Consider the following 72089-nt stretch of genomic DNA (forward strand, 5'->3'; position numbering starts at 1 on the left):
AGGCCGGACACTAGCTCATAAGGTACGTGCGGAACGCAAGCAACAAACGGTCACCCAGATAGAGGATGACAGCGGGCAAATGCATTATGACACCCAGGGTATACTTAACACGTTTGTAGAAACGTACAGGGATTTTTATAAATCATAGACCATGGCACAAGTGGCCAATGTTTCAGAATATATTGAAGATGTCGCCTTGGTATGGCTTTCTGATATACATCGGGAATATCTCGCCAAACCTATCTCGGAGGAGGAAGAATTGTTGGCAATAAAATCGCTCCTTAATGGTAAATCGCCTGGCCCTGACGGGTACACTGCGGAATTCTACAAAGCATTCCCAGACCTACTAATTCCACCGTTACTGGAGATGTATGATGAGGCCTATAACAACAAACTTCTCCCCCCTACGTTGCGTGAAGCGCTCATTGTTGCCCTACTAAAACCAGACAAAAGCCCAGACAAGGCGAAATCGTACAGACCTCTACCATTGATAAACACAGACGCAAAGATACTGGCAACATTTCTCGCCACGAGACTGCAGCCGCTCATGCCCATGATAGTTTTGCCTGACAAATCTGGATTTATACCAGCGCGCTCCACGGAACACAACCTACACACTATATTTGCCCTACTACATCAGCTAAATCCGGAGTTGCAAGCAGTGGCGGTGCTCCTGGATGCAGCCAAGGCCTTCGACTCTGTCGAGTGGCCTTATCTGTTTACAATATTGTGAGCGATAGGCTTACCACCCAGGCTCCTTGACTGGATTACTCTACTCTATAACAAACCGATCGCCCGGGTCAAGGTAAATACGCATATATCGGATACACTGGAAATACAACGTGGCACCAGGCAGGGCTGCCTGTTGTCTCCCCTGCTTTTCTCAATTGCATTGGAACCTCTAGCTTGCAAAATACGTCAGAAATATGCGCATGTGGCATTGCGATTCAGTCAGAGGCCCATTATCATATCCTTATACGCAGATGACATGGTGCTATTCCTGCGTAACCCGGAAGAAACTCTGTCACCAATATTGCGAGAGTATATAAAATACGGTCGTATCTCAGGTCTACTAATTAACTGGAGTAAGTCAGCCGTAATGCCCCTAACAGCAAACACCAATGCGCCACAAATGGAGTTTCCCCTTGTCTGGCATGACGACCCAATTAAATACCTGGGGATCTGGGTGCACCGGGATGTGGAATTAGTGCTGAGATATAATTATGGAGCCACGGTAGACCGCATAGAAACAAAAATAGCACGATGGATCGCATTGCCATTATCCCTAGCAGATAGAATATCATTAATAAAGATGATACTGCTACCCAAGCTACTGTATCTTTTCATTAATATACCAATAACACCACCCACCCAAATATTCAAACGGGTACGATCTACTTTCAGCAGGTTGACATGGGCCGGAAAGTGGGCACGCATCGGTCTCAGCACCATGTCTCTTCCATATGAATCGGGAGGTTTTGAAGTCCCAGATATCTATATATACTATTTATGTGCACAAGCACAATACGCGCATTATTGGTATCACCCGGTGAGATATCTACCACACTTAGCGGTGAAAGAGGGCGATGCAGAACCGATACCACTATCTAGCATAGTCACACACCCGACAGCACCTCTCACCGTGAGAAATAAACACAGTGCGGACGACATCGGAAGTTGGCACAGCATTAGCCAAAAAGCAGGCAAAACTCCGATATATGCCCCAAACATGTCACTGGCTCATCACCCTACACTATCGGTCACACAAGAAAAAAATAGTATGAGGATCCTAGAAGAAATAGGGATAATAAGGATGGGCGATTTGTACCAAGATGGCCGTTTCATCTCATTAGATGACTTGTCTTATGTCAGCAATCAGACATTGCTGTTTAGATTTATTCATCACAGACTAAGGGCAGCCATGAAGGAGCTATACCCCACGTTTCCAATGGAGCCCCCAGCGCTGAAGCCACTGCAGACGTTATTAGCCACGCCCACTCGCACTCACATCATATCACGACTATATAAGTTGGTTCAAATCGAAATTGGGACACAAACACATAAGGCCCGTGATAACTGGACCAAACTCTGAGACTCCCCCCTAACAGATGCGGATTGGGCGTCATGCTATGCACAACTCACGCTCCTTACACCTAACAGTAATCTTCGCATTATTCACTACAAATACATTCATCAAGCCTATTACACTCCAGCCAAACTCCACAAATATGGACTCGGGATGATGCGCGATGTAGGAGGTGTGGTGCGGACTGGGCAGACTTCGCGCACCTAGCATGGAATTGTGATAAGATAAAAACGTATTGGGAGCGGGTGATTCATCATCTAGGTAAGCTATCCTCCTGTACATTGGTATGCACACCGCAGTTGTGTTTATTGGGGTTGAATATACTGATGAACTCGAAGAAAAAGAAGTTGGTTGCTATACTGCTGCTTCTGGCAAAACGCAGGGTGGCTACGAACTGGGATAGTAAACGAACCCCCACTTTGGCGAATTGGATACAAGATGCCACATACTGCAGAGACAATTTTATATTATATGCAGAAGACCTGCCGATTAGGTCGAAGCCTTCAGATATATGGGAGCCTTTTACGGAATACCTGCGGGAACACTCTAACTTGCTCCAAGAGGACTGCTGACCTGGCTCTTGCATTGTATACGTGCAATGTATGTGCAGCTGAACACTTCGCTGTGCGTTACTGGGTAAAGTGATGTATAGACCCTTATCATGTATTATTTATGTAACAATGCCCTGGATGTGATGACCATATTGTGAGTTTATCAGAAAATTCAATAAAAAAAAAAAAAAAAGTTGGTACAGTTTGCCAACTGCACCTGCACCCATGTATTGGTTCATAGAAGGTTAATTAGATCAGACGTTTGTGCAGAACTCCCAAGCTGCTAGCTTTGACCATAGCAGGTCATGTGGAACAGCATCAAAGGCTGCTTTTAAATCAACAAAGCAGTTGTATAATTTTTGCCTTTCGTAAATTGCTTTTTTGGCCATTAAAGTAAGAGACAGTAAACTTGTAGTTGTTGCTGGTCTTTTCGAAATCCCCCTTGGTAAATAGGTATTATGTGATGCGATGCTGACCACTCTTCCAGATCCTTAAGTAAGCATGATGCAAAAACCTTCCACTCAACATCTGTTAGAGCTATATACTTGTCGTTGCTGGATTGTCAAAAGGACTGTTCTTATAAATGCGCTACAGTATGCTTCCTTGCCATAATTCTGGGACTGATCTTGTTGATAAGATTTTGTTAAATAAAGGGGTCAAGATCTCTGCCCACAGGTCTGGGTTGGCTTTTAAATTGACCTTTAGGAGTTAGGGTGAACCCGATGATGACGCATGCCACTATTAGAGTGGGTGAGGGTTATAAAAGAAAAGGGATTGTTTCCTGTTCCCTACTTCCTTAATAGTGGTGCATAGGTGTGGTGTAACTTCCTGTCCCCTTTTGTAGGTGCCTTAGCTCCAGAAGGATACCCTTATGTTAGTAGCACCAATAAAATATCAGCTATTTGGGTCCTGGGTTAAGTGCAGTTCCTGTTGATGCACTTGTAAATGGCTGGTTCACTCCACTTTCTTTTGAAGTCATGATGGAGATGGATTGCAACAGGAACAATCTCCCTGTCTGAAATAGCAAAGACTAAATGGTGTTGAGGAATAATGTTTTCTTCTCATTTCTGAAGCCTGTGGGCTTATTTTGTAAGTAGAAGATGTTGTGTGGGCAATAAAATGGCTGCTTTCATTTTATATGTGTTTGTGCCCTATAGGTACCACAGTATGTCTGTGACACCAATAGAGACAGTTATAGACTGTCCCAGGACTCTTGCAAGACATTTACTTCCTTTTCTGGGTTCTGCGTTTCCAAAAACGTACAACAGTACCAGTAAGTATTTTTTTTAAAGTTCAGTTCTCTATTAAGGAGAAGGATAGGGTTGTCCTCACATCAACAAAAACATTGACCTTTTTCGTAGATATCAACATGTCTATGTTTTAAGCCTTCTCTACTGAAGCTATAAAAAAAGGGCTGCAGTACCCATTTTGTCTTCTAAAATATACATCTGATTTGTTCCTATCACTGTGTCATTGCAGTTTTTAATTCTTGCCTCATTTCTTTCACAGGGGATCTGCTTCTCACTAGGCACCTACTGTGTTGTCTGCTGTTTTTGGAGAGTTTCCTCTTTTTTTGGGGATGCATCATCAGATCAGCTGGAGATCAGCAATGTCCTCAACAATTGCAGGAGGAGGAGACCAAACCAACTCTTTAATTATGGTATCAGAAGTATTTAGGATTCCTGTGGGTGAAATAAGTGTCAGAAAAAATTGTCACCCGTAAACTAGAGAGTTTAGTCATGGCACAAGAAAGAAGTTTTTTTTGGAACATCAGGGATGCAAAGGTATCTGAATGCTTAGCATTGTCACCAGATTAATTGAACCAAGCGAAGCAAGCAGGAGGAAGAGGGGGCCTCTGCCGCTGCTCTACAACAAATTGTGCAACCAGGATGTCCTGCAAGCCCAACAGCAGGACAGTGATCCCTGTTATTCTCCTATTGGACCCCACTGCCTGACTTGTGGAAAAGTGATTTCAGTGGGGGAAGCACCGCCCACTACAATCTGGTGATTGCATACAAATCCATGTACAAAATGTATGTTTTTCTTTTTTTCCAAGTTAAAAAGTCCTCTTTTTCCTGTGGCTTTTTGCTAATCCCTCCAAAAACCTGCACACAATATAAAAAGTAAAACACTCTAATTTGGTTAAAAAATAGACAAAATATTATGTTCTTATCCTGTTGCAGCGGACTAGGGGTAGATATTAGGTTGTCACAACACAGCTCAACAACCAATGTTGCTGCGCTGAATTGCATGAGCAGAATAGAGCATGAAAGCATCATATCTACTAAGTTCTCATCCCTTTCACTGCCATCATGCACACACCTTTGTGGCATAATCCATACTTCCAGCATCAAATAGTATAAGACGCATTGTAATGAAAGATTGGCGCGTCTTGAATTCCAATTGCCTGAATATTGAGAAACCATTGTTCTCTTTCAAGAGAGGTGCTAACATAAGGGGTCTGTTTGTACACACTAGACAGTACCAGGAGATACCAGGACTACAACAAAGAATCAGGGACCACACACCAGTGACAGGCCACACTAGATATGGCACATGTGATGTATGCAACCTAACCAAGGATACCAAATGCATTGATGTAGGTTCGAAATATCCCCAGGTTCAAATGAAACACACTAATTGTAATTCGGAAAATGGCATTTACCTGATAAAAAGTCCATGTGGATTACTCTACATAGGGATGACAACCCAGAAAAAAATATGGATTATGGAACACAGGAGCAACATTAGCTGTCAGAAAGCAATGAAGAAATTTACCACACACTACTTGGAGAAAAAGCACATGGTGGATGATATTTACAAATCGAATATCCCAAATACAACACAAGATACCAAGAAGTGTTTGCTGCACAGAGAACAGAAATAGATTTAGAGGGTCAACAGCAACGAGAATGGCTTGAGCGATGAAATGCCATGGAATTTATTGAATAGACTATAACTATTAATATGACCTCACACGGATTTCCGCCTGGCCAAGCATTGGGATGTATGGCAGGGGGTGGAAAGAAAGGTCTGACATTGACTGACAGCATGACTCACTAATAATAGTCTTATAGTCACAGAGGAAGATGGGCAGGGGTATATTCACCCACTTTTGGAAGAGAAAAGTATGTGTACAGATCAGTAGAGTGATACCTACTTTGGAATAGATTTCTAACATTAGAAGAAGAAATGGAAGAATGTTTAGAAGAAATTACATGTCTTACACTCCTGTTTCTGTCTGTGACCAGAGTGGAGCACCCATTAGACGGATATACAAATTCCCTAATGAGCGCAGCACCCATGTGGGGGGAGTGGAGCATTAAATGAATGAGATAATTGGTCCCCCACACATATCACATTAGAAAATAAACAAAACAGGAGACATATCATTTAAAATGAAAGAGAAATAAAAAAAAAGAAATATAGAACAACCTTTTTTTATCAGCAACGTTGGGGCTAATATAACATGGTAAACAATCGCTATAGATGAGGCTAACTACCAGATGGCATATGAGGAACAGAAAGGGACGTGTCTATTTACATGCCTTTATAGCGCAGATGGAATTGATTTCACTTTTGTAGAAATCAAACCATCTATGAGGTATACACCCAAAATGGCAGACGAACGAGGACAGAAGTAGGGAAGAGATCCTGAAGCAACCAGGCAGGCATCCCAATCACGTGAGCGTAATGCAAGATAAGGAGACGGGTAGGAGCACATACAGAAGGACAGCGGGGGCAGCCGTGGCAATGGGCCAGCACCTTCACGGTGTGCAGAGAGAACTGGTGGAGCGGCGGCCTCACCTTGATGAAGTAAGGAAAGAGGGGGTAGGGGCTGACTAGTAGAGGATAAAAGACACTGTACATGAGGGTTCATGTGGACAAGCGCCACAAGAATTTGAACATGTTCACTCGAATGGTTGCACTCACGGGCGATGGCACCGCCTGGAAAGTTTATAAATACTTAAACCCTTCTCTTCTATAACTAATGGGTGACTACAGGGAGGCACCCTCATTCCCATGCCTTTTTGATCAGCAACAACTGTGAAACTCGGTAAGATTAACTTTATATATGGATTATCGGGGTGTCCCAAGCTACTAATGACGTATTCCACTTCGCATGGGTGCTTGTTTGATTACGGTCTCTCTTTTTAGTTACAAAAGCAGATTGCAGCACAGTGAAACTTGGGTTAGCAGGGCCACCAAGGCGTAAATCTTCAAGCTGACGAGTTAGCCATATACAGAGTTTGGTAACAAATATGGAATCACAATACGAGTGGCATGATCGTGATTTGATCAAAAATATGCACATAGGTTTGCTTTAACACACAGAGAGTCAATTCTCTCACATGTACATATGGTTAGGATTGTTCTATTATCATCTACAGATATTACCACAGTATGTATTGGAGCCATAAGACCAGATTGGGTCTATCTTCAACCTACTGAAGGAAGGTAGGAGACTAGGGGAATTAAGGAGATCGTAGGTTCTGACGAGAGCGGTAAGACCCATGTAGGGCTAGAAAAAATTGGCTGAGTCATGTTGACAAACATGCAGAGAGGGGCGTGTGGGGCTACTAATACTCCCCGACACCACCATCCTACATTCATTTTACTCCTGACCAGGAAGTCCAGGAATAAAAGTGTAAGCGGATATTCCTGAGCAAGTTTTAAATTCCTATTTCTGCTCCACTATTCTTTTCAGATCCCAATTGCTTTATGCTTGTATTATGTCACATGGTCCATGGGGACATTGTTATTTTCTTTAAGTTAACATGAGCATGCTACAGCTTGCCTGCTGCTTTGTGCACGTTACTACACAACCTTTTTTTTGCAATAATTTCTATGGCTGTTTTCACATGAGAACTCATCACCACGTTCAATCTCTGCAAGTTCCTGGGATTTTGACTGCACATTGTGAGCAAGGTCAATCAACAATGCCCCTTGTTTTGTTCAGGACAGGCCTCAGCCCTTAGAGAAAACATACAGATGCAGCTGTTGTTTGGGCAAGTTACTTTGATTTGATTAGAAAACACGAATAGGTAGCAGACACTTGGAGAGGAACCTTTCTAGGGAGAAGAGCGAGACAGCACCTATGATATATATCTACCATCTATAGACTAAGGAATGTGGTCTATTGTCTTTTCATGATTACATCTCCCTTCATGATTTATGTACTAACTGCTATGCTGACTGTATTTGTACTATGCATTTTCCTGCTTGTTCTGGCACATATACTGCATGTTAGGGCATGTTAGTTAAAATAAATATTTTAAACTGTTTTGTGTCTCTGTCAGATCCTATTGTAGACAAGTACAAGAGTGAGAGCAAAAGGATGTGTCTTGTTACTGCGATTCCTGAGAGATTTGGGAGTGTTGTGTTCTGGGGTGTCTAATCATTTTTTTCTCTGTGAGTGAGTAGGAGAGCAAGTGAGAAACTATAGCTAGTTGGTCTGGGCTCATGGGTGCTAAGGTGGTAGGATGACTCAGTCCCTATACAGCAAGGTCCTATAATCATGTGCATAGTTCTGTGTTTGTGCAGAATCCCTGAAACATGGTGTCACCAACGTTTGGTCTGGTACTTATTCACAAGACCCCTGAGTAGCACTTGTGCTTGTCCACAATACCCTCTCACTGGTTTTCAGAGACGGCCGTGGTGGTGGGGCTTAGCCTCATACATTTGTAGGGTACCCCTATTTCTATAGGTTATTCAAGCTTGAATTTAAAAAAAGGTTTTTGGACCCTATGTAGCACTGCCGTTTTGTTAGCTGCTTTTTTTATAAACATGGCACAAGCTGTTGTAAATGCGGCTCCTAACCGCGCTGCGGAACACCCGGAACAGAAATGACACCGTTGCCGAAGGAGACTCAGCGCACCCGCTAGAGATCCAATTTTCTGAGCGGTCAACTTACCCTCCTCAGAATCCACCGCACTGACATACTCAGGATCTTCACCAATAGGGTGCATTCCTTGATTACTCTACGCATCTACCACTCAAAGATTCAACCATAGATTTTACTTGCTCCATTGACCAGCCGGGTCAGAATTATTGCTGGCAGAGCGATTATAAAGACTCCACATCTCAAATTACAGCCCTGAAGAAGTCGCTGAACTATCTCCCTTGTGACGAAACACGTGTTGGCTGGTTCCTTTTTTCGCTATAACAAAGATTAAAGACAAAGAATCTTTCCACCTGGACTACTATGACATTTCTTCGAATTAATTCTATTGAATGTACCATTTTCATCATTTAATCACGTGTGCCCAGGACCTTTGTTTTGAAGCTCTGTGTAGGATCATTCCTACACACAACTAGGGGTTATAGGGTGTTCCCCTAACCTGGTTGCACCGTACTTACTCAATATCACAATACACTGCAGGCTTACACGGCAGAGCGCCATACTTCCTTAAAAAACCCTATAGTCAGAATTTTTCCACCTGATGGACATTGTTACCTCCAGTTTATACACTGTTCTTTGGCACCCCCTCTATGTGCGTTCTACCGAGCGTTCTGAAGAAGGTACAGGAGGAACAAAGGGCTGGTGCAAACCTGGATTTGGGGATGAAGTTAGTGGTAATATTTCTTTTGTCTCCAATATGATTCTGGACAATATTAAAGGTGATGCAGTTTGCTTACAAGTCAATGCCTGGCAGCGGTAGCGTAAGTGGATTGGCAGAGACAGTTGCCGAATATTTTTTCAGATATGTACACATCTTTTGGTCGCAATAGTTTTGGTATTCAACCATTTACTCAGCCACAAGTTAAGCCCCCTATTGGTAGGGAGGGTCATCCAGTCTTTCGTAAAAAGGCTTGCAACAGGATGCAGCGCCTGCAACAATGGAAGCCTGGTTCACATGCAGGTTCTCCTCCACCTGACGCTTCTGAGCTTAGATATGATTTGCGTGACCACTCAAAAATTAAGACACCAGAGAGGTTCCAGGTTCCTGATCCTCGTTCTCCTTGTTCCTTTCAGGAATCATCGGATCAACGATTCGGCGGAGGTGGACATCAGGATCGCGGACAAGGCGAGTCTACGTAGTCTAAACGTGACCAGCAGCGCCAGTTTGATGTAAAAGTCAAACAGGAGGAACCACCTCAGTATCCTGTCCCATTTCAGAAGAAAAAGTTGCCGCTTTGACTGTTAAGTATGCCTAAGATGGTGAGAACCCTGCTCCTCGACAGGAGTTGGGCGGTAACCCTCCTTGACAGCGCAGCAGAGTTTACCATAGAGCGGGAGACACTCAAAGAGCATCTGTAGGCTAAAGCAACTGATACTTTCATTACCGTAGAAACTGTTGATACACAAGTTGCCCCTCATGATAGGCTTTATGAAATATGCCTCCAAATTGAAGGTGATATTAAACGCCAGAGTAAAGCAGTCTTTTGGGACAATCTAACTTGTTCCTATGATATTTTATTGCCGAAGGTTGATTGGCCTTCCCCTTTTGTCCTAGCTTTTCCCAAAGGGGAAGATGTTATTCTACCAGGTTTTGAACAATACGTACCTGATGACGATAAATTGACTTATGCATCGTAGTGGGCGTTATCCTTAGCTCCGGCGTTATATCGCGATCAGGCTAGGTGAGATGAGGGTTCCTCAGTTCTTGTGATTCCTTTGTGTTCTACTCCTCAGCCCCAAACGCAGTATCCAAATAAACGAGACGCAAAGGCGTCCGTAAGTGACATTTTGACTCAATTGGAAGATCAGGGTGTGATTGAACTCTGTGTTTTGTCAGTTAATAATTCTCTTTTTCTGATATTGAAACCGGATGGTTCATATCGTTTAGTTTTCGACTACGGATATTTGAACAGTCATGTTCGTACCTTTGGGGTTCAGAACACACATAGCTCTGTGTTAGTAAACAACATTGTTTGTAAAAAATATAAAAACACTTTGGATATTTCGAATGGATATTTCGAATGGCTTTTCCAGCCTTTCTTTATCTCCTGATAGCTGTGATTTGACCACATTCAGGGTGTTAGGCAATCAGAGACACTACAGGAGTTTGCCTATGGGATATAGAAATAGTAATCCTGGGCGGAGTTCTGCTATGCGGACCTCCGCGAAGTGCAAAAAAACTCTGCCGCACTACCCGGAGCTCTGTAAGTGGGTGAGTGTCTTGGATAAATGCTGTTGCAAGCATACGCGACCACTCGCAATGAGAAATCTGACCCCCTGCGTTGAGAAATCTTGCCAGGACGTGGATTTTCCTCACTCGTGCTCCCCAACTTGATGTTGACGAACACGAGCAAGGTAAAAAAACTCCACTGCGCAAACTCCGCAAGCACAGCGGAGTTCACCGCCCAGACTTAAAGAATAGCCCGGGCATGTTTGCGGCATGCATTTTTTCAATTTTACATGAGATTGACCTTGATGCCTTTTCGTACATCGATGACATGTATTTGACTGATGATGAGATGGATTCTCACCTTATGCACGTGGACCGCATAGTGACACATTTTAGGCTATAAATTTAATTTTTGCGAAATTGCACTTTGCCTTGCTGGCAGCGCTTTTCCTTGGTTATGAACTTAATAACGAAGGTACTGGGTTGGCCCCCCCACTTTTTGGAGAAATGTACTCAATTGCAGCCTGCCTCTACCGTTAAAAATGCAGTCTTTTATGGGCTTTTTGAATTTTGGCAGAACTTACATTCCTGAGTATGCCCAGCGTATCAAACCGCTATACGTGTTGATACAACCCTCATCTTCGTCTTCCAGTTGGCTTCCGGAACATACAGCAAAACTTAGGTCTTTGCAGTCTGATCTGCTTGCGATTCAATTCTTGTTAACAAGAGATAATACTGCTAATTTGGTCATAAGGATTGTACCAGGAGCATTTGGTTTTACCTACGTAACTTTCAATGAGGGGGACACGGTCCCCTTTGCTTATAAATCACATTTGTATACTCCAGCTGAGATGAGTTTCTCTTCTACAGAAATGTTTTTGACAGCTGTCCAGATGGTGATTCTGAAAAAACGCTCTTTGGCTCACGGAAAATGCATTTTCATGATCTCACCAGTGCCAGCTTTAGAAGCAGTCATGAAGGCTAGTGTCCCAAATTCAAAAGCCTTGCATCCGCCTTGGATCCAATGGGCTAGTTCATTGACGTCGGCTGATGTAAACTTTATCTTTGATCCTTCTTTGCAAACACAGGAGTTTTACAATATGAACATGTTCATCCTACACCGTTATCATTACTTGTTCTTGATCAGTACAAATGTATTATTACACTGATGGGTCTGCGCAGCCAGTATTGGTCCTAAACATGCTTATTCTGTGGCCTGCATGATTGTGGCAGGTACGATTGTTGATGGGGATTTTAACTCCTCCTTGGTGCACATGTCGTAAATAAATTATTACGAGTTTCAGAATTTCAAGATATCAATACAATTATACATGAAGCAAAAGGCTGAGTCCGTGGTATCAGGTTCAAAAGGGCTTTATTCAAATAACTCGAGTTATAGGGAGAATAGTTCCATCACCACAAGGGATCAGGACCAGGGTTCTCAAAAAGGTATTCTCAAACTTTATTCACAGAGTACAGTATATATATGTTTGTAATAATATACGTGAGCAAGAGCGCTTCAGGCGGAGCAAGAGAGAATGAGATAAGAGCATGTAGGCGTGTAAGTAGGCGTGAAGGTGGGCGTCCACTTGATGATAACAGGTAAGTGTCATAGGTGGGTGGATGCCTAGAGGGGGTTGCGTGACCAGCTGGAACTTTACTGGAACTTTGCCTTACTTGCGCTCAACTCGAGCATGACGTGTAAAGGGTTGCTATGCAACCGGGGAGTCTGTAGTCTAGAAGTGAGACCTTCAGTGTCAGGGTGACCAGCACATCTCGTATTGTCTGATATCTAAAGTTTGGAGCAGGGACTGATTCGTGACATTGGTTGCCCATCACCAAGGGCCAATGTGGCATTTATTTCTTCGTCTACTGCTGAAGTCTTGCACGGGGGCTATGGGCTTTTCACTGACGTGAGCTTTGTAATCACACAAAAAGAGACAGAAAGGCTAGGCTTCTCCTTTGCAGATGTCATGTTTATCCCTCCTTCTCCAGGCAGGAATGTGGTTTCGGTAGGAGTAAGCAGATAACCGTGCTCAATACTGTCTCGGACAGGGCCCCTTTGGCTGAGGCCCAAGTGTGCAAGGCCAAGGATACGCAGCTACAGCTTTCAGAGCGTTCTGAGGCCTGAAGCCTTTTTTTCGGCTCTGGCTGGGCCACAATAATGGAAATGCAGGAAAACATGATGCAAAACGTGTAGGCCTCGGAGCAGATTTGTCGTTTCTCTCATGGGAGACTGGATTATGGCAGGCCACGTTATAGCATGAGCATCATGATAGACAGGCCACGGAGGGGAAACACGTAGGTGACATGCATGTGCACATGAGTGTGGGGGAACACACGGGGACACATAGGCCTCATAATATTTTATTTTCCTCATTCCCTCCTTGTCCCCTAGTGGACCCTTACGTCATATCTATTCTCATTAGACAGTCAATCTGTTCTTGCAGCATTATTTTTCCATTTTCAATGATTTGTAAATGGGGATGTGGGATACATGCAGTAGCACACAGGCCGCAAATGGCCGGGCCACACTGCAGACATAGGCAACAACTAAATATCATCAGTAGTATTAGTCCACAGACCGTCAACACTTTCCATCCCCATGCTGATATTATTTCCCAGAGCCAACTGGACCAAGTCCACGTGCCTGGGTCTTGGTGTATGCTTTGGGCAATCTTGTGGAGTCTTGTTATTGCTTTGTATACAGACGGTGCGTTATTAGGTATGAAAACGCAGCAGCTGGAACCGATGACCCTACAGGCCCCGCCCCTATCTGCAAGGATGACGTCAAGAACAAGACGATTCTGAAGAACGACCATTCTCATAGCAGACTGTTCCTGGGTCAAGTTCCCCAGGGCTGATGCAGTCTCATTAGCAACTGTTTCTAGAATCCTTGTTAGTCTGCGGATAAGTTTACTATTCTGGACGGGACCTATGAAGAAAAAGAATCCTTTGTTGAAATCTGTATATTGTTCCCAAGCTGTTTCAGTCTGGTCAATGCCAGAGGCATCGAGCCCTCGTCTGTGCCTGATAAGTGCTAGTTGAAGATTTTGATGATAGTTCGATGGGGCCAAGAAAACGGGTGGTAGGAGAAATGATATATAGCACGTCCCACCCCAGTCTAAGGGCAGTTGTACATAGGCTGTCTGGCCACAAATAAAGTAGGTGTGTCGTGATGCTCTGAAGTAAGACTTTCCTTTGTCTTTGAACACTAGTATAGTGTTACACTCGCTGTGCCCCAACTGTACAGAGCCTTCTTTTCTGACACACAAGTTCCCTTTTACTGGCAGGACTGTGATTGAGGATGGACCTAAATTGTGTATGGGCTTGACATTCAACACTATAAAGTCAAGGGTCGCATTTCCTTGCAGATACTCTTCATTTTCTAGATCGGTACCTTTCCTTTGGGGAAGACCTTCTTCATCTGGGAAACATGCTATATTCATGACTTTGTTCAAGTTACCCCATACCCAGTCGCCCCTACATTCCTTGTCTTGACATTCTTTGGCATCACCATTGATGGATGTCATTAAGGCAAACCATGCTCCGCAAGAACCATTATGGGAGAATGGAAAAGGGAAAAGAGGCAACACTCCCTTCACCTTCTGATACGGGGGAAGTCGGCCACAGACCCAGCAGTCTGTAGCATTGCTAGTCTGATGCGAATGGTGCAGCATCTGGATAAAAGTATTGTTGCGTAAGGCAAGTCGATACGATAGCTCATGGGATGGCAGATCACTGAATGTGTGTTTTATGGTATCATTGGTAGAGTGTAAGAGTGAGGCAATAGGAGGAAAAATAGCATGTAGTATTAAGCTGATACATATCATCGTGATGCACAGAAGAAATAAAAATATCAGAGTCACTATACATCTACCACGTAATATTTTACAGTATTTTGTTTTCATCTTGCTCTTTTTCTCATCTCCGGTATCCAAGATCTTATGCGAGCCAGAATACATGTTCAACCGCTTCACCACCTAGTGGACTTAATTGATCAAACGGGTTCTGACTTGTTAGATCTAAGTTTGGTTTTGTAAGTCTGCTGAGGAGTCTCCTCTAATAAAGGGGGCTCAAAGTCTGAAGTCTTTATGTCTTTTTTAAACGAATCGTTATTCCCAAAGTAGCGTTTGCAATGATGTATATGGACCCATCCTTTTCGTCCTTCGACTTTAACAGCGGTCCTCGTAGTCAAAAGTATTAGTTTAGGCGTCTTCCACCTTGGCTCAAGAGGGCTCGTTCTGTCAAAGTTCCTTATAAGAACAAAGTCCCCAGGAGCGAGGGAATGTTCCTTGACCTGGGTGTTGTCAGGGAAGGCGGCAGCAACCTGCGAACGACAAGAGAGTAGTGCAGACATCAAGGAAGCCAGGTAATCTGTCAGCATGTTACTATCAACATCAGTGATCTTTTTAGGCATTGGAGTGCCCCACATATTCGGTGGTCTACCAAAGACCACTTCATAGGGAGATAAGCCTGTTCTAGAATGGGCTACCATTCGCATGTAAAAGAGGGCAACCGGCAGGGCTACCATCCAATCCACACCTTTGTCTGCGCAAATTTTTGCTAGTTTTATTTTTATAGTCTGATTATGTCTTTCTACAAGGCCTGCTGCCTCAGGATGTCGTACACAATGGAACTTCCAGGTATACCCTAACAGAAGGGACACTTGTTTCATGAGTTCAGAAGAGAAAGGCTGACCGTTGTCGGAATATACGACACGCGGTAATCCATAACGTGGGAAAAACTCTCGCACCAGTTGTCTGGCGGTAGTCACAGCAGTATAATCAGGGACTGGATAGGCCTCTGTCCATCTTGATAGGGAACATACTACTACTAGGACATATTTGTAACCTCTACATCTGTCCATTTGGATATAATCCATTTGAAGGACTTCGAAAGGATGGTCAGGTGGATGGAAACCACCTTGTTCCATCGGAATGCCTTTACCTGGATTGAATTGGCAACAGATCATACATGTTCTGACTTTTTGTTTCGCTGCTGCACGCAGGTGTTTGTTGAACCATATGTTCTGTAAGCTGTCTAGCATTGCTCTCTCTCCTAAGTGTGCAGGACTATGTGCGGTATTTATAATCACTTGTACCATTGAATCAGGAAGAAACCATGTTTCTTTGCCCTTAGTCATCCAACCCTGATCAGTCAGTACCCCTCCTTGTTCCGACCATTTCTTTAATTCGTCTAAAGTAGCATGTGTCTGTATGTCTTGTACATCCTTGGAAGGATCCCTAACTGTCATGGCTTTGGACCTTAATGGTACCTGTGATTTCGTCATGTCTAGTGGGGTCTGAGCTGTCTGTTTAGCTGTTCGGTCTGCCAGATCATTGCCTTGAGAAATGGTATTTGTGGCTTTAGTATGTGCTTTGCATTTCAGGATAGCTATGGCTGTTGGTAAATGTATGGCTTCCAGAAGGGCATGAATAAGGGGGCCATGCTGTATTTTGGCCCCGTGAGAAGTCAAGAACCCTCTTTCCCTCCATAGGACGCCGAAATCATGAACTACCCCATATGCGTATTGTGAATCAGTGTAAATATTTACTCTCAGGTGCTTAGCTCTTATGCACGCTTGAGTCAGAGCGATGAGCTCTGCTGCTTGTGCTGACAGTATGTCTATTCTTTTAGTCTCTATGATTTCAGTAGCAGTTGTCACTGCATATGCTGCCACTAATTCTCCCGCCCCCGTCCTCATGCATGAGCCGTCAACATAGAGTGTTAGGTCAGGGTCTGGGAGTGCAACATCTGTCAAGTCTTGTCTTGGTTTCGTCACGGTATGTATTACTTCAACACAGTCATGTGGGGAAACGTTTTCTGTACTGGAGGGCAAAAGAGTAGCAGGATTCAGTATGTTGCATCGTCTGATCTCTATGTGTGGTTGAAATAACGTCAGTTCATAACCTGTCAGTCTCGCTACAGTCAGGTGTTGTGTTTGTGTTCGGTTCAAGAGAACCTCTACTGCGTGTGGTACTTGTACTGTCAGGGGGTGGCCCAGCACTATCGAGTCACTTTGTCTTATTGCTAGTGCTGTTGCTGCAACAGATTTTAGGCACGCAGGCAAAGCCTGTGCTACTGGGTCCAATGTACTAGAGAAATAAGCGCAGGGCTTGTGTTTTCCTGCATGATCTTGTGTGAGGACAGATAGTGCTGTTCCATCCCGCTCTGTCACAAAAAGCATAAAAGATTTGTTGTAATCAGGGATTGCTAAAACTGGTGCTTGACATAAAGCTCTTTTTAATTCTTCAAATGCCACAGTGTGTTCTTGTGTCCAAGGGAGGACTTTAGTAGAAGCTACCTCCTGTGTCGTCAATTGTATTAGGGGCTTGGCTATGTGAGCATACTGGGGAATCCACTGCCTGCAATATGAAGTGAGGCCAATGAATGCACGTACCTCCTTTTGTGTCTTGGGCTGTGAAAGACCGGAAATCAATTGAATACGTTCTGGTGTTAGTCGCCTACCCTCCTTGGATAGCAAGTGCCCAAGGTACGCCACTTGCTGTTCACAGAATTGTAACTTCGAAGGGGACACTTTGTGCCCCTTGTCAGCCAGGAAATGTAGAACAGTGAGTGATGCACTTTCACAGTCAGTTTCCGATCGTGCGGTAATGAGAATGTCATCTACATACTGTATCAGTGCTGTAGTGGTAGGCATATGAATACTGTCTAGTTGTCTTTTGAGCGCCTGACTGTAGATACTAGGGCTTTCCGTGAAGCCCTGTGGTGCTCTTGTGAATCTGAAGCTGCGGCCTTTTAAACTGAAACCGAAAAGATATTGGCTGTCCGGATGTATTGGGATACTGAAAAAGGCGTTCTTTAGATCAATAACTGTAAAGAACGTAGCCTTCGCATCAATGGCAGTCAATAATGAAGAAATGTCCGGGACCACAGGGTACTGTGGCACCACACATTTGTTTAATTCTCGCAGGTCCACAACTAATCTATAGACAGGTGGTGCATTGGGATCAGTTGTTTTAAGAATAGGAAGAACAGGTGAATTACATATGTTTGACTCTGTCTCTATCACCACCCCCTGTGCAATGAGTTCATCGATAATTTTCAGCAACCCTATTTCAGCTTCAGGAGGAATTTTATATTGTCGAATCCACGGCAGCACCACTCCTTCCTTGAGGGTGACCTGGTATGGTGTAATGTTCATGAAACCTACGTCAGTCGGGCCTTGTGCCCATAGGTGCTGTGGTACATTTTGAAGCCTGATGTCAACGTCTTTCATGACAAAATGTCCCTTGAAATCACGTAAATACAGTCGCACTCCTTCTGGCGAGCAACAGATAATTGCTCCCAGTTCCTTTAATGTTTTTATGCCAAGTAGGTTTTCTGGACATGATTTAGTAAGCAGTAAGTCTGTTGTATGTATTAGTGGACCAACTCCTAAGGAGATTGGTTCTGAAACCTCATTAATAATAGGCTTTCCTGAAAAACCCAGGGATACACTTTTTGAGCCCGAGAGGGGTGCCCCTGGAACCTCAGAATGACTGATGGTAGTTCTACTTGCCCCGGTGTCAATCAAAAACTTTTTATTCTGTCCTAGTAGACGTGCATGCACATAGGGATCCGCTTGGTCCACAGGAACTGGAATAAGGGGCAAGTCGAATTCCCTCTCTGGGCTTTTTCACGAATATGCTTGGTATTCTGGATAGTTAGTCGGAGCGTGCTCATACATTTGTGCTGTGGCGTGGGCTGGTGCAGGTGCATGGACAGGCGGCGGCGGTGGTGGAAAAGTGTCTGATGTCTGATGTGTGTTATTTTCTTTGGGAGGGTAAGATCGTGGCTTAGTTTTACCTATCGCTATATTGTGTTTCAGGACCGCACATTCATTTACGAAGTGACCTGGCTTCTTGCAATAATTACAGGTCCCAGTATTTTGTTTCGTGCTATTCTTGTTCGTGTTTGTGTTTGCCGGTGTTGATTGGGCCACCAGCATCTTCATCTTTGTGTCTCTCATGCGTCTCTTATCCTGTTCGTGTTCCTCTCTAATTCTGTTCTGGTGGTATTGTAACATCTGTAACATTTGTGAAGGGCTGTTTGCTTGCCAAGTACTCTCAACCTTTAGTACCCTATACTTCACTTCTGGTAGGGAATTTTCTACTAGTTTGCTCACGAAAAGATGGGGATATGAATCACTACCGGGCTTAAGACCACTATTGATAGTGAAACATTTCTCGAACCTAGAGTAAAAATCGCTAGTGTCTTCGTCTGGTTTCTGTTTACAGGCCGAAATAGCATCCCAGTCTTCCTTCTTGGTGATTAGTAATCTGGGCAAAACCTGTACAAGGAGTTCAGGTAGGTCTTTAGCTCGAGGACCCAGACCAACCCCCGGGCCCCTTCCTGCCTCCTCTCTTTCCAGTATATCCCAACTGAGTCTTTTGTCTCCTACCTCCCAGTCCTGTCCTTTCAATTTCTCGTAAATACCAGCGGGCAATAGTACTTTTAATAACTTTAGAATGTCAGCATATGTATATTCTCCTAGACGAAGAATGTCCTTTAGTTCTCGGTGAAAACCCCCCGGGTCTTTATCATGGGATGGTAACATTTTCTTCATTTCCAGTATCTCTAATTTTGACAAGGGGGTGTAGACATACACCCGTTGCAGTTCATTGTTTGCATCCTTTACAGGATGAACCTCTCGTAGGGGGTTCAGCTTGTCGTACGACTGTTCCTTAACCTGTGGTGGAGCGGGAAGCAGGGATCTAGTCACGTATACTATATACTTGTGTCGCTGATCCAGAATGACATTAATCAGTTCAGTACCCATGTTCATCCATCTGTCTAGTATTATGTCGTCCAGCAATTTATACAACAGACCAGGACCAGAATATTGATTCCCATATAGCGTGATCAAATGTTGGACCATGTAAACACCAGCTATGCGCTGTTCGTTTGGTGGGAGGCTCAGGAACGTTTGGGCTACGATATCATTATTGTATGTATCGTATTGGGATATCCACAGGGTAGCTGATCGTGCTAATTCATTTTCGGTCGGGGTGAGGGGCTGATCGTTACCCAGCCTTTTATTCACCGCTTTTTCGGTGATCTGGAACAAACTTTCAAGGGAATATCTTTCTTTTATGGCAGTTCCCTGTTTACGGTGATTGAGGCCCTTGGGCCTTTCGAATCGCCGGGCACTGCCCACATAATGTATTCTGTCTGTGTCCCATGCTTCGTCATCAGAAGATAACTCAGCTGTTTCGTGCCGGTTTCCTTCATGTGATGCTATTATTGCCTTCCGGATTTTGGTCAACATGTTGTCTGTTTGGCCTGATTTATCATGCTGACTGGCATCTATGCGATCACTCCAACCAGTATAACAACGGTCTACATCACCATCACCTTCGTCTTTTTCTCTGATCAGACAATTAATTAGGAAGCGAAGGATATAGTTCTTAATAATTACCTTTCTATTTTGTACGGCTTCTGCTATACATTCAGGACCTTCCCCATTTCTTATGAACGTGTACATTTTCTTTAGATGTCTATCCATATCTGGCAATTTTTCCAAATCTGCGACTGCTCGTCTAAGCCGTAATGAAAACACGAGCATTCTGCCCTTTCCTGGATCTGGGTCATATATACATTCGGAGATTGCTACTTTTACTGTCGGTCCCCCTCCTGACGTTGCCCCGGATCCTCCCTCCCCGCCGTCCTCGAGCTCCTGGAGCTGTTCTTGTGTTGGGGGTGCAGGGAAAATTCCGTCCACGTATGATGGTGGGGGTTCCTCTAGGTAGTTGTTAATGAACGTGTCGGATGCTGTTTGTTTTATTTTTCGGGGTACTGGCGGTGGCGCTCTAACTAATTTTTCTACTGGGGCCACTTTTGCTAGTTCCTCTGAAAAGACGGGATAAATACCAGCAACGGCAGTATTTCTTTCTCTTTCAGCCTGCTCTCTTTTTACCCGCTCCCCTTCTTCCTGTAATTTTTCTTCCTTTGCTTTTTCGGACTCCTGTCTACTTCTCTCTGCTTTGTGGAACTCTTTCTCTGTTCTTCTATGAGATTCCTTGCGCCATAACTCAATGGCATCCTTCTGAGCAGGTCTAGATTTTCTCTTCCGTATCTCTTCCTCTACCTTCATGATGCATTCCGCATCCCACGTTCCCGTAATGGGCCATTTATACTTTGTCTCTAAATCCTTTGTGTAATCCACCCAAAGTTCTAAAAACAATACAGCATCTAAACCATGCTTACAGTACATGAAATGTCCAGGTGTTTCTCTAGGTGGAATGTTAACTGGTTCCTCTAGTACACCTTTCCTGGTACCTATCTTACGCAGTTTCGAAAATAACGGCATGTTGGAATGTAACCGAAAACAAAAATCACAATGAACACAAAAAAAAAAACCCCAAAAATCACAATGTAGCAAACTTACACACAAACCCGACACTTTCAAACCTAACTGAACCTAACTTAAGATGATAACATTCATACAGCTATATCGGTGCACCTGAAAACTTGGCCTCTAAATCTGGAAACATTAATTCTTGAACGCATGCACTTGAACATACCGGTCTCACAAGTGAGACACGTCTTTACCGTGTTCATTAAATGAACCCGTCATGATTGCAACCCCCATGAGAAACTCACCGGGAAGCAGAACTTGTACTTGAACTTGAAGGCCTCGGAAACTCGACGCTGCGCAGGGAAGGGCGTATCTTAGGTGGATCTCTTGAAACCTCGGACACAGCTCTCTCGCAGGTGGGCTCTGGGTCGGGACGATCCGCAATCCTCACCGCCTCGTATGGATGCCTGGTCGCAGTTCGTCTCCTTCGTTGGCCTGAGGGAGTTGGCGGGAAAACCCGTGTCGTGTACACTCGAAGTCCGTCACGGCTGTGGAAGGGGGCAAAACTGGACCTTCATCTCCGGCGCATGGGGAAGGAGATCAGTCCCTATTCGGGCGCCATTATGTCGTAAATAAATTATTACGAGTTTCAGAATTTCAAGATATCAATACAATTATACATGAAGCAAAAGGCTGAGTCCGTGGTATCAGGTTCAAAAGGGCTTTATTCAAATAACTCGAGTTATAGGGAGAATAGTTCCATCACCACAAGGGATCAGGACCAGGGTTCTCAAAAAGGTATTCTCAAACTTTATTCACAGAGTACAGTATATATATGTTTGTAATAATATACGTAAGCAAGAGCGCTTCAGGCGGAGCAAGAGAGAATGAGATAAGAGCATGTAGGCGTGTAAGTAGGCGTGAAGGTGGGCATCCACTTGATGATAACAGGTAAGTGTCATAGGTGGGTGGATGCCTAGAGGGGGTTGCGTGACCAGCTGGAACTTTACTGGAACTTTGCCTTACTTGCGCTCAACTCGAGCATGACGTGTAAAGGGTTGCTATGCAACCGGGGAGTCTGTAGTCTAGAAGTGAGACCTTCAGTGTCAGGGTGACCAGCACATCTCGTATTGTCTGATATCTAAAGTTTGGAGCAGGGACTGATTCGTGACATTGGTTGCCCATCACCAAGGGCCAATGTGGCATTTATTTCTTCGTCTACTGCTGAAGTCTTGCACGGGGGCTATGGGCTTTTCACTGACGTGAGCTTTGTAATCACACAAAAAGAGACAGAAAGGCTAGGCTTCTCCTTTGCAGATGTCATGTTTATCCCTCCTTCTCCAGGCAGGAATGTGGTTTCGGTAGGAGTAAGCAGATAACCGTGCTCAATACTGTCTCGGACAGGGCCCCTTTGGCTGAGGCCCAAGTGTGCAAGGCCAAGGATACGCAGCTACAGCTTTCAGAGCGTTCTGAGGCCTGAAGCCTTTTTTTCGGCTCTGGCTGGGCCACAATAATGGAAATGCAGGAAAACATGATGCAAAACGTGTAGGCCTCGGAGCAGATTTGTCGTTTCTCTCATGGGAGACTGGATTATGGCAGGCCACGTTATAGCATGAGCATCATGATAGACAGGCCACGGAGGGGAAATACGTAGGTGACATGCATGTGCACATGAGTGTGGGGGAACACACGGGGACACATAGGCCTCATAATATTTTATTTTCCTCTTGAAGATTGCACGGATCAATTGGCAGAGCTACGTGCTTTGATTATGGCTCTTTAATTTGCTGATCCTGATGGTCCCATGCTAGTATTGTGCAATTTGTTTTACTGTGCACAATCCTTCAATGACAACGTGTTCTTCTGCACACAAAATGATTTTCATGAATCTAAAAACAGTGCAATTAAGCATAAAACGCTTTGGGTCCGAGTGGCCGCTCTTAAGGAACATTTGCCACTCACACATGTTATCCATACTTTGGGCCATCGACTTGTGGGAGCACATGCTGTTGGTAATTTACTGGCTGATGAGGCAGCCAAATCTGCAGGTAGCAGCAGTTACTAGGTCTATGACTAAAATTGATGATGATAACTTAGTGGCTATAGCTGCGACGAAGGAGGGAACAGAGTTTCCTCAATGATTCCCTTCATTTATTCATACCATTTGTCGACTGATCAAATTCCATTTGTGACTATTCCATCCATTGGGGATTGGCTAATTCCCAACAAGGACCGCAGACTTTCTATAATAGTGGCTGCTGAGGAAGGAGTTGCTTCTGCACATGCCGTAGTTACAGCGACTATTTCCCTTTTGCAGCAACATTTTTAGTGGCGTGGTTTCTACCAACAGGCACAAAAATAGGTTCTTTCCTATGACATTTGTCAACAGATTAAGCCTTCCACTGTCTCACGTCCACCCCACTTCTACTGTACATTTCTAATCAACCAATTGGTTGTATTTATATTGATCACTGCAGTCCTCTAACAACTGATAATGCTTTCAAATACATCTTGGTTGCAGTGGACTTGTGCACTAAATTCCTTTGGGTTTGGCCACAACGTAGTGCTGATGCTCGGATTGTTATAACAGATTTGTGTGTCTTTGTAGGGACATTTGCCAGTGGCTTATTCCATTCTGAAAAAGGTCCTGCTTTTGCCTCTAAGGCTTACTGGAATGCCATGAAGTCTTTGGGGGTGCAGGTGCAATTCTTGTCTCCATGTCGGTATGAGGGCAATTCTGTTGAAGAGCAGATGAACCGTGACTTAAAGCAATCTTTAACAGTGAGAGTATTAGGTACTGGACAGGGCTGGTTGAGTCATCTTTAAGGGGTCCAACGTGCACCTAATAATCTCCCTAGAAGATCTCCTGGGTGAGCGGACCCCATAGGAAATGCTCTTTGGCATTAAAATGTGTGTGCCAGACCTTGATGGTCTAGATGTTGTGTTGGCTGCCACAACGTTTGACATAGATAACTATTGTGCTATATTACAGGATCTACAAAAAGCTCAAGACTCACAAGCTAAAGCCCATTTGCCCTCTTTCACTGATGGACATGTGATGATTCCTGTTTCTGGCTAGCTCCCTAAAGTTGGAGATCTGGTGCGAGAGAAAGTGGAGAACAAAAAGGAATTTGGTCCATCATACCCCCCACCGGTCAGTGTCCTCGGTTTAAAAGGCACCCATACTGTGATTCTACCTCCACTACCTGGTTGTAAGGAGAACCGATACATTTCAATCAAGCATGTCAAGCTACACCATATGGCCGATTCTGAATAGTAGGCCAACAAGCATTCCGCGCCTAGATGTTTCACTGACTCCAATTATTTCCCTTTCCCCAACAACTCCCCAGCAAAGGGAGGGGGAGATAGAATCATCAATTTATTTGTTGCCTGTTTTACTGTCAACATCTACAATGTCAGATAATGAGTATGCTTCTCCTCCAGTGGAAGTTATAATTGACATTCCTGAAAGTACAATTCAATTTCCTTCCAAAGATGAGCAGCCCCTGTTGTTTCAGCTGGGGTCCAGTGGTTACTATCTGGACAATATTAGCTTTTCTTCTACTACCTCTTCATCTGTGGTAGAGCCGCCAACACATTTATCGTATTTTCGTCTCTTGGTTTAAAAGAACTTACCTGGTCTTGCGCTCGACATACGTCTGGATGGTGCTGACGATGGTGTTCCTCTTCATGTGGATTGGGTTCTTGACTGGGTTTTTTCTATCTATCAATGGCCATTGAATGCCCTGCTCTGCTGTGAACTTAGTTAACGAAGTTCTGGCCCCTCACACTTCTTCACATAAAATGAAACAAGATCAAGCTCTTGTTAATATTTCGCCATTCCCAGTTGTTGATGGTATAGTTTGGGATAAAGTAACATTCAATATCCATGGCCCGACCACACATTTGAACATTCCATACGTATTCCACATTTCTCTAGGAGACGTGGCTTTGTCTGGAATACACTCTGATGACTGGGATGTTAATGCTGTTTATTCATTGTTTTCAGATTTAAAATATTATACTGCTTTTGACACTGAGGATTTGTATTTGAATTCGGCAAATTACAGAGATTTATTTTGTTATCAGCATTATGGCCATCATTTTTTAGACAAAACCAGTACTCTGATACCATATTTCAATTATACCCAGTGGGGACATTTCCCAACCCCGTTACACGGTAGCCCAAAGACCCAACAAAGTAAATGTATGTATTTTTCTGGTTAACAATCATTCAGACCCTGTGTCCTATTTTTATAGACTAGAGTTACCCACCCAATCCAAATTTATGCTGACCCACACTAAATTAGTTCATTACTTGTCGTTCATAACTGATTTGTCAGTGAAAGGTTATGATTATTGTAAGGAGACTATTGATTTAAAATATTTTGGGGTACCAAAGATTGGCAAGTGGAGGGCACTGAATCATTGCATTGCCCATGTCTAATACCGTCTCAGCTTATTTTTTTAAGTAGGATGGTACAGCAGACTACGTGTTTTGGTTTAGCCACAGCTAAAAATCTAAATTCTCCCTCCATTCCATTATTGGCTGCTTATGACACATGGCAAACACACACCAATTACACTATTGAGGACTTAACTGTCATGTTTCAGAATGGCTCTCTCAACTCTTCCAATATTGACCCCTTGGAACGGGTATTGTGGGCAACGAGCTCAAATGCTTGTCAATTACGCGTTTTGAACACAACAAAAGGGTTTACACAGAGTAGCCCTGATCCTCATTTTCCACATCCCCATACAGTTACAACATATTCTGTAGGTAAATTACAGTGGTTGGAACTTTCAACATTGTCATCGGTGAAACAACATCTTTCCCTTTTAATAGATGACATCGATCTGCCTCGTTTGGGTCCAAAATCCTCTCGAGCCAAACGCTTTGTTTATTCAGCATATAATGAATTTTGGAAGCTATTGCAGATGGAAGCTGCGGCGCGCCTCCACCAAATTGACTAAGATAATTTAGAAAAAGTTCTGGCAGCAGTCGATAACAGCATTAATACAGTGTCTTCTCCTGTATATATACTTTGGATAATATTGTATCATCAGTCATTGACATTGTTCAAAATGAAGTGTCTGTTTTGTACCATGGTCAAAATCAGTTACGTTCTGTTATGCAATTTGGTTGAACCTTGCAAACACTCAAAAGTGGAAAAGTACCATGGGATTACCTGAATGCTTCCGCACTGTTTTTATCATTCAATTTGACAGATAAACAGAAATTCATGTCAATGCAGGATGCAACATATACGATGTTACATAATAAAAAATTAGATCAGTTACCATTTTCTGTGACAGAGACTGATTCAGCTGTGTGGTTAATACATGGGGTTATTTCGCTGCCTATCTCACTCTTTCAGTTTACAGCCTGCATGAAACACTTTCCGGTTGGTAGATATAAGCCCCTCGGCAGTAGCTATATTCATGAATTATGGTCCCTGCCTTTTATGTTTCAGTGTCAAACAGCTGATAAGGATATTTTTCTTATAGGGGAGGATTGTGATTCTACAGTAGGACACTCCTTAGTTTGTAAACTAGTTAAGCTTCTCAGAGCCTGCAACGTTTCAGCCCCTAATGCAGCTATTATTCCTGCATTAAATTTGCTTTCTAATGGCAGTTATTTTGTTTTAAATAACCATGATTGCAGCAGCTTACGTAGAGGGATACTGTATATAGTAACAGTTTTAAAACGTGTTACATGTTGCAGCAATGTCCTGTTTCCACCCCCGCATGGGATTGTAGACAGTTCTCTTTGGCCTTCCATTCCAACTAAAGCGCTATTGTTTCAACAAGAAGTGGCTCTCACATCAGCTCATGACCATGAGGCCTTCGAATAGCAGGTGGCAAGTACCACAAGTGAGATTCAGTCAATATTTAATGCGTCTGATACCGAAGGCCTTGCATACTTTTTTTAACATGTGGGTTACAGCCTTGTCACCTCCTTTCAGACTATATTTGGAGTTTTCCCTGCTTTTATCCATTCCATTTTTTCCAGCGCCTTCGGATGGTTTCCCCTGGTGCTCCTGCTGATTTGCAGCATACTAGTACTTCTACTGTTGCTCCACAATGGCTGCTTCGATCTGTGAAGCTTCCAAGAGCTTATCATCACTCCATGATTAGAAGGGCAAGATGGCGGTTGACTGACCGCAGTGCAGAGATCAGTACCGGTGCTGGAGCGGAGCCGAATTCTACCGACTTGGACTCAGATTTTTGAGATCTGCTAAGGAAAGTCCCTGTATGGAGGAAGGCGCGATGCTACATGGAAACATTATTGCCTAGACAAGAGGCGATCGACTGAATTAAACCACTACAGAATTGGCGGTACACTGACGAGTATTCCCCAATGGTACCACAATCAATTGCGTTACAAGACCACAGCCTAACCAAGAGTACAGGAGCTTACCTAAGGCCGTATGCTACACTCATCGGTCTGTGTGTGGTACGTCTCTTCTGTCGCGGCTGGCTCTTGAAGGTTAAGACGCTGAAGGAGGAGAGCGGAGCAACCATAGCAGCCGTAGCAGCCGCGGGACAGCCTTCGCAGCGCTTCGTGGGTAGTGACACCGACACCGACGGACGAGTGAATCCAACTATGCCTCCCAAGAACGCCGGGTCCGCCACAGCCAGGGCCAGGGCCGCTGCGGTGGCTGCTGCGAGACGTACACAGCGCGAGGAAGCTTCAACTGCGAGACGATCCGTAAGAGAGACAGAGGTGGACCCCAGCGCTCCCGGGAAAGCTCAAACGAGGCAATCACGAGCAGCTCCGATGGGGAAAGGACTCACGAGCGTCCCGTCCGTGGCTGACCTCCTCCTTCGCCGGACTTCGGGTCCGCTTCCAGGTCAACTGAGGCAGAGCATAGCTGGAAGCGTCCAGGCAGCATCTCAGAACGCTAGTGAAGCGCTTCAAGATACAGGTAATGACCCGTGTGCAGACAGCCTTGCCCTTACTGTTTTCACTAAAAAGGCTGATACTGGCGCCACGGATCTACCTAAATCAATTATACTCTCTCAGGATCCCCCCCTTATTATAGCTCCAGAATCACTCACTAACTTGAACCCAAGCACTACAAAACAGGCACAAAAGGTTTCTGTTGTACCTACCCTGCAATACCTGAGCTCTGTAGTAATCAAGAGTAAGGGGGAAAGTGGGGAAGGTGGGCCAGTGTCATCAGACACAGATTTGTTTGTGGAAGGAAGGACTGCGACGGAACAAGCCCAAGTTTGTGCACTCACCCTGGCGGGTAGCTCTGGCCATATTATCGGAAACCTGAAGGATAAAATGGGCCCTACTGCAGGGGAGGTTAACAAAAGAGTTATTGAAACGGACGCAGAAAAGGAGCCCAGCGATTTTTATTCATTCTCCGACGATTATCAAACTTCATCTGCGACAAGTACTATATCTACTGGCAGTGACATCGAGGATGACTACGGAGCCCAGAAAACAGTAAGAAAAAAAAAAAGGCCATCATGGGGCGGCCGATCTGGCATGGGATTATACCCCTACCACGGACCCAACCCTGCAACTGACAGATCATATTTCAGATGGCGCAGTGCCCTCTCCCTCTCCTTTCCAAATGGCTCCCTCAAGCTCTACGGAAATCCCTCCAGGATCAACGGCGACACTAAACACAGTAATGGAGACTGTTCTGCAAGCCATCGCAGCACACAGAGAAGAGACAGCAAACGATGGCCGTAAGGTACAGAATACTCTCCGTAAAGTGCAAGGGGTTGTACGGAGACTAAACAAAACAGTAACCACATTTGGGAACCGCTTAACTGAGTTAGAGTCTCGCACTGTAGCAAATGAAACAGCGATTGCTAGTAATCATGAAATAACGATGGCACATGAAGCAGAGCTCTCTGACGTCAGATGGAAGCTAGAGGATTTCGAAAATCGCCTACGCAGAAACAACCTCCGCGTGCTGGGGGTTCCGGAAAAGTTAGAAGGAGATGATGTACGCTCCTTTATCATTAGACTATTTCGCGACTCCCTGCCAGAACTCTCTTCTTGGAGCTGGGATATCGAAATACAGCGGGCACATCGGGTCCCCATGTATCAAAAGGAACCTGTACGTCCAGGGGGTTATCCTCGAGCAATCTTGGTCTATTTTGGTAATTTCCTCCTGAGACAGGCTATCTCGGATAAAGTAAGACCAGAGGCAAAACGCACTAGTGGTAATTTCTCCTACTTTGTGCGCCCAGACTTCTGCCATGCTACGGTGGACAGGAGGTGGCGCCTACGTCAAATGATTAAACCGTTTCAGGACAAAAATGCGATGGCCTATTTAAACAACCCTGCTCGTCTTAAAATAATTAATAAGGGGGAAGTTAAATTTTTCACATCCGAAATCAAGGCCAAGGAATATTTGGATGGTATATGATTAAAGTAGTTATGATTTTGGTCCTTGTTCACTATTCAAGATTCTCATAATAATCTGAGTAAATTGTTGTGTATTGGCCATATTGAATACTAAGAATAGAAATATTTAATTCTATACTGGCCAATGGTTTATACTAAGGCAAAACTTCAGCACTGGTCTCACAATGCACTTCATCACACAGACTCTCATGGAGTCTAATTGCCTATCTGTGGGTGTGGGGTGGGAGATGGGGGGGTGGGGTTCGGCTTTTGGGGTGGGAGCCGGCATGGGGCCTGTCAAGGGGGAATATGCAGGGAGAAAAAAGACAACCTCATACGTACAATGTTTTGTCAAAGTTATAAAGGTCATGATATCTTTTTATTGCTATGAAGAATGTACCTCTGTAAATAAGCTTTGTACATTATGGGGAAGTTAAGGATATGTACCTGGAATGTGGCAGGGCTGAATGATAGGGGTAAAAGAGCCACCATATACCAATTTGTTAGACAAACACCCTACGATATCTTATGCTTTCAGGAGACTCATATTTCATGGAAAGATAGGGATCTATTAAGAATACCAGGATATAATCTGCTTGCAAATACTACTCAGACTACTAAAACTGGCGGGGTGGCGATTTTTGCTAGAGGGTTTTTGGGTCAGGCTAAACGTAAATTAGTGGACGATTTCGGGAGGTGGGCTATAATTGAATTAGATTTGGGAATAACAATTTGCTCGATCTATGCTCCTAATTTAGACGATTCACGAATATTTGAAGAGTTAGAGCTTGAACTGGCCACATGGCCCAAGATGTTGATATTTTGTGGGGATTTTAATATTTCTTTCAATCATCTAGGAATACCATATAATCAATACATGACAACCTATACAGGTAGGAAACCTAATGTCTTCAGGGCGCTTTCGCAACTCAAAGGAAGTTTTGGTTTAATAGATATTTGGGCTCTAAAACATCAACTAGATCCCGGTTACACCTATTTTTCATGTCCTCATAACAAATATGTGCGGATTGACTATATGTGGTTAGCCAGCGAGCTGTCACTTGGAGTAGAAATTAACAAAAGCCCTAAACTACTGTCTGATCATAGTATGCTCATTTTAACTATTAACTCGATTAAAATATATAGACCCCCATTTAATTGGACCTTTGATAGAAAACTTTTGCTAAGTAAAGAATATATTGAACATATCAAGATTTGGGTACAGGGATATTTCGATTGTAACCGATACAGTACAACAAGGAATATGGTTTGGGACGGCTTTAAGGCATCTCTCAGGGGCGAAACTATGAGCTACGTCGCCAAATTGAGGAAAAAGGCAGCCCTGGTTGATCAGCAACTAATGTCGGACTTAGCAAAAGCAGAGCAGGAACATATAAATACTATAAATAATGGAGACAATAGTCAAGATTCACTGCGTAAGCTAATAATTCTAAAAACAGAGATTAATAGCAAACTTAATCAAAAAGCCGCTGAAATTTTTCAATCTAATCGAAATAAACTATACGAAGACGGGGAGAGGGTTGGAAAACAACTGGCCCTTCGCACCCGCCAAAACCATTCATCTAACAAAATTAACATTATTCACGCAAATGGCACGTCCTATACGGAATCTGATAAAATATTAGATGTCTTCAAGAGATATTACCAAGATCTGTATAAAAATGAAGATTCTCTTGAGACAGATAAATTACAAGGGGGACTAGCTGATTGGGGCCCGAGCAACATTCTCGATGCAAATAGCAGAGCAGAATTAGAAAAGGACATTACCCAAGAGGAGGTACAAATGGCGATAAAAGATCTTGCATCCGGCAAGGCAGCGGGCCCCGATAAGATCCCTATAGATCTGTATAAAAGCTTGGGATCAATAATTCTACCCTATATTCTGGATCTCTGTATAGGGATACAGACGAATGGAACCACCCCGGAGTCTTGGAGAGAGACTAATATATTGATATTTCTTAAGAAGGGCAAGGCGCCAATACATCCTACATCATATCGTCCTATTTCGCTAATAAACTCAGATACAAAAATCTATGCAAAAGTCTTGGCCAATCGGCTTAGGGGGGTGGTTGAACATCTGGTCTCCCCGTGGCAACATGGATTTATCCCTCATAAGGGAACCACGGATCATACCCGCAGGGTGATTTCATTATTTGATATCATGACAGTGACGGGGGGCCAGATGTCCATGATCCTCCTCGATGCCGAGAAGGCCTTTGATCGAGTATCTTGGAGATATCTTTGGGCAATAATGGATTCTAATAATTTTGGGCCAGGGCTTATCAAAGCAATACAAGCCATGTATCGAGATCCGGTAGCAAAAGTTCTGACGATGGGCTTAGAATCGAGACAATTTAAAATTCAAAGGGGCACAAGACAGGGTTGTCCTTGTTCCCCAATACTATTTGCCCTATATATAAACCCCTTGATTGAGAAACTACTTGCAAATGTGGCTATAACACCAATCAAAACAGGCATTTATGAAACCAAGGTATTGGCCTATGCTGATGATGTGGCGATTGTGACACCTGATCCCTATGAGGCTTTAGTAGAAATCGAGAAAACAACTCGGTCTTTTGGAGATATGTCAGGATACTCTCTGAATACTGGGAAAACTGCTGTTATATGCACAAAAAACACAATTTTTAATGACCCTCGAAAGACACCTAGCGCTACATACTTGGGAGTTTGCATATCCCCACAGGTGGAGAATATCAACAAACTCAACTATGACCCCTTGTTAGTCAATATTAAAAAGGAGCTACTGAGGGTTAATAGTCTTAAACTTTCAATTATAGGAAGAACTAACTTTGTTAAAATGAACATTTTTCCAAAGATCTTGTACTTATTTCGGGCGATACCCATCTTAGCTGAGGATAAAACCATTAAAATCTTTGAAACCCTAATTTCTAAATTTATCTGGGGATATGGCAAGATCAGAAGATCCTCAAAATTTATATCTCTCCCACAGCAAAGAGGGGGCCTAGGACTCCCTAATATAACTCTATACCTCTGGACCTCCCTTCTCCAAGGGATGTTCTCGTTACTCAGTGCTAGCCCTCGGCCCTATAGTACAGCAACTATATTTATCCCACCTATATATGAGTTGGCTGTTGGCGAGAATGCAAAAGGATTATTATTACGTCAAATTGAACCATCTTACTTTAAGAAGGTGAAATTTAAAATTATAGATAGTGCTTGGACTGTTTGGAAAAAAATCTGTAAACATTGTGGTATTACAAAATTAAATAGATATACACCCTTATGGCACTCTTCCCTTTTCTCTGCACAAATCAATGACAATATAGCTAAAAGATGGGAGGCTCTTGGGGTATTATCTGTGGGGGATTTCTTAGATGACTCATCTAGCTCGAGATTCCTCAATCTACAACTTAAATTTAATATTCCGACTTCTGATCTCTTTAAATATATCCAAATAAACTCTATTCTATCCGCAAAGGCCGCACAAATCTCGCTGAAGTCTGTTCCTCTTCTTGAAAATATTGACAGAGGGGGGAAAAATTCCAGTATAAGCACAATATATAGGCTATTGATGGAACAATGTCAAGATGACATGGAAAGAACTGAAACATGCTGGGCTTCTAAATTGAATAATCCAAATGTAGATTTAGATAAGATTCTTTCCCTCGCTGATAAGATTTTCCTTACAACAACTCTTAAAGCACAATTCTATAAGACTGTATATAATTTATATTTTACACCCGCAAAACTGTTCACATGGGGCAAACGAACAGACGATAAATGCCCGCGGTGTGGGATGGGCCCGGCACATTTAATACACATGTTTTCCGAGTGTAGTAAATTGACAGTACTTAAAACTAAAATTTCAGATTTTTGGGAAGAGGTTTTTTGCCATAAAGTACAGATGTCTCCTACTTTATTTGTGATCGGGCATGACAATACTTTGAATCATACTAAGGAGGAAGAGATGTGTCTTTTTCTGGGTATGGCAGTATACAGACTGATATTAGCCACTAGATGGAAAGACATAGATCCTCCTAATTTCCAAGCTTGGATGACTCGCTTTTTGGGTATAGCAAACCAAGAAATGGCAATATATACAGTTAAAGGCAAAAAGGCTAGACAACGGGGCGCTCTGATTTGGATGCCAATTAACACTTGGAAAAACAGATTTTAGTTTAGTTTAGTTTGTATAGATTATTTTGGGTTGTCTCTGTTGCTGATCTGATTACTCGAAATATATTCTTTTGCATCTTTTTTCTTTTTCTTTTACCATTATCTTTGGGAGGTACCTAAAAACTTAGACTATTATTTCTAGTATTGTATTATTGTATATTATTCTTATTGAAGCCTTGGTTTGTATATGTTGTACGTAATGAAGTTGCCTAATAAAAATTTATCAAAAAAAAAAAAAAAGAGATTGACTATTGGTTGATCTTCTGTATGTCTACTTTACCCGTGTGCAACCTGTGTTCCCCTGCCTCAAGTTCCCTTTTCAATGGGCCCTGGATGTCTGCATTTCCAATACATCACATGCTGCCCTGGATTATGCACTGTTGATGGGTCCATTGATTGCCCATGACCAGTACTGTTCCATGGGTAGGCGCTTAGTCTGCGAGCCCCTACTTGGACCAACGGCAGACTTGAGTACCTGTGCTCGTGCACAGCGCCACTTGGATAGAAGTTTAATTGAAGTTCACGCTGGTTGACCTGATATGCTCGTGGCGGGCTCTGGATATGAGGGCATGTGTGCTTGTTCGACTTGCTCAATTGGATGGCATATCTCTTTACAATGGCAGGGTCAGACAACATCCTGGAGTTTATGGCATTCCGCATTTTCCACGACTTTTTGGTTCTGAAGACTTGCTGTGAATGGATATGTTTTGGTGACCCCAAAGCCTATTTTTTCAATTTAAGATTCAATTTTTTTTTTCTTTTTGGTCCAAAGATCTTCCTTGGATACATATAAGACGCTTTGCCTCTGCTTACCTCTGGCTTTTGTTTTTGCCCAGTGCTAACAACCTATCCAAGGGGAGGGTGTCACATGGCCCATGGAGACATTGCAGTTTTCTCTAAGTTAGCATGTGCACCCTGCAGCTTGCCTGCTGCTTTGCGCATGTTACTACACAACTTTATTTTTGCAATAATTTCTATGGCTGTTTTCACTTGAGAACTCATCGCTGTGTTCACTCTCTGCAAGTTCCTTGGATTTTGACTGAACATTGTGAACAAGGTCGAACAACAGTGCCCTTTGTTATTTTGCCTTAACCCTTAGACAAAAGATACTGATGCAGCTGTTGTTTGGGCAATGTACTTTGGTTTGATTAGAATTCATGACTTGGTAGCAGACACTTGGAGAGAGACCTTTCCAGGGAGAAGAGCGAGACAGAACCTATGATGTAGATCTATCATCTATAGGCTAAGGTATATGGTCTGCTGACAAAGCCCAGATATCTTCTAATATATATGTAGACTGTTTATTTGCAACGAGAGGGAGGTTAGGCTCCATTGTCTTTTCAGGATGACATCTCCCTTCATGATTTATGGACTAGCTGCTATGCTGACTGTATTTGTACAATGCATTTTCCTGCTTGTTGTGGCACGTAGACTCCATGTTAGGGCACGTTAGTTAAAATAAATATTTTAAACTGTTTCGTATCTCTGTCAGATCTTATTGTGGACAAGTACAAGAGTGAGAGTGAAAGGGCGTGTCTTGTTACTGCGATTCCTGAGAGATTTGGGAGTGTTGTGTTCTGATGTGTCTAATCATTTGTTTCTCAGTGAGTGAGTATGAGAGCCAGTGAGACACCATAGCTAGTCGGTCATGGGCTCATGGGTACTAAGGTGGTAGGATGACTCAGTCCCTATACCCCAAGGTCCAATAATCATGTGCATGGTTCTGTGTTTGTGCAAAATCCCACTACAATTGTCTTCCCCTCCCTATTGCTTCACCTCAGGCGTTGGTCGTTTTTTTTTTCTTGACTCCTACTCCTCTCATGCGTATTTGGATATTTATTAGGGAGGTTGGTGTAGGAGTGTAAATCTCTTGCCCCACAGATGTGTTTGATTTAGAATTCAAATGTATCTGTGTGTGATGTCTAGCATAGCTTTCGTACTGGAAGGATACCCATCCTCTACAAAATACTGGACCTGATTCACAAAGGTAAAAATTACATTTTTGTGTCACAACATTTTTTATGTATTTACAAACTACAAGCTAATGGTTTATAACTAAGGAGAAAACACCGTTGGGGTAGAGAACTGAGCACATAAAAAAATAGGTATGTCCTATCTTTTTATGTACAGTGTTCTCCACCCTGAGTCAGTGGCATAACAATAGCTCCAGCAGCCCCCGCGGTGTGAGGGGCCCGGAGCTCCCGGGCCCTCCTCTGGCACTGTGCATGGGCAGCAGCTGAGAGCTCCTGACTGGACCTGAGCATTTGGGGACCCCCTTTATGTACTTTACAGGGGGTCCTCTCAAATTTCGTTACACCACTGCCCTCCATACAGAATATCTGCAGTCATTAACTTACGAATAACTCATAGTTTATGAATACAAAAAAATTCATAAACAAACGTAAATGTACACAAAAGTATAAGTGTACATTTGTAAATCAGGCCCACTATATCTAGGAAAACCTTAAAATATGTCCCCTCTGTGGATATGTGCTGTATAGTACAGCACACATCAACAATTGGAAAACTTTGGAAATGAAAATGTTTCTGCTTAACACCTGCCTCAAATATGTGTTATTTGTTGCAGACAACCCTACCAACCATTGTTAGTAGATAGGACTGTTTTTACATGGGAATTTCCATTAACTACTGATAGGACACTTTCTTGAAGCAACGTTTTCTGGCTACAAAGTAAAGAAAAGTCACACACAAGGCAGTTTTAACTTCCTTTCAGGCAACTTCCCATGCAAAACAAGGTTTGCGCTGGAAAGTAAATTCAAAATTAAAAATTTTTGCCAATTTGTGCTACTTTTGTGAAGGTAACATGGCACAACATGATTGTAAATCTGCCCTCAGACATTAAATGTCCTTTATTGTGTTATAGGTCCATGAAAAAGCAAGGGCCTATAACAAGAGAGAAGGTCTTTAATGCGTGTTGCTGCTTGCTATGATGGACTGCAATGTTATGTTTGTATTCTGCCCCACAATGGAAGAACTTCTTAATTTTTACAAGCAGTGTTCAGAGAAACACAAGTGGTATACTCCTCCTTGTCTCTCTAAGTCTTACAATCTTTCACAGTTCTGACTGTGTATGCATGCTTAACTACTCTTGGTGTGTGCACTTACAGCCAAAACTGTGCAATCCCTATCTTGATTCTCACCTGACTCTGCCATTCTATTTTAATTTGTTCTGCAGAGGTGAGGCAGATAGGAGTTAATTTTCACATTGCCAGTACTTTCATTAGCACTCACACTACTATGAAAAGTGATAAAATAAGCCGTGCTGTCTGTCGTCTTTTATAACCTCCTGTCTTCCTTACTTCCTTGCTAAATCCATATAGCATGTGGTGAGAGCAATAGTTTTCAGAGAACATGTGAAGGGGGGTTTAAATGGATTACAGATGGGTTGAGTTGGATTTAGCATTTCAGGATCTATGGAAGTAATGTAAAGATGTCTCCAGATGTGGAATTATGGCGTCCCTTTTTAAATGTGATGTTTTGTGCCTTAAAACATATATATCTTTACTCAGTTCAGGTATTGATCTTGAGATGAATGTATTATGACAGTGGGGTGAGTTAGATGTCTTTACATTGAATTTGGGCCTGATTCAGAACTCGGGCTAATGGTCCCACTTTTGCATTTCTGAACGATCTCCTGTCCTCCCACTATATTAGATGCTGGCGGGTCCATGAATTATAGACCGTCAGAATGCCAGCATCTCCATCAGAATTTCTCGCCCACGTCGACGGCACCATAGGTAAAAGCGACTGTCAGATGGAGTACAGCCACTGTGTATTGTATTCTATTGTAATTGCATTTATATAGCTTTATAACCCCTAACGAGGCATCAAAGCACTATTTTGGCGAGTAGCACGCTACTCCGGAACCCATAAAGTACTAGTGGTGAATTAGTATAGTGAAAATATGAAAGTAATTTGATTGGTGGATATGTTAATCAGTTATTAGGATTGAGAAGGCTAGTGGAGGGATAGAGAAGGGAAAAGGTTTGCATTTATATAGCACTTGCTACCCCTGATGAGGGGTTGAAGCGCTTTTTGGGCAAGTAGCACACTACTCCAGAACCCATAAAGGATTAGTGGTGAATTAGTGTAGTGAAATATGAATTTAATTTGAGTGGTGGCCATATTCGTCTGTTATTTGGATTGAAAAGGATAGTGGAGTGATAGAAGGGAAGGATTTAGAATGTGTTTTGTTTTTGTTTGTGAGCTCATAGCAGTAGGAGGAGGCCAGGGGTGAGTAAAGGGAGGTGGCGTGGGTGAGTAAAAGGGAGGTAGAGGGGGAATAGTCAGAGGGAGGGTTTAGAAAGGCTCCTTTTGGGAGATCAAGATGATGCAAGAAGGGGTGGAGTAGGGAAGAGTAACAAAAGGGTTATTTTGTGGATCATAGTAGTGGTGTGGAATTTAAGGTGAATGAGAGAGTGGAAGTAATGGATATATTGATAGAGGTATAGGGTGAGAAATAGGCTAGTGCCCTGGAGAGAATAGTAGAAAGAGGTTTGAGATGAGTCAGAGTTGAGCAAGAGGATATATTGAGAGTGGTATAGGGTGAAAAACAGGGTAGTGCACTGGATATACTGAATAGGAAGAAAAGTAATAAATAAGTAAAAGTAATAAACATATAGATCTAAAAGTAATATAGATATAGATCTATAAGTACATGGAAGGTATATAGATGCATAAAGGAAAGTAGTGCATGTAGATTAAAGATGCATTAAATAAACTCTGGCTTTCAAGAGTTGTTCTTCTTTAAATTAGTTTTATTTAGATATATTTTTCTGTAGAGTGAAGCAATTGTAGATAAATAGTTATGATGAAAATATTTACTTATTTATGCAGTCACGTATATACATGTTAAAAACATAGAATAATGTAACTATCAGTAATATGTACATTTGTTGAGCAGAACTAATGAATATCTATATAATAATTGTTTTTAACATAAGTATTCTACACGTTTATACAAAACAACAACATATATGGGTACATATTTATAGTACAAATAAATGCCTTTATGCAGAGAGATATGCTGTATATTTCAATCTGTTTGCGTATGGTGTTTATGTGGGAAGAGCCAATTCTTGGGTAATTTTCTGAAGGTAAGGTGGTCATCCGTGGATCTTATGTTGTGGGGCTAAAGAGTTCCATAGTTTGGCTGCTTGAACAGAGAATGATGTGCCACCCATTGATTTTTTCTTGTCTACTAAGCCAATCGTTATGTGCCTTCGTGCTGAAGCAACTGATGGTAAAACCTCCTGACCTGAGTTAGCAGATTAGAAGGGATATAAGACAGGAAATCACCTTTTCTGACTTTTACAGTTCTTTTTCGCATTGGACCTAATTTTGCTAGTCCAAACACTGCTGCTTGACGATGAAGGCAATCAACCCCTTTGTGGCTGGAATCGTAGGTAAGCTCCTCTTTTACCTGTTACCTTTTGACTTGTCTGTTTACATTTGCTCTGCACATGTGCATTTTTAAATCTCTCTCATAAGAAGAAGCATACCAATGTGCAATGCATATGTGTGCAATGTTGGCGTTTAAGAAATTTACAGAAACACACCTGTATGATTAAAATGTATTTCTAAATTTGGTGCAAGCTGCCTTCCAAAAAATGGGCACTTCCACAAAAAAGGACATGAAGCAAAAACACAAAAAGTAACTATACAGGTATGTTCAAATAAATTGTGTAATTTGTTGAATTAAAAACATATGCAATACGCATCATTGGGATAAGACAAGTTGCACTGATTGCTTTTTAAATACCTGTAAAATTAATGTGAGTCCCAAACTTGAATCAGATAACATATTTATTCATGTAACATTTCCCCTTGCCTAGTGCAAGTCCTGGACTTTGTCAAATTTCAATTGTCACACAATATGTTAAGGTGTAATGCATATGTATCTATTCTTATCACTTATCTAGTTGAAATAAACACACCTGAATTAGCCCTTTAAACAATATTTAAACATCTATTTGTTGGCGAATGTGTCCATTATCATGATGAATGCTTGCACCTATATTCAAATTACCATTAAATACTATTTTAACCAGTGCATGAACTTTACAAAGTAGACATTATAAAATTATGTTGTATTTCCTGCCAGAATGGTAAATCAATATAAGTACTTTACATTTTTGTCATAAACATTTCTCTGAATGAAACAATTGCAAATGAAAATGAATGTCAGGACAAACTTGGTGAAATGAAAAATCTTGAATTAGTTTAACTTATGAGATACTTCTCTCATTGCTCACGTTGAATGGATAATATATACAAATTACAATAGTCAGATTGCACTGTTGTGCTCGTGTTGGTATCTTGCCTCTTATATACCTCCCAAGGGGCACCCCCACAGGAAGGGGCATCTAGTGGCCACAAAGCAGGCACCACAATGATCTTTCTTGGGAGGGATGGGTTTGGGAGGGATATTGGTTTAGCTTTGGGAGGGGTGGGTTTAGGTTTGGAAGGGATCAAGTCCAGAGCAAATAAAAAATTGGAAGGGGGAGAAAGAGCAGGATGGGTGGTAGAGGATTGGGTTTGGGAGGTAGAGGGAGCTGCGGTGGGTAATGAACATGTGTTGGTTGGTTTTGCAGTTGCATGTGGGTCTGCTGTATGTTGCGTACATTTGAGTGTGCGTTTGGTGGCAAGTGTATATTGGTCGGACGAATGTGTGCATTGGCGTTTGGTGGGTGTTGTTTTGTATATAGGTGTGCTTTTAGATGAGTGTGCTGTTGAGGTGGTTGGCACGGTTGTGGTGTTTGTGGATGTGGTAGCGTTTGAGGATGTGGTGGTTGGTGTGGTGCTTGGGGTATGCTTGTGGATGTGGTGGTGCTTGTCGTGGTTGGTGTGGTGCTTGTAGGTGTGCGGGTGCTTGTCAGTGTGGTGGTGGGTGTCGTGCTTGTGGGTGTGGTGGTGGTGCTTGTGGGTGTGGTGGTGGTCTTGGTGGGCATGGTTGTGGTGGTGTGTGTGGTACTTGTGGGTGTGTTTCACATTGTGTGGTATTTTTATGTTGTTTGGGTGTGTGCTTGTGTTTCTTGGTGTGTTTGTGTTTATGTGTGGGTATGCTTCTTCTGTCTGTCAGAGGGGATGATTGCAAAGGAGTGAGTGTACTTTGGGTGCTTGGGACAGGGCTGGGAATTGGGATTGGCAAGGTGCCTGAATTGGGACACAAGGTTGGGCTGTTTGGGAGGCTGGTCAGTGAGGAGGCTATTCCTGTAAATGGCCTCGGCAGGCTAGACATAGCACTATGAATGACCAGGTATGCTACAATTTGTTGCATTTGGCAACTAAGGCCCTGGATGGCATTCTGGAGTGCAGTGTGGCCTACACAGATGCTGCATAGGAGGTCAACAGCCTCCTCACTCAGTGCAGCTAGGGAGACAGGGGCAGGGGGTGAGGTGACGTGCCTGCCACAAAGAAGACTCCAGCCCTTTTAGAGGGGTGAATTTGGCCAACTGTGGGAGCAAGAAGGAGGGTGGAGAAGGGTTGCTGGGTGGCGGATAAGGATGCAGGTGGAACAGTAGCTGTAGGTTCTGCCACCACTGTGACCAGGCAACTTGTGGAGGCCTCTTAACATGAAGTAGAGTTGGTAGTCCCCTTGTTATTCCCCTCAATCTCCATGCCACTGTGTCTTTCAGTGTCTGTGGTCTCAGCACCCGAAGCACAGTGGCCAGCTGCTTTTCTGCCTATGCAGCAATTTCTCCTTCCCCTAATCCTGATGATGCTGGAAAGACGTATACAATAGTTTTATTGTATCTGTGTAAATAGAACTGATCATGAACTTTGATCACAAAACATTTTCCAAGTTTTCATATTTCACCTGCTTCAAGGCTCTCAAACTTTGGTCCAGTATTATCATTATATTATGCATATAGGGAAGACCTTCAGAAACCATTTGGTCACAGTTTCGTGTTTCCCCATGATTGCTCCTATATAATTTATGATCTTGTCTCTTATCCATTTAAATTTTCTCCAGAAACTGCTGAATTCCTCTGAATGTTTGGGCTTTGTTTTATAGAATAGTGAACTTATGTCATCAAAAAGGATATAAACTAAAAATACCTTTGTACAGTGTATCTGTACAAAGCTAAAAACACTGCACTATTTTCATTCACAAAAGTTAAACTCAAATGAATTTGAGTCAACAAATACTGCACTGTTGTACCAATATATGTATGAACTGAAAACCTGTTTCCTATGTTTGGGCATTTCACAATATTACCACTATCTTCAAGTAGCTAAAGTATATTTCACATGTAAAAAATATTATATGGATTCAGTGCTGAAGTAGCTTATCAATATATCAAACACTATGTATATACATATGCCGAGGAAGACATTAAGAAAAACGTTCCTGTGGATTGACAAATGACTTCTACAGCATAAGTAAATACATAGGGCCTGATACATTTCGAATCCACTTTAGCACAGAGAACAAATATGTGCACTTTTGGCTCCTAACTCTCTCAAGTTGTTTCAAGTTTGTTTCCCATTTTTAAACGGTTTTACAAAATATGCTGGCTTTCACTTTAGGCAAAACATTAGTACATCACAGTAAATATTAGATACACTGATTCATATATACTTTTTACATCAAAGTTTCAAATGCAATTCATAATACACAATATACAAGCTATTACACTCTGATGCATTTCTAAAATTTCCAAATGAGTCATGACTTGGGCCTGATTTTGAGTTTTTCAGATGGGATACTCCATCTAATATGTAATTGAATATTCCATCTACAAACGTCCCTTAAAGTATCCCATTTTTCTCCATCTTTGATTTATCATCTCAACATAACAAAGGACATTGAAAAATGGTTTTGGGTATATGGTGCTCTGGCAACAATGTGTACTCATTCTTGTCTGTGTTTTTCACATAATTGTATGACTATCACAATTATTTTTCCAAAGCAGACAGGCTTACATGCAAATTTGCATAGTAGTAGGACATCATGCAAATCTGCCACTTGTAATATGATCTAAATATTATTTTTGAATCAAAACACAATTAGGACATGTTTTGAATAAAAATGTAGCTATTTAAACTGATGTTACTAGTCATTTTGGCTCACATGCCTACTCTTGTTTGTGTATGCAACCAACTTACCAATCTAATGTTTGGAACATCCACTGTATCATTTGTGTATTTTATGCTATGTCACCTGTAATGTTACATCATTCACAATAGTTGAAGAGCATCACACCTGACACAATAAAGACTAGTGGCCTGTTTGGTACAACTGCCCCTTATAACATCATATAACCTGATGCATATTTGTTATTTAAGCAGGCATGTGTCTGCTTAAATCAGTCCTTTGGTAGTGAACAGAAATCAGGTGGTATCTTTTTCCCAAAATTTATAAACAAAACACATCATAATACACTTTGTGTAAAACTTACACCCTCAAGAACTCTGCTTGTGTGTTGGATATGTGACAACATTAATGTTGATGGCAAAATTTGTTGCTGTAACAAAAAAAAGTTATTTAATATGTTAAACTTAAACTAGAACTTACCCCCTTGATGCTGCTTTTGGGCTCTCAACTGCCCATCAAGCACCGGATAAGCTACCGCAAGCATGCGGGCCATTAAAGGAGTCAGGGCATGTGCACGCACGCATTTTTAGTACTGGCCGAGCTGGACTTCTGATGACTTCTTGGTCCAGCAACATTGGTCCTCCCACCTCTTTCAACAATGTGTGCTGCATCACTTGTAGACACTCAGGTGCCGATTCGGATCCTGGAGAAACCGGGTACGAACCGTCGGTCGGAGCGTTTTCTCCGTCCGACTCGTACCCGGGAAATAAACATTACAAACATGCAAGTACGATTCCCACGGAAACACCATTTCCGTACGAATCGTACCAAACACCGACCGACGAAAATATACATACGAATGTGATCCGGGAATGCTCCGACGTGACGTCGGGACGCATTCAGGATGCGGTTCACGAACCAGGAAGTACGATCCGCACCGACATCACCCCGCACGGATTATATTTTCCGGCTGCCAAAAACTGCCGGGAAATCAGGACGACGTGCACAAGGAGCACCTGTACGCGACGGACAGCCATGGACCCGAACCTACGTGTCATCCCAGCCCTCATAGCAGTCCACCTGCTCTACAGGCACCGACGCAGACGCCGCAGAAGGTCAGAATAACACCCAGGGGCACCCCAACAATGGCGGTACGGCCCGTACCCACGTACTAAAGGCCTGGGTACGGGCCGTACCAGCATTGTTGGGGTGATGTAGGGGTTCGCGTGGTATGACCCGTACCCACGCTCTGAAGGGCTGGGTATGGTGCGTACCCCTATGGCACCCCATTGGGGTCTGCACCGTAGCCAGGCCTTCAGAGCGTTGGTACGGGTCGTACCACGCGTACCCCTACATCACCCCAACAATGCTGGTACGGACCGTACCCAGGCCATTAGAACGTGGGTACGGGCCGTACCGCCATTGTTGGAGTGACGTAGTGGTGGGCGTGGTACGACTCGTACCCACGCTCTTAAGGCCTGGGTACAGTACGTACCCAGGCCTGCAAATCGTGGGTACGGGAATGTACGGAGCGTACCCCCACCCGTGTATGAATGGAGCGTACCCCCACCCGTGTATGAATGTAGCATACCCACACCCCACCAGTGTATGTACGGAGTGTACCCACACCCGTGTATGAATGGAGCGTACCCACACCCCACCAGTGTATGTACGGAGCGTACCCACACCCATGTATGAATGGAGCGTACCCCCACCCGTGTATGAATGGAGCGTACCCACACCTCACCAGTGTATGTACGGAGCGTACCCACACCCGTGTATGAATGGAGCGTACCCACACCCCACCAGTGTATGTACGGAGTGTACCCACACCCGTGTATGAATGGAGCGCACCCACACACGTGTATGAATGGAGCGTACCCACACCCGTGTATGTCCCGACCGTACATGCCCAGACACAGGAGGGGTGTGTGCAGAGTCCTCCCAGCAGTGCCCAGACACAGGAGGGGTGTGTGCAGAGTCCTCCCAGCAGTGCCCAGACACAGGTGGGGTGTGTGCAGAGTCCTCCCAGCAGTGCCCAGACACAGGAGGGGTGTGTGCCTATCACTCCCAGCAGTGCCCAGACACAGGAGGGGTGTGTGCAGAGTCCTCCCAGCAGTGCCCAGACGCAGGAGGGGTGTGAGCAGAGTCCTCCCAGCAGTGCCCAGACACAGGAGGGGTGTGTGCCTATCACTCCCAGCAGTGTCCAGACACAGGAGGGGTGTGTGCAGAGTCCTCTCAGCAGTGCCCAGACACAGGAGGGGTGGGTGCCTATCACTCCCAGCAGTGCCCAGACACAGGAGGGGTGGGTGCAGAGTCCTCCCAGCAGTGCCCAGACACAGGAGGGGTCTGTGCCTATCACTCCCAGCAGTGCCCAGACACAGGAGGGGTGTGTGCAGACTCCTCCCAGCAGTACCCAGACACAGGAGGGGAGTGTGCAGAGTCCTCCCAGCAGTGCCCAGACATAGGAGGGGTGGGTGCCTATCACTCCCAGCAGTGCCCAGACACAGGAGGGGTGGGTGCAGAGTCCTCCCAGCAGTGCCCAGACGCAGGAGGGGTGTGTGCAGAGTCCTCCCAGCAGTGCCCAGACATAGGAGGGGTGGGTGCCTATCACTCCCAGCAGTGCCTAGACACAGGAGGGGTGGGTGCAGAGTCCTCCCAGCAGTGCCCAGACACATGACGGGTGGGTGCAGAGTCCTCCCAGCAGTGCCCAGACACAGGAGGGGTGGGTGCAGAGTCCTCCCAGCAGTGCCCAGACATAGGAGGGGTGTGTGCAGAGTCCTCTCAGCAGTGCCCAGATGCAGGAGGGGTGTGTGCAGAGTCCTCCCAGCAGTGCCCAGACGCAGGAGGGGTGTGTGCAGAGTCCTCCCAGCAGTGCCCAGACACAGGAGGGGTGGGTGCCTATCACTCCCAGCAGTGCCCAGACACAGGAGGGGCGGGTGCAGAGTCCTCCCAGCAGTGCCCAGACACAGGAGGGGTGTGTGCAGAGTCCTCCCAGCAGTGCCCAGACATAGGAGGGGTGTGTGCCTATCGCTCCCAGCAGTGCCCAGACATAGGAGGGGTGGGTGCCTATCACTCCCAGCAGTGCCCAGACACAGGAGGAGTGGGTGCAGAGTCCTCCCAGCAGTGCCCAGACGCAGGAGGGGTGTGTGCAGAGTCCTCCCAACAGTGCCCAGACATAGGAGGGGTGGGTGCCTATCACTCCCAGCAGTGCCCAGACACAGGAGGGGTGTGTGCCTATCGCTCCCAGCAGTGCCCAGACAAAGGAGGGGTGTGTGCAGAGTCCTCCCAGCAGTGCCCAGACGCAGGAGGGGTGTGTGCAGAGTCCTCCTAGCAGTGCCCAGACACAGGAGGGGCGGGTGCAGAGTCCTCCCAGCAGTGCCCAGACATAGGAGGGGTGGGTGCAGAGTCCTCCCAGCAGTGCCCAGACACAGGAGGGGTGGGTGCAGAGTCCACCCAGCAGTGCCCAGACACAGGAGGGGTGTGTGCAGAGTCCTCCCAGCAGTGCCCAGACACAGGTGGGTGGGTGCAGAGTCCTCCCAGCAGTGCCCAGACACAGGAGGGGTGGGTGCAGAGTCCCCCCAGCTGTGCCCATGGAAAGAAAGGGGTTGAGTACACACAGATACAATGCCCACAATTGTCAGTCAGGTGCTCAAAGACCCAGCAGAACACGAAACACATGTGTGCGAGACTGGGAGTACACACATGCATAGTGCGGAAAAGGTAACATGTACACATGAAGTCCTGTCAATATACTCCAGTCACAAGTACAGTGACCCCCAAGGATGACACAAATGATGCAGGTGGAGACCTTGCCCAGCATGCATGGCCAAAGTTGAAGGGGTCCGTCACACACCCAGCAAATGTAGACACAGCACTGCACAAATGTCTTCACAACACCCTGCAGGGAAGATGTCAGGGTCCACAGAGGAAGGTACACACCTTGGGACAATGTCACCATGCAGTAACAGCTTACATGAGCAAAGTTTGAAAGCAAATACCGTGTGATGGCACACAGATAACAGTGTCCACCCCACGAACAGCACACTACAACATATCCCGAACACCTAACACATTATCGCCACCCCAAATCATGGAGCAGCACCACCAACAGCAATGCCAGAAAAGCAGTAGTGTGCCAAGGAAAATAAAATCGCTTTATTCAGCAATGTTCTAAAATGAATTGTATGAAGAGTTCCATATGCACAAGGCCCATAGGGCAGTTCATAGTTCCAATCCAGGTGGGGGACACATTGGGATGCGTGTCCCCTAGTTTGCCTGCACAGTTGAGACTACCTTCTCATCCACAGGGGGGGGCATCATGTGGGGGGGAAGGATCAGGCACCGCAGGGACAGGAGGGGCAAGGTTAGGTGTTGTGGGTGCAGGGACGGATGACTCCAACACAGGGGGTGGGGCAGTGCCAAAGGTGGATTTGAGCACGGCGCTGCACACTACTGCCAGGTCGCCCAGCGTCTCCCCTGCACCCGAAGGAACCACAGGCCCCAATGAGGGGGGGGTCGCAGGGATTGGTCGCAGTGCTACTGGGGGAGGATGTGGACAGGGGGGGGGACTCAACTACCCTGACCGGGGACTCTTTTGACCGCTTGCGGGGTGGTGTCACTTTGGGGCTCAGGGACAGAGCGGCCATGAAGGAGTCTTTGGTGGAATCCTGGCCAGGAGAGCTGAGGGGAGTGGATTTGGAGGGTGGTGGTCAAGAGGAATGTGGACTCCCACTCTGGCTGCGTGTCTTCCGTTTCCCCCCCGACCCAGTGGGTGTGCCTACTTCACCCTGTGTGTGCGTGCCAGGAGGTGTGTGCTTTGCCTACCCTGGTGGTGTGGTGCCTGTGTCTGGTGGTGTGCATGCATGGGGACGTCTGGGTGTGCTTTGGACAGGCATGGAAATGGGAAGTGTGGATGGTTCAGGGGTAGGGGGGGGACGTAGCGCTGCAGGAGACCCACTGCCGCAGTCGGTGTCGAGTCTATGGACCTCAGCAAGTTGCGTTGGTCAGACTGCACAGCTGAAATGCCCTCCATGTATGCCTCCATCTGGTTGAGCACTCGGCTGTGGCCATGGAGGACATTAAGCATCGCAGTCTGACCAACCTGCAACTGCCGCAGGTGTCCACAGACTCGGCATTGGTGGCAGCAGTGGAGACAGGGGCAGGGGGTGCGGTGCCTGGCAAGAAGGAGACACGTGGTGACCTAGCACGGCGGGAAGGGACACGAGCAAGTGGGAGGCCGGTGATCGGAATGGAGGGGGCGGGTAGTGATGGAGTGCTGGTGTCAGCTGTGGGAGCAGCCTCCGCCCCCTCGGAGTGCTCAGCCTCGGACCCGTCTGCGTCATAGTCGGTGGTGGTTTGACTGGACAGGTCCTCCGCTGCACTCCCGTCGACCTCCGTGCCACTCGATGTGCCAGCCAACTCAGCACTGCTGGCACTGGTGCTCGCTCCCTCCTCACGGTCCGTGCCAGTGTCTCCCTCATGTCCCCCGACGATGCTGTGGGCAAGGTGAAGAGACAGGAGAAATCAGACACCTGTATACATATGTCACATGAGTCAATTCTACATAGGTCACAGTGCATAGCCTGAAAAGCAACAAGAGTAACATCTACAATACAAGGTACATATGTAGTCCCTGCAACACACCGTTTGTTGACCCACCATGCCACTGTTAAAATATGGAGAGCATGACACAATAGCAAATAACTTGATATCAAATTGTACAGAGGAGCCAGGCTCTGGGGACAATCTAGCACAGCATCAGCGACACACAGCGTAGCCAAGAAAGGGATGAGCAGGAACCATGTCTATCAACTCTTGGGACATGCTGCAAAGGTAATACTGAAAACCATGGCCAACATGACTGGGGCACTGCACCTTGAGTGTTTGGCCACACAAACATCACACACTGGCCAGACCGAGCAAGGAGACTTCAGGTTTGGACATGTAGGCCTTGCCCGCACCAACCCCCCCCTACCTGAGACAATGTGATTGAGACAGAGGAAGTACTTACACCTCTTAGTCTGGGATGAAAACACATGGCCTGCAATTAATCCTGATCGCACACAAACTACCCCTGGTGCGCCTGTCCACATATATCACTGACAAACAACCATCATCAGATAGTTGTACCAAGACACACAGGCACTGGCCCCTGTGAGTATGCACCAGCTAAATTAGGTCACCCTGTACAGTGGACACATGTAGCACAGTATACGTGAATACAAATGAGGCCAGGGTACTATGCCACAGGGCCCAAACTATGCTGAAGACACAGGGAATGTCCACATTGTCTGATGACACACATGATACCTAGGAAAAGGTGCCCCAGGGGACTGTAGTGGCCACACTACTCCATGGCCCTGGATGGATATGACTGGAACACAAGCCACCATCCCTGCACTATGCATATCTCACACTCAAGCACATCATGTCAGAGGGCACAACATTCGACATGCAGGCAGTAAGGCAGTACACATGAAACACACACTCCCATGTCGGGACTCAGCATCAGTGCCAACTAAAATGGACCCCACAATGACAGAACTGGCCAGGGCACAGGCAACGTCCAGCACCGGATGTCCTGCCAGCGTTTCCTCCCCTGGGCTAGGCGCCGCTTCCGACCCTCCGTCCTCCTCACGGCACTGACGGCTTGCTTCCAGATCTCCCCCTTGGCACAGACGCCTACCTGTGAGGATGCAAAAGTGACAATACATCAATCCACCTTATCAATGATACAGAGACACACATATTACAAATTATGCATGTTTGAACTGGCCATAGTATGCAGCCAACTCATTGCACCTTTGTCATAGTGACATCATCCTCCTGGGAATGGGCAAATGCAGTAGGTGCCATTGAAAGTACACAGGTGGCATGAGGGGTGCAACACAATCAATGATGCAGGCTCACACTGTGCATCCCAAGCTACAACAGGAATCTGAACAGTACCCCTAAGCAGTCACATGCCCCAGCCCACTTAAGCTACCTCAGCAAAGTACACAGACACACACAGGCACTGAACAATCACCTGGCATTGGCAACTGCCGCTACAAACCTCACTTTGCACATGTGCCACTAGACTGGGGGTGTCACAGATGTGGGGCTGTCTCAGCACGGCAGACATCCAGCACAGCTCCCTGCTCACATCAGATGGGCAGGGTGTATCCATCCCACATGCAGCTGGGGTGCAACACTCCACATATGCACACACCCACATGACAGGGGACTCACACACACACACCAATGTCAAGGGGACGACCACATCATTTGGACACTCTCACCACAGTTACACTGAACAGACACACATCTGTGGGTCCTGGCACCTGCCACCCTGGGGGGAGCACAGACTCACATCAGGACTGTAGAAACAACATTTCCAGGAGGATTAGGCAGTCCGAAAGCGGCATGCACCATGCAGTGATCGTCACAGTAAGCACCATGCTAGTGCGTTGTGCACACAGGAACTACAGCATGCTCTGCATGGGAGACATGAGCCCTCCCCCCCTGGGAACCACTATTAAGAACCCTGCATGTCTGTTACACCTGGACACAATGCCAGAAGTCACAGTCACAAAAAGGGGCACAGTTTAAGCTAGTGGAGTCTGCACTCACCTGCTCCCCTGGTCGACCATACAGCATGGTGTACTGTGGGAGGATCACATCCACCAACGCCATATTCTCCTCCATGGTGAATGGCTGGGCCCTCTCCACAGACCTGGACATGGTGCCAGAGGAATGACAAGCAGCAGCAGTGTTGTGGAATGAAAGGATGTGCAGGCAAGTGCTCTCTCAAGGGACCTGGCTGCCTTATATCTTCCTTGCTGGCCTGTTTCATTTACAGGAGTACAGAGTGATTGGCTCAGTCACATTTGCATCCTACGTGTCCTGCAATCATTTTAAAACTACCCCAGTGACAGGCTTTGCATGGTTTTAAAATTGAGCATGATGTAATGTCAACAACCACATTGCAACAAAGTATATTGTCTCCAACCGACTTCTGCTGGCCACATGATGCAAAATTCAAACCTGAAACTCGGTCTCCATGACAACCAGCATGCATTTAGGCCCCTATACTTGTCCCTCATGTGTCTCCTATGTCAATCCTATGTCACAACACAGGTACGGTGCGTTCCACAGCCCTAGGGCACCCCAAATGCATTGCAACGGACCGTACACGCGTGTGTACGGTCCCCATCACTATGGGAGTGCTGGCGAATGCGTACGCCAAAGTGATACGGACCGTACACGCGTGTGTAGGGTCCCTATCACTATGGTGGTGCTGGCGTATGCGTACGCCGTAGTGATACGGACCGACCCTACACACGCGTGTGTACGGTCCGAACTACTATGGCGTACACGTACGCGAGCACCCCCATAGTGATAGGGACCGTACACACGCGTGTGTACGGTCTGGACTACTTTGGCGTACACGTACGCGAGCACCCCCATAGTGATAGGGACCATACACTCACGTGTGTACGGTCCCTATCACTATGGGGGTGCTCGCGTATGTGTACGCCATAGTAGTTCGGACCGTACACACGCGTGTGTACGGTCCCTATTACTATGGGGGTGCTCGCGTACGTGTACGCCATAGTAGTTCGGACCGTACACACGCGTGTACGGTCCATATCACTATGGCGTATGCATACGCCAGCACCACCATAGTGATAGGGACCGTACACACGCGTGTACGGTCCGTATCACTATGGCGTACGCATACGCCAGCACCACCATAGTGATAGGGACCCCACACATGCCCTCGGAGCGTATGTACGGTGGGATTCACACCTGACAGTGGTGACAGGCATCACACAGGAATGAATTGAGCTGTCATACATGGCCAAGGCTGGACATCAAGGCATTGTCTGTGCAGTACTACATGTGTCGGGCATAGGTGGGTCAGGCTGTGATGTGGCACCATACTCCTGAGGTGTGAAGCTAATTACAGTATGATGAGCTGTGTACACATGTCACGTGTGATGGTGCCCTATGTGCCACACATCCCCTTCACTCCTTTGACATGTGTGCATGTAGTACTGACTTGGTGGGCCATGCGTCACTGGCATGGCACAGTCACCGACACTCGCAAATGTCCCCTGATGCCAGGTACACGGAATGTTACCCCTGACAAGTGAATGCCCGCGTTGCACACTGTAGCTATGTCATGTGTGTGTCATGTGTTCCCATAGGTTTGCTGTAGGTGTTTGGTCAAATGCATCTGCAGTTGCTGCAACCAACATGTGTCTGTGTGTAGATGGGCATGGCACACTGTTACGCACACCAGCACACATGTGTAATCCGACGTTAGGTGTGTATGTATGCATCGACACGGAGTTCCAAAACAAGGACATATCTGCATACTCTTAATGTATGTGTGATCAGTCTTGACATGTAATCCTTCATGGCAAGGTGTGTGATCTGTCCTTATTCTATGACATGTGACCTGTGCCTCTAGTGTTCCGCAACCTGTCTGTACAATAAACATCCTTCTTCTGCACATATTTGGATGTCTGTAACTCCTGTAATGAGTCTGCCTGCTCACTTACACTGGCCCACAGCTAGTTTCATGGCATGGCATATTGAGGTTGAGAATCAACGTTTGTAGCTGGCTCTTGGTAGGAGTGTCACATGCCTGGCATACGTGTCCAGGGCATATTGCACAGACCTGACTCTGTATGTAGCATATGTGTATTGCCTGTTGAGCATGTGCTCTGTACATTGACATTGGTGGTGTACTGTACTCACTCTTCGTTGTCCCTTCTAATTCACTGCAGGGCTCCACCTCTCCCCCGACCAATTCCGGACTTGGCTGACATGCGGGAAAATGACTGTATACGCCGCTACCGCTTCCCCCAACGCTTGATTGAGGACCTGACGACACGGCTGGCACCACACCTCCAACCGCTACACAGGTATCCTACTGCACTGACACCCAAGATGAAGGTGATGGCAGCCCTACATTTCTTGGCCACGGGTACCTTTCAACATACCATTGCCCATGTCGGTGGCATGTCCCAAACCATGTTCAGCCGTGTTCTGCATGATTTTTTAGAGGCCATGTTGGAGCACCTGGATGAGTTCATTAAATTCCCAACTCCTGAGCAGTTGACAGCTGTCAAGCGTGAGTTCTATGCCCTGGGAGGGATGCCCCATGTCATTGGGTCCATAGATGGAACACATGTGGCTTTGGTACCACCACAGGCACAGGAGGTAGCCTTCCGTAACCGCAAGCATTACCACTCCATTAATGCCCTTGCGGTGTGTCTTGCCAACATGGTGATTTCACATGTCTGTGCTCGTTTTCCAGTATCAGCACACGATGCGTACATCATGAGGCGTAGCAGGGTGCCTGAAATGATGCTGCAGCTGCGCAACGAACGAGCATGTATTGTTGGTGGGTATACTCTGGCAGTCCTGTATTTAACGTCATCTTCCTGTCTTACTGCTTCTCCTGACCCACTCTTGTCCATGATGTTTCCATGTAGGGGACGCTGGCTATCCCAACATGCCATGGCTGATCACGCCTCTCCGCAACCCCAGCACGGCTGCCGATTACCGCTACAACAACGCCCATGGGCGGACCAGGCGAGTGATATTGAGGACGTTTGGCCTCCTGAAGAGCCGATTCGTTGCCTCCACAAGACCAGTGGCGCACTCCCATATGCACCGGTGAAGGTCTGCAAGATATTCCTCGTGTGCTGCATGCTGCACAACATGGCAGTGGAGAAAGCTGTGCCACTCATCCTGGATCCAGATGAGCAGGACCATCCAACCGTGGAGGAGGAAGGGCTTGGTCACGAGGCAAGTGATGTGGAGGAGGAGGAGGCGGTAGAGGACATGTAGAGTCGGCTCATACGCAACTTCTTTGCTTAGTGGTGAGTTCCAGTGTCTGAGTGTGCACGCATTGGGCTGTGTGTGGCAAGTGTTGCAATGTGTGTGTCCATCTGCATGTCCTCCAAATGAGTCAGAGGTGTGTTTGGATGTGTCACTCGAGTGATGGTGCAATAGAAGAATGTTTTTCCAGAGTCATCATTGTCACCTAGCATGTTGACAACCTAATACGTGTCGAGTACATGCACATGCATGCGGATGTGCTTCTTTTGGCTGACTTCTGGTGTGTCTCCCATCCACAGGTACTTGCGCATGCTGTCTGCTGGTGGCATTGTTGTGCTCCTGCTATTCCTCATGAACACAGCAACATGTGCTGAATCAGCGTTACATGCACGGACAAGTTCGAAAATCTCCTTCGGGTAAGGGATGCAGCACGGCTTTTTGGGAGTGGTATTTGTTTTGAATGTGTGTGCACTGCTCCTGTTCATGTTTGGATACTTTATATACATGTAGAATCACCATGGGGCACATGAAATGGAGCAGAATTCACCTGAATTGATGGTCAGACTTGGTGACAGTCATCTGTAATGGGATTGTGCATTGTGATGGAGCGATCAATGTGTGTAACACTGCCCTCGGAAACATACGGGTTGCACCGGGTTGACATGGTGTGTGAATTCCCCATTAGGGGCTCAATGGTGTATAGCAGCCTCTCCGTGAGCAGCAGGGGGTGTTTAGCTGTAACCCGTCACTTGTGTTCCAGTGCCATGGATTTCCAGCATCTGTGGTGGTAAGGGGAGTGCCAGTGTTGGTCCCACGTGTTCATCCACATGACCTTTGTATGTGTTGACAGAGTTGCATTAGCATTCCGACACACATGAGTAATAAAGGTGTCCCTCTGCCTCCAAGGTGCCTCATCTCTGTCAATGGTGGTCTGTTGCCACTGTGCATGCGGCATGTCTGGCATTGTTCTCAGAGATGGTGCATATGAGTCTATGTGTAGAGTAGCAAGATGCAAGCTGTTTGTCAGGGATTAGATTCTGTATTGTGCATGATGTCCATGGCTGTGTAGGTATTGTGGCATGTCAGTCTCCACGACGGCCACTGTGCTGCATGTGAATCCATTGTGTGTGTGTGTGTGCCATGTTGAACCAGACTTTCCTTCCTTGACATACACCTTTTGCATAGTTCCTTCCTGAGATCCTTGTCTTTGTGTGCTACTTGTGGCATTGTTTCCTTGACATGGCGCATGCTGCTGCAGGCCCTGCAGCAAGGGCACCCAGTGTCCACGCAAACGAGTTGGTGTTCATCATGGATTGCTTGCTGACATGTGCTATGCTGATCAGCAGCATCTGTGCCTCATGCGGCAGCACACTCTGCATTATGCACAAGATCCCCAGTTCCATCCACCTCAAGGCAAGAGGGAGACCATCCCCCAGGTCAACTACGACATCCGTGTCTAATCCTACCCTGCACTCTACGGACATGTGCGTTAGAAATCCCATGATACTTGTCCACATCCAGGGTGCATCTGCACAGCTCTGCTACTACATCCGGCGACCAGGCCACATCAACTTCAAACAGAGATGGGGGAGTGGATCACTGCCAGCTGCAGGATGACCTTCTCAATCCACGCACACACTCAGGATGCAGCCCACAAAAACAACACAACCTTGTGGCACTGTGATCCAACACCCAATTGTGCCATCTCCATGCATCCAACCTTGGCTGGCCCACCATTCTCCACATCCACCTGACTCAAGCATGCAGGACATGTTTCTGCCACGTGTCTACACATACCTGGGACTCCCACCCCAGGACACTCCACATGATCCCTGACCTCTGCGCATGACTGTTGCTCTTCTAAATAGGTCTGTAGGCACAGTTGTGCGGGCACCCCCTCAGCTGGTTGGGCCCATCACGGGTGAGTATGGTGCTCCATGTCTGTCTTGGATGGTACATTATGACCCATGTGTGTCCTGTGCCAGACTCAGACCCCAGGGTATGGATGTTTGGAGTTACTTCTGAAATCAAGCATGGTTTGACTTTACAACACACACATGCAGTGGAGTAATGCAAACTGACGGCATCATCTTGTGATTGTGATGATTTTTATTGGTGCTGGGGTACGTGTTTGGGGGGTGACAAGAGGTGCTTGGCGGGAGTGTAGAATCCAAAGTTCACAGGGGGAGTTGGTATCCTGCCATTGAAAGTCATCAGAGTCTGTGCCACAGTCTTTGTCAACATTGGTCAGACAGTGACCAGCAAGGCCATGTGGCAGAGAATGTCAGTTGCTGCTGTGCTGCTGTTGGGCCAGAGGGACAGGTGCCAGGCCAGGTGACCTGGGAGATGGTGATGTTCCGCTGACTCTCACGGTCTTTTGCGTGGACGACCCACCTTCCTGCGGGGACCCTCAGAAGCAGGCCTTGAAGATGCTAGGGATGCTCCGTCAGATGAATCCTCCTCCTCCTCCCTCCCTGTTTCTGGTGCTGGTCTACGCCTGGTGGCACAGGGAGGGTTTGCCAGGCTTTGGGCAATCTGACGGAGTGATTGAGTCACGTCCCTGTGCACCGCCAGGAGCTCTGCCAGTCTTGCCTCCATCCGTCCATGGTGTTGTAGATGACTGGCATGATGCTCGACCTGCAGGGTCTTCATCTCATTGAGGGTCTCCACTACCTGGTCGATGCCTCTGGAGTCACGCCAGTATGCGTCCAGGATGTTTCTGACGTGTGACATAGCCGGGTCCTGAGCCAACTGGGCAGGTTCGCGCCTCCGCCGTCCTTCACTCCCACCACCCCTGCCCACTTGCGCCTGGCCTGCCGTTGTGGGCTCATCGGGTCTCCGGGACCCCTGAGGGATGGCATTTGCGGTGTCACCTGCCTCCTCCTGGGTGCCCGGAGAACCTTGTCCCTCCTGGACAGACTGGCTGTGTTGTTGTGTGCGGGCAGGGCTCCTGGGTGTCTCCTGGGATGTGGCAGGTATGGGGGTGGTGGTTGGCACAGTTGTACCTGACGCAGGTGCTGCAGGTGGTTGGACACCAGAGGGGCCAGGTTGGTCTGGGTCATCCACGGAGTGGTGAGAGTCGTCGCTGCCGGTGGGGTCCTCTTCACGCCGAGCCTGGTCCTGTGAGTCTTCCCCCCAGTGTTGGGGGGAGATCGACGACGTTGACCTGTGTGTGAGAGAGACAGTGTTAATTGTGTTACATGCGACATCCATGTTTCATTCATTTTTGATTTGGCACAGTTCCTCTGGGTGGTTGGATTTGGCTAGCATTCCTCTCACGGTGCACTTGTGCATGGGTATGTCCCTTGGCCACAGCTTTCGACACTTTACCTATGTGTGACACAATCTTAGTTGATGCATCTTTTGGGAACGCAGTCAGCAGTGTAGTGAGTGGGCGTAGCAAGCCATGCAGAGCCGCCTTACGTGTTGCACTGTACGTGGCCAAATGTTGTTTTTTCCATGCTATTTGAGAATGCAGGTAGGTAACTTAACAATTTGTGACAGGGTTCTGACAAACACAGTGGGTGGGTATACTGGGTGTAAGGTTCTGTTTGTGCCTGCAGCACGGATGTACTCGTGCACAGATTGACACATGGCCCAGTGTTTATCAAAGGTTGAAGGAGGGGTTCACGCACTGCCAAACCTTGTCTACATGCACACAGTCAACCTGCTGACGAGCGGACATGGCCACACCACCCAAGGGTGATTTGGTCTCCCTCTGTCTCCCTTTCTCCATCCCTCTGTCAGCCTCCTCCCTCTGTCCGTCTCCCTTTCTCCCTCCCTCTGTCAGCCTCCTCCCTCTGTCCGTATCCCTTTCTCCCTCCCTCTGTCAGCCTCTTCCCTCTGTCCATCTCCCTCTGTCTCCCTTTCTCCCTCCCTCTGTCAGCCTCCTCCCTCTGTCCGTCTCCCTCTATCTCCCTTTCTCCCTCCCTCTATCAGCCTCCTCCCTCTGTCCGTCTCCCTCAATCTCCCTTTCTCCCTCCCTCTGTCAGCGTCCTCCCTCTGTCCATCTCCCTCTGTCTCCCTTTCTCCCTCCCTCTGTCAGCCTCCTCCCTCTGTCCGTCTCCCTCTATCTCCCTTTCTCCCTCCCTCTGTCAACCTCCTCCCTCTGTCCGTCTCCCTCTATCTCCCTTTCTCCCTCCTTCTGTCAGCCTCCTCCCTCTGTCCGTCTCCCTCTATCTCCCTTTCTCCCTCCCTCTGTCAGCCTCCTCCCTCTGTGCGTCTCCCTCTGTCTCCCTTTCTCCCTCCCTCTGTCAGCCTCCTCCCTCTGTCCGTCTCCCTTTCTCCCTCCCTCTGTCAGCCTCCTCCCTCTGTCTGTCTCCCTTTCTCCCTCCCTCTGTCAGCCTCCTCCCTCTGTCTGTCTCCCTCTATCTCCCTTTCTCCCTCCCTCTATCAGCCTCCTCAATCTGTCCGTCTCCCTCTATCTCCCTTTCTCCCTCCCTCTGTCAGCCTCCTCCCTCTGTCCGTCTCCCTCTATCTCCCTTTCTCCCTCCCTCTGTCAGCCTCCTCCCTCTGTGCATCTCCCTCTCTGTCTCCCTTTCTCCCTCCCTCTGTCAGCCTCCTCCCTCTGTCCGTCTCCCTCTATCTCCCTTTCTCCCTCCCTCTATCAGCCTCCTCCCTCTGTCCGTCTCCCCTTCTCCCTCCCTCTGTCAGCCTCGTCCCTCCCTCTGTCTGTCTCCCTGTGTCCACCTCTGTGTCAGTCCCTCTCTCTGCCCCTCTCCCTCCCTCTGTGTGTCACCCTCTGTCACCTCAGCCCAGCTTCCTGGGCACACACAGTTTGCAGGTCTTTCAAAGGCCATTGGCTTGTTCATGTGGGTTTGTTTCTTCTCTGCCGGCACCCATTGGGCGGAGTGTCTGAGTCTGTGCTACTGCTGTGGCGGTGTGGGCTGACACTCTTTCAGTGTGCTGCGTCTTCATTAGCTGCTGTTATGTGCAAATTGTGCCTTCATACCCATGTCGTCCTGCAACGCGGCCACCATTAGCAGGCAAAACAGTACTGTGTGGGGACACAATGTTTGTATGGCTGTGCCCTAAGCCATATGGGCTGATGGCATTGTTGTGTGCTTCAGAGTTGCTCTATGTTAGTTTTGAGGCTCACCCTCCCGGCATCGGGGACATCCTGTCTTGTGTTGGTGTTTTGTGTGGCCTGTGACTTGGCATGGCCTTGCTTGGGGCATGGGGCATGGAGGCGCTAGTGGCATGTGTGTGTTTTTGGAGTGTGGTTGTGTCCGGTGCTGGCTTTGGGGGGGTTGCGTGCATGATTGGTATTTGGGTTGTGTATGGCGTTCCCCCCATGTGAGGTGAGTTGTTTGTGTACTCACCAGGCTCTCGAACTCCTTCTAGTCCGTCTACTCCCAACAGCGGCAGCGTGGCCATCACCTTCTCCTCCCAGGGATGGTAGTGTACCGGTCTGCGGGACGGACCTCCTCCAGTGATGTTGGTCTGGTTGTGGTCGTCCGTCATTTTGCGGCGGACCGTCCTCCGCAGATCGTACCACCTGGCTTGGCACTCATGCCTGGTCCTTCTGGTGGCCCCAACAGCATTCACAGAATTGACTATCCTCTCCCACATGGCAGATTTTTCGGATATGCTGGTCCGTCTGACCAATGTTCCAAAGAGCTGTGGCTTGGCTGATGATTTCGTCGACAAGGACCTCCAGCTCGTCCTTTGTGAACTTTGGATTCTTGTTAGTGGGCATGGTGTGGGGTGTGGGTGTGGATGGTTGTGGGAGTGTGGGTGTGGATGGTTGTGGGTGTGTGAGTGTGGTTGTGCAGGTGTGTGTGTGTGAATGTGATGAGGGTGTGTTTGTGATGGTGGTTGTGTGAAGGAGTGCAAGTGTGAGGTGTATTGATGGTTGAAGTATGGTGCAGTGTGTTGTCTCTGGGGTCTGGCAGCAGTGGATCTGTTGCAAAGGATCATGGTTTGTGTGTGTTGGGCCTTTTTATTGGTCCATTTGTGGGTGTGGCTGTGTTTGAACTTTGGGTGGGTGTGTTATAAGGAGTGGTAGTGGTTTGGGCCTCTGTTTAGCTGTTTGTCAGTTGCAGGTCAGTGTATAGGATGTATTTGGCCTTGTTGGATATGTTTTGTGGTATTGTGTGCCTCGAATTGACTCTCCTTGTGTTTTTTTGGTTTGTCCCGGTTCAGTAGGAGTGTTTTTTGCGTCTGTACGGTGCGTACATGGGCCATGTTGTTGTACAGTGCTGTCCTTTGCTATGGCTTAGTACGACTCGTACATGCCCGATGTTGGGTGAGGGTGCTGGTGTGTGGGCCTGGGGTAGGGTGCGTACGAACACGGGCAGGGTGTTGGTCCGCACCGTCCATCGGTGGTGGTGTTTCGCACCGTACATACAGGGGGTGCTGGGTGTAGGGTCCGTACATACACGGGTGGGGAGTTGGTACGCTCCATGCATACACGGGTGGGGGTACGGTCTGTACATACATGGGTGGGGAGTTGGTACGCTCCATGCATACACGGGTGGGGGTACGGTCCGTACATACACGGGTGGGGTGTGGGTACGGTCCGTACATACACGGGTGGGGAGTTGGTACGCTCCATGCATACACGGGTGGGGGTACGGTCCGTACATACACAGGTGGGGGTACGGTCCGTACATACACGGGTGGGGAGTTGGTACGCTCCATGCATACACCGGTGGGGGTACGGTCCGTACATACACGGGTGGGGTGTGGGTACGGTCCATACATACACGGGTGGTGAGTTGGTACGCTCCATGCATACACAGGTGGGGGTACGGTCTGTACATACACGGGTGTGGGTACGGTCCGGACATACACGGGTGGGGAGTTGGTACGCTCCATGCATACACGGGTGGGGGTACGGTCCGTACATACACAGATGGGGTGTGGGTACGGTCCGTACATACACGGGTGGGGAGTTGGTACGCTCCATGCATACACGGGTGGGGGTACGGTCGATACATACACGGGTGGGGTGGGGGTACGGTCCGTACATACACGGGTGGGGAGTTGGTATGCTCCATGCATACACGGGTGGGGGTACGGTCCGTACATACACAGGTGGTGAGTTGGTACGCTCCATGCATACACGGGTGGGGGTACGGTCCGTACATACATGGGTGGGGGTACGGTCCGTACATACACGGGTGGGGAGTTAGTACGCTCCATGCATACACGGGTGGGGGTACGGTCCGTACATACACGGGTGGGGAGTTGGTACGCTCCATGCATACACGGGTGGGGGTACGGTCCGTACATACACGGGTGGGGTGTGGGTACGGTCCGTACATACACGGGTGGGGTGGGGGTACAGTCCGTACATACACGGGTGGGGGTACGGTCCATACATACACGGGTGGGGAGTTGGTACGCTCCATGCATACACGGGTGGGGGTACGGTCCGTACATACACGGGTGGGGTGTGGGTACGGTCCGTACATACACGGGTGGGGAGTTGGTACGCTCCATGCATACACGGGTGGGGGTACGGTCCGTACATACACGGGTGTGGTGGGGGTATGGTCCGTACATACACGGGTGGGGAGTTGGTACGCTCCATGCATACACAGGTGGGGGTACGGTCCGTACATACACGGGTGGGGTGTGGGTACGGTCCGTACATACATGGGTGGGGAGTTGGTACGCTCCATGCATACACGGGTGGGGGTACGGTCCGTACATACACGGGTGGGGTGTGGGTACGGTCCGTACATACACGGGTGGGGTGGGGGTACGGTCCGTACATACACGGGTGGGGGTACGGTCCGTACATACACGGGTGGGGTGTGGGTACGGTCTGTACATACACGGGTGGGGAGTTGGTACGCTCCATGCATACACGGGTGGGGGTACGGTCCGTACATACACGGGTGGGGAGTTGGTACGCTCCATGCATACATGGGTGGGGGTACAGTCCGTACATACACGGGTGGGGTGTGGGTACGGTCCGTACATACACGGGTGGGGTGGGGGTACGGTCCGTACATACACGGGTGGGGGTACAGTCCGTACATACACGGGTGGGGTGTGGGTACGGTCTGTACATACACGGGTGGGGAGTTGGTACGCTCCATGCATACATGGGTGGGAGTACGCTCCATGCATACACTGGTGGGGTTTCGGCGTGTACATCCGCGGCCGGGGGGCGTTTTGCGCGTACATGCGGGGTCTGTGGTGGGGTGTTCGGCGCGTATGCGGGCACGTGTCTCCATGGTTGCTATGGGAGTTCGGTCAGTACGGTGTTGTTTCCATACAGTTGTGAAATCGAAAGGACGGGAGTGATCGTACTTGCGCGGTCGGACTTCATTTTTCCGATTCGTACGGTAAATCGTCCAGGGATGTGTCGGACACAATTTCCGACCTGAGGACGTGTGGGGAAATTTTCCCGATGTGATTCGTATGGAGTTTTTCCCATGCTAATCGTACTTGGCAGTTTGTACGATACTTGTACGATTCGTACGGAAAAAAATCTGGATTCGATTCGGACGGGGAAAATCTTTCCAGGATCGGAATCGGCCCCTCAATGTCTACACCTTTTTGCTAATGGCCTTCGAAATGTTCTTTTTCTGAAGGGCATACAAGATATGAATGAAAAATTATTTTTTGGTGACTTTGTTTGGCTGTATGGATGTAACACAATTTGGCTACAACAATCACAAGCATTAATCAAAAGTTACTACACAATATATATTGTTTGATTCTTCTTAAATAAAACAATAAATAATACTTTTGAGGTAAAATTTGTTGCTGTAACAAAAAAAAGTTATTTAATATGTTAAACTTAAACTAGAACTTACCCCCTTGATGCTGCTTTTGGGCTCTCAACTGCCCATCAAGCACCGGATAGGCTACCGCAAGCATGCGGGCCATTAAATGAGTCAGGGCATGTGCACGCACGCATTTTTAGTACTGGCCGAGCTGGACTTCTGATGACTTCTTGGTCCAGCAACATTGGTCCTCCCACCTCTTTCAACAATGAGTGCTGCATCACTTGTAGACACTCAATGTCTACACCTTTTTGCTAATGGCCTTCGAAATTTTCTTTTTCTGAAGGGCGTTGACCTGTATGGATACAAGATATGAATGAAAAATTATTTTTTTGTGACTTTGTTTGGCTGCATGGATGTAACACGATTTGGCTACAACAATCACAAGCATTAATCAAAAGTTACTACACAATATATATTGTTTGATTCTTCTTAAAAAAACAATAAATAATACTTTTGAGGTAACCTGTTGACTACCCTTATCCCTTGTCATGTCCAAAATTCACAAATCTAGACCAGTGACATCATCTAGGCCAGAGGGCTCCAACATTATCATTCATGAGAGCTATTTTTGAGCAGGTAAACTAATTGTGAAATACTGAATGCTAAACATCTTACAAATTGTAAACAGATACCCTCATGCCTAACTACATTGACTTGGAGCCTAATGTCCAGAGAGGCAGATACTATGGTTCGAACTAAATACAATGACTAAGGGCCCTAAGAAAGGGCTGCAATGTGTGTCAGTGAAACTGTGGTCCTTGGGGATGCATGAACATGTGTGTGCATAAAGGGCATATATGTGTACCGGTGACTGAGAGCAAGTGCCATATGTACTTGCAGCATTTGGAATACATTTGCCATATATAGAATGTTACCTGAATGACACAAGCATACAATTGTATTTTCTTTTTAATTAGGAGAAATTAAAAGGGCAGATAAATATTATACCAACCACCTCAGATCATGGAACATTTTTTTGCACTTTAAACTTCTCTCATGTAAACAAATTACTGTATTTTTCCTATATACTTATGGCACAGTGTATACTGTCCACTGGAGTAAGGGGCCTGTTGATTGTAAATGTAACACGCCAGTATTTGGAAGACAACTTACCTCCTTTAACTACCAGATCATCGCCGTGAGGGAAACGGCTAGAGGAGGCTGAAGCAGCTCTCACCTGCAATTCCGAACCGCCATGAGGGGAACGGCCAGAAAACTACCTTTCCCAGCAGCCCATACCTGGCGCTTTCCTCTGATGTCATCTGGCAGCGCCGGGGGGGTTTGAAACACCCACAGGTGCCCTGCAGCACTGGATGCGTGCGGGCAGCGCCCGGGCAAAGCCCGGGCCAAGGGCGGGCCCATCCTTGCCCGTCATCGCCAGAAAGAGCCAGGGCTGGGCTAACCCCCTAATCCATGAGTTCCGACGCTGATACATAGATTCGTGATAAAGGTACTGTGACCACCCCTGCTGCGTGTACGTGGGAGTGTTATCTATTGATTAAGACTTATGGACTGACTGCTGATATTGTCGCTTAGTCTGTGAGGATTACTACAATTATACACGGATCCATATAACGTTCACCCACTTATCCACAATGTCAGTACTGATAAAAGGGTGTTATTAGGTGGGAAAGCCACTTGACAGTTTGGGGTGTCTGCTGAAATAGTGAGGAGGAGGCTTGTGTAGGTCCCACAGTCTTAGGAGTTTTGCCGTCGCCTCTCCTGAATCTACCTGAAATTGGGACTCTTAAACGTCAATTTACTTTCTGTTAAGAGGCCGCTTAGCCGGCGTGCTGGAGCTAAATCCTGGACTAAGGGTGGTCTATTTTTAAACATTTGTTTGCATCCTGGTGTCAGGGGTTGTGTGCATTATTATTGCTAATAGCATTCTGTGTTTTGTATTCTTCAATTGATTAACCACCTAACATTTGATTATGGCAGCTAGTCGTGAAATAACTCAGTCAGTCAGTCATAAGCTTTTATTCGATATGCAAGATATCTTGTAAGCACATAAAAAATACAATAGACACATAAAAATCACAGTTACAAGAAGCCAGTATGAAATACATAAGAATATAAAAAAGGGCATAAATTTCCCATAATAAATTATCTAAAAAAGAATTAAACAGCTACTGACAATCTCTTGCAGCGAATGAGCCAGGACCACTTTAAAAATTTCGCAATTCCACACACAAAAAGGGGGGAAGTGTCCGTTGTTAAAATGCGCAGGGGCTCAAGGTGACTACGTGTGCCCATATTGCGAAAGAGGGGTTTCAACCAGACACTCCTGGGCCTTGCATAATCCGGGCAAGCAAATAAAACGTGTACAATAGACTCAACCTTGCTAGGGCAACATGCACAATTGGGAGAAATGCGGGGCACAGGTGACCACCTCGATACCAATGCACCTAGGGGGAGGCATCCAACTCTGAATTTGAAATAAAGGGCTCGGTCATAAGGGAGAGTTATCAAGTCCAGGTAGGGTTCAAAAGCCACAGTGTCTTTAATTTGCAAAAAGGCGACAGTCGACTTGCAGTGGTTGGAGGTTGTATTTAGCCGCTCCGCACACCAGTTCCAATAATGCGCCTTGACAACTTCTTTTGTAGGGGCTGAACGTGATGACCAGCAGCCTCCTAGACCGACATTCTCCAAAAGCTTTTTGGTATCTCTAAGCCACTTTATTTTGGCCCAGCCCCCCAGACTCATAATTTCTCCCAAGGCATCAGCATAAGATTTCAATTCTTCACCCCTCCAGATTCTTGTCCATAACAAAAGCGGGCGAAGCTGGGCCTGGTCTTTAATATTTTTGCAGCCCATGTCCAACCGGACAGGTACGGATGGAGTACTCAGGGGAACGGAGATAAGAGATTTCAATAACTTACTCTCCGCTGTCTCTAGATCTTTCAAACAGCAATGGCCCCACAGTTCTGCCCCGTACAAGGCTGATGACACTACTTTAGCCTTGTAAATGTCAACTACTGGGGTGAGTGATCTTCTTGGAGAGGCCCTGAACTCCCTCATAAGGGCACCTCCCACTCTCCTATGGCTGAGGACCATTTTATCAATATGACTAGCCCAGGACATCCTATCCGTAATCCGGATGCCCAGGTAGTCAAATTCGGCTACTTTCTCTAGGGGGGTCGAATTTAGAGTCGGGGGGCGGCCCAGTTTCTTAGGAGGATTTAGGACTAGATATTTTGTTTTATCCACGTTTATTGTTAATCCTCTTGCATCACAGAACTCCTGAAATCGTGTTAGTAATTTCTGGAGACCTTGAGGGGTCTTCGAAATCAGGAGCGTGTCGTCCGCAAATAGCAGGGTGGGGATCCGGACTCCACCGAGACAGGGGGCGTCGGCTGGTTCTTGCTGGAGATGTTTTACCACCCCATTCACATAAAGTGAAAATAGGGTTGGAGCCAAAACGCAGCCCTGCCTTACGCCCCTAGAGACTGGAATCTTCTCAGTAAGTTCACCGTTTTTACCCCAGCGGACCTGGGCAAAGGTATGGGCGTGAAGGTTGATAAGAAGTGACAAGATGTAAGGGGGTAAGCCCAGCTCGAGAAGTACCCTCCAAAGATCCTCTCGTGGGACTAGGTCAAAGGCAGTCTTCAGGTCTATAAAGGCCAAATAAAGGCTGCCCTTGCCCAGTTCCACCACCTTCCACCCCAGTAATATCAGCCTAAACACCTGCTCAATTGTCCCCATACCGACCCGAAAACCTGCCTGAAAGTCTGAAAGAATTTTATTCTCCTCCACCCAATGGAGGATCCTTCCGAGGATAGCTTTACCTGCTATCTTTTGGGTGGAGTCGATCAGACTTATGGGTCGGTAATTGCCTGGAGCTTCCCTGCACCCTTTTTTATAAACTGGGACCACCACCGCCCCTTTCCAGGATTGAGGTACTGCCCCTCCCATCATGATGTCATTAAGTAGCGCTGCTATGACCCGTGCCCATTCAGCTGGGTATGCCCTCATAAGGTCTCCCGGGAGGCCATCGGGACCCGCAGCCTTGCGTGGGGCTACCCACCCTATAACCCCCTCAAGTTCTAGCGGAGTAAAGAGGTCGTAGGCATGAGGTTCAATTATATGCGTAAGAGCCATCCCCGCATTACAATCCCCTTCTGGAGGGAGGTATAAAGACCCAAAGTGCTTTACCCAGCTTTGTGGCGAGATGTTACAGGGTCTCATAAGTGCATCGGGGTTTTTCCGTGCACTTATAAGTTTCCAAAATGCCCTTGGGTCTCTACTTTTGCTGGCCTGGAGCAGGTCATCCCAATATTTATCTTCCCACTCCCTCCTGGCTAGTTTAAGAGAGTTATTGTAGGCCCTCCTTGCTTCCTGTATCTCAAGACGGGACTTAGCTTTAATCGCCTCAACTAACTTAGCCTTAAGAACCCTACATGGTTGGGAATACCAACCCTCAGGGGGTTTTTTAGAGAGTTTATTACCCAATTTATTATGATGAAGGGTAAAGACATTAGTCAAGGCATCAGTCAGGGAGACAAAGAGCCCACTCACTCTACCCACACCTTCCGACGATGTTCCAAGGTTTAGTACTGTATGGTTTAGGAGAGATTTTATTTCTTCTACCTTCCCCTCTGATAAAACCAGTTTGGCCCATTTAATTCGCCTGCCACAAGGGGAGACTTCCGATACCTCAGGTGGTGCTACTACTTGGTTTATAGGAACCTTACTTGGGTGGCGCCACCACTGAACCATACTTAAAGAAAGCAAGTTATGGTCACTTTCAACCGAGGGGACCACCTGCATGTCCCTTACATAGGGCCAAAGACACACGTCTACTAAAAGATAATCTAACCTAGAGGTATGTCCGGGCCTATTATACGTGTGAGCACCCAGCCTATCCGAGGGTGTCCTCCCATTAACAGCCCTTAGATTGAATTCAAGGCTCAGGGAGTATAACTGAAGCGCCACTTCTGACCACCTCTTGATCGGTGGGATTTCCAGAGCCGGAATCCCCCACCTAGTGTCCTCCTCTTCTTGGTCGAGGGAGACGTCCGAACCCAAAGGCTCGAACGTACAGTTCATATCACCTGCAACCAGTGTACAAGACTTATGTGGGGTGTTGTTTAACAAAGTCTCAAGTAATGATATTATAGGAGACTTTCTCCCGCCCACGGTTCCCCGGGCATAAACATTATAAACGTTTAAAACAACTCTCCCCCTTCGGTCTATTAAAGTTATGTTTTGAATGTCAGGAGAACCTGTGGGGAAATCCATAATTCTGCAATCGAGAGATGCCGCAACCCAGATAAGGAGGCCACCGGCTGGGCGCCCCCTCCCTGAAGTTGAGACATGCGCAGAGGAGAAATAGGAGGAAAAACCCACCCTGTGGACCGGCACACAACTCCATGTCTCTTGAAAGAGGCACAGAGAGTGCTCGTCAACCTGCGTAGTAAAATCAGCCAGGGGCAGCTTTCCTGCAATCCCCGCGACATTCCAGCTGAAAACCTTAAAGACAAGGTCCGTCACATCCGGAGTGCTGCAGGGCACCGGAATGTCCCCGCCTGTAGAGCTCCTCGGGAAAACGTGAGGACAGCAAGGGTCTTGCAAGATGGGTATAAGGTCACCTATCCCACTTGCAGGCTTACTTTTGCTAAGTGATAATATTTCCACTGATCCTACTCTCTGCCCAACTTCCAGTCAAATGGGTCCCGCTGAACACAAATGTTTCTCCCTGGAGTCCCCTGAAATCCCATTCCTATTCTGATCAAGAACAGGGGGACTTAAGCCTCGACCGGTAGAGTCAATGATTTGCCTGGGGTAAAAGAAGGAAAGGTCTACCACTTTAACCCCCGGGACCCCCATATTAGGAACAGGGGTACAAATTGATGGTACCACTCTTGGATCTTGGAAATTTACAATTATACAGTCCCCCTCCTGTGTTTTTTCTCCGTGTCCAACCCAGTCCACTCTACGAACACTCAGTATAATGCCATCCACACCTAGCGGGATTGGCTTATTTGCCTTTAGCCAGTGGATACACTTATTCTTAAGTGATTGATGATTTTCCCACTGGTCGTCTTTTAAAGGAGGCACATTAACCATGACTGCCGCAAAGGGTTGACAGTCTGGTGGAAGATTTACTGGGGGAATTTGACTCACTTGTTTGCTAGGGGCAGGTGAAAGGGTCGATCTGATGGTAAGATGGGGGACGGACCTAAGGGATTTCTCTAAGGCTAACCTGCTAGAATTGGTGCAAGCCCCTTGTTTTTTAGGAATTTCCATTATACGACTCACTACCTGTGGTTGCTTCTGTCGGGGAGACTTAGGTTTATTTTTATCGGGCACTATCTGGGTTTGAGGACCCTTTTGCAAAAGTCCTGCTTTGGGACTTAGAATGGATGTGGAAGCTGTAGTAGATGGGCTATTAGAAGCTCCCTTCTCACAACATAGTGGATGCTTAGAGGCTCCCTGAGATGAAGGCACGTTTCCGGTTGCGACCAGGTTCTTAGCTTCGGTCACTCTACTTGTTTGTTTAACTGCTACTTTAAGTGAGTGAAAGCCGTCAAGGGTTGATTGCTCGAGTTTGTCGATCCTATCCCCAAGGCCTTTAACTTGAGTTAGCAACGGATTCAAGAGTCTATAAACCTTCTCAAGAATATTTCCTACCGTTGCTAAGTCCGTAAACTTTAAAAGTTTCGCGCTATTTGGGCCAGAGTGTGGCTCCTCAGGAGAGTTTACAACATCCCCGGGTATGGCCAGTTTATTCACTACAACTTTGGCCCTTGAAGTTCTCATACCCACTCCAAAAGGCTTTCTTGAATTTTGATAAAGCGCGGCCTGTCTAACTGGGCAGCCCCTTTTACGTTTACGAACCTTTTTGCTTAAGGGCCTATTCTCCTGTCTAATGATGGTTGTTTGGGAATTATTGGGGGACCTATCTATCTCCCCTACTGATAATCCCAAGAGCGAGGTGGACGAAAATAGAGGATCCACAACAGTAGTGGGTTCACTTGGGACATTAATGGATGATGATGCAATCTGTTTACCAAGACCATCTGGCTCCATGGTGACTATTGGAAAAAGAGCAGCCAAACTTTCTAGCCTTCCTATATTTTGTTCAATGTCAATCAACTGGGGTGGGTTTAAGGAAGTACCAAAAACACTAGGCGCAATATCGTCCTGGGACTGGGTACTTGCAGTTATAAATGATGATTGAGCATCGCCCCCCAGGGATGAACGTCTCGAAGGGAGGTAGACCTCAGATAAACGCCGCTCAGACATTGCAATCTCCTTATCAATCACCGCCGCCACCCTGGTAATGAAGCGGTCCATAGATCCAATAATGGGGCTTGCTGTATTTGGCCCCCTTACGCCTTCATTCCTTAACAGTTTACCAGAACGGGTAGACATAGTTTAGTAGGTGCGAAACCGGAATATGTACTCACAGGTCTAGCAGAAACAAGGGACGTGGCCCAGCCCAGCCTCCTCCTGCCTCTGACGGCCACAGACGGCCCGCCCTCTGCCCGGGCTCAGCCCGGCGACGCCCGCGCGCGTCGCGCGACGCGGGGGAAGCGTCTGTTGATGTAGCGCCTCCGGGCGCGCTTCTCCGGCGGATGTGGGCGGGACGCCGAGTGGACGCTGGGGGCTGTAGTCCTCCTCGCAGGCGGCCTCGATTGAGCTGGAGGCGGCGTAGCGGACTGTCAGCGACAGTGCAGGGAGGTGGAAGGTGCTCTGCCCCTGACCCCAAGAGCCAGGTAAGAGGTGCTGCGTTGGACTGTGAGGCTCTGAGGGCTGTGGTTTTGAAAATCTCTCCCCCCGCTCCACCGGGGAAGCGTCTGTTGATGTAGCGCCTCCGGGCGCGCTTCTCCGGCGGATGTGGGCGGGACGCCGAGTGGACGCTGGGGGCTGTAGTCCTCCTCGCAGGCGGCCTCGATTGAGCTGGAGGCGGCGTAGCGGACTGTCAGCGACAGTGCAGGGAGGTGGAAGGTGCTCTGCCCCTGACCCCAAGAGCCAGGTAAGAGGTGCTGCGTTGGACTGTGAGGCTCTGAGGGCTGTGGTTTTGAAAATCTCTCCCCGTGAAATAACTGGGAGAGGCTCTAATATTGGAGTTCTTGGGACCTTAGATAATTTTATTATAAGAGCTACTTCGGTTTTGGATAAAGAGATTACTTTAGCGGAACGCCGTGTGTCTCTTGAACTGGAGCACACAAAACGTTCTTCACTGGGGAGATTGGCCAGAGTTCCATCCCCGGTTCAATCTTCACCTGTTGCCCAAATTCAGTCTCATTCGGCTGAATTAGTTCTGTCTCTATTTGATCAAACTGATCACCCAGCAACTGCGGGATTACCAGAGAGTACTGTCTCAAATTCTGTGACATCACGGGTGTCTACGAGATCTACTCCAATTAAATCTGTGTCCTCCCCCCTAGGTGCTCACGTAGGTAAACGTAAACGGGGTGGAGGCTTATTGAGACAGACAAACGCCAAAGTTGGTAAATTAAATAATGGTACAAAAAAAGGGAAAGGGAAGTATAGTAATGTAATGTAAATGTAATGTAAAAGAGCATTTATAGAGCGCAAACTGTCACTCCGCAAGGAGCCTCCTGTAAGTGACCCTCCAGATCCCCCTACAAATAGTCCCTCCTCGGGTTTGGTACAGATACCCCCACCCAATGAAATAGGGGATGTTGTATCCCCAAATTTGGGTGTTAGATTTTGGGAAGAAATGGGAAATTTGGTTTCTTCAAGTGTCTCTCCATTAAATGAGCGTTTAATGGGTATTGAAGAAAAACTCCGAACTATTGATACGAGGGTGGGCTTCTATGGCGACGCGGTGAATAAACTAATAACAAAGGTGGAGAGTTTATCCGCATCAAAGTTGATGCCATGTCAGCAATCCTCTCTTAATAACCCAGGGCTACCAGTTGTGCAAGCAAGTGTTTTACCATCTCCTAATAATAATATTCCTATTGTGAGGTTGGTTGATGCACCTGTTAATTCTGATGCAGGGGAAAACATCATATCACATGAGAATAGGGGTTCCCATCTTCCTGCCTCTAGAGTTGTTAGTTCTGGTAGCCATATGACTAGCGCTCGAAATGCACCTAAGCCCAACGGGGTCCTTTTGGACTTACCTTCAGATTGTGCACCCTATGTAGTGGTTTTGTCGGGGGTTCCAGAGCTTGGTAGCAACACTCAGGAATCCTATGATGAACATAAGAACAAATCATTACATTGGTTGAACAAACATAGACTCCTACCGCTAAATGTGTTCAGTGAGATCATTCATGTGCGAAGAGTAGGTTGGGTGGGGTCTCGAAACAAGGATTCTACAGGTGACTGTATTTTCCTTAACTTTAGAGACAAACGAGCCGTACAATTTATTTGTGAACAGGTAACTGAGGGTACGGCATCATGCATCAAGTCCCATCCTCTCTCCTACTTTTACCCCCAGGGAAATTATTTGGGAAGGCAGAAATGGTTGGCCCCAGTGCTCGATAATATGGAACGAAATAGGGGGTGGCTAAACGACTGTCTATATAACATTCCCACATATAACCGTTTTGGAATTTTGGATCAGGTGGATTGACTTTGCCTTTTTATAGGGAGCCCAGAATCCAATGTTGGGATGGCTTTTTGTGACGATGGGGGTGGTAACAAGTTGGAAAATATTGACGCCAGGACTCTTTGTGGTTCCCCAGCGGCCTTTGGTGATGTAGATAGGCCGGACTTTGTGATCCCTATGTGTGAGGAGTTGGGTCTGGGAAGGGAATCATCACTGGGTGAAGTGGTGCTGGAAGCCCCCATACAGTCTGTGGATGCTCACCCTTCGCTAGGACAGAGTAGTTATCCTTCCTTGTTCATGTTCGCTTCCTGGAATATTGCAGGTCTACAGCATAGACTCCCAGTA

The sequence above is a fragment of the Triturus cristatus genome, chromosome 6, assembly GCF_964204655.1.
Source record: "Triturus cristatus chromosome 6, aTriCri1.1, whole genome shotgun sequence".
Taxonomy (NCBI): domain Eukaryota; kingdom Metazoa; phylum Chordata; class Amphibia; order Caudata; family Salamandridae; genus Triturus; species Triturus cristatus.